The 72089-nt window shown below is 35.6% G+C and overlaps 1 protein-coding gene across 5 annotated transcripts; it reads right to left on the reverse strand.

Annotated features, from left to right (window-relative positions):
- Positions 1 to 8895: 8895 nt before the first annotated feature.
- LOC145660531 (uncharacterized) lies at positions 8896 to 48367 on the reverse strand. 5 transcript variants are annotated; one of them, XM_081725714.1, is made up of 7 exons: positions 47969 to 48367; positions 19402 to 19613; positions 18682 to 19041; positions 15284 to 15519; positions 13139 to 13310; positions 11358 to 11454; positions 8896 to 9033 (listed from the first exon to the last, which is right to left on the reverse strand). In XM_081725714.1, exons 2-7 carry the CDS (start codon positions 19607 to 19609, stop codon positions 8988 to 8990), a joined length of 1119 nt encoding a protein of 372 aa, XP_081581840.1. In that variant the 5' UTR covers positions 19610 to 19613; positions 47969 to 48367; the 3' UTR covers positions 8896 to 8987. The 5 variants fall into 5 exon arrangements, with proteins under 5 accessions (XP_081581840.1, XP_081581836.1, XP_081581841.1 ...); XM_081725710.1 differs by lacking the exon at positions 47969 to 48367 and adding an exon at positions 43661 to 43829; XM_081725715.1 differs by lacking the exon at positions 47969 to 48367 and adding an exon at positions 43657 to 43756.
- Positions 48368 to 72089: the final 23722 nt, after the last annotated feature.

A 72089-nucleotide genomic window follows, 5' to 3' on the forward strand; every position in this document is an offset into this window, starting at 1 on the left:
GTTTTTGCCCAATTTCTCACCTTTGATGAGGTTTTATTACCCTATATGGTTATATGGTCATGTATATGGGTTCATTTCCTATCATAAGACATGGGTACATTGATGCACCCCTTGAAAAAATTTGGGATGGGTACCTTGGCCCACCCCTTAAATTTTGGAAATTGACCAATTTAAACACTGGGTATTATAGTACAGGATCCTAATATGTATTATAATAAATTTGGGGTGGTCCACCCCGTTCCCTTTCATGGGTAAAGAACTACCAAAAATTAAATTTCGGAGGTTATTGACCCCTTTGATAAGGATTTAACATGTTATATGGTTTATTACCTTCATATGTTTATGTGCCCTTTTAAATTTGGGAATTATCAAATAACAAAATTCGGTAAACCTTTTCTAGGACCCATTGGTGTTCCTCTTATGGCCAAATATTCAAAATTTAAAGGTTATTGACCGGCTTTATTATTGAATAACTACAGGATTTATTACTTTTTCATAAGACACAGGTGTATTTGTGTACCAATCTTTAATTTTGGGAGGGGTACATTTCTTATTGTCATATCAATAATTGATAATTGGATAGTATCTCATTCATTGGGTAAATCATTATGATCACGTGATCAGTTATTGACCTATGATGGGATTAGGAGTCCAGGACATTGGTACATTTAAACTTTGTAGGATAATTTGAGAATGCGTCATTGGTTTCGATTATTCCAGCCAAATATAAACGTAAGCAATACGATGTACCACGTGATTGACCTTGATGAGGTAGTGTACAGGGATACATAGCTAACCTTATTGAAACTTATGACTCATAGTCTTAAGGGAATACATGCTACAACACTGGCAAAGTTATTGTTGATGCAATTTGATTGGTTGATCACTATCTTTCGTGCAATCTGATTGGCTGATCACTATCTTTCGTGCAATCTGATTGGTTGATGAGTTTCAAATCTTTGCTGCATTTAGTTTTAAGTTTTGTTTAACATTTAAAAATCTTGGTTTCGTTCAACATTTTGCACTCACTGATAAATATGATCAAAACCGTTTATTTGTTAATCGAATAGTTAAAAACCGGATAAAGTTTGACGGTTAACCGTGAAACGTGAAATTTTTTTAGTTCGAAAATTTTTTGTTTGAAATTTTTTGTTTGAAAACTCTTGTTTCAAATTTGTGTTTGAATTTTTTTGTTTCAGAATTTTGTTTGAAATTTATGTTTCAAAATTTTTTGTTTGAAATTTTTTTTTGTTTGAAAATTTTTAATTTTTTGTTGCAAAATTTTGTTTGAAAATTTTTTGTTTAAAATTTTTTGTTCAAAATTTTTGTTTTGAAATTTTTTCGTTTCCAAATTTTTTTTGTTTAAAATTTTTTTGTTTCGAATTTTTTGTTTTTTCAAAAGTTTGTTTGAAAAATTTTTTTTCGTTTTAAAATTTTGTTTGAATTTTTCGTTTCCAAATTTTTTCGTTTCAAAAATTTTGTTTCAAAGTTTGGTTTGACATTTTTAAAAGTTTGTGCACTCATTAGTAAAGAACCGGAACTGTTTAGAACTAAAACCTCTGGCAACATTGTGGTGCAATAGGACACGTCAGAACATGATAATGCAACGTCATCAGATTTGCATCATATATAAGTATCGTTCGAGTTAGTATTCATGATAACATCATCATGGCTACTTGTCTGCAGTTTCTAAACACACGTGATGTGATGAAATCATTTACCAAGATTACTGATTTACAACAGAATGTACCTTATAGAATCTTAGCTAGCGAAAAAATGCCTACAAAGTTTGGATTAAGAATCGTAGTGAAGCTTGAAAATGATAAGAATATAATTTTACCAGCAAGATATTTTCCCATGGAAGCATCAAAACAAGAAGAACTGCTGCGTTTCTTAAATACTGGATCTGTATCTTTATGTTACAAAGGATTCTTGGGTTGAAGTCATCAATTTGAATTTAGTACACAGCCAGATTCGTCAGAAATTGTGATGAAATCATGAATTCAAACGTCAGCACATCAGACATAGTTGTATGAATTTGGTTGGTCAGCATGACGTCACCAACTGTGATGAAACCATGAATTCAAACGTCAGCACATTCCTTACCAATGACGTCAGCAATAACTATAAACCAGCAAATAAAGTGTCATCCCACGAAATCATTTGAGCAAGTGCTTTTCAGGAGGAAAGATGTGTACTTCTAACGATAAAGAGTTCATCTTCGCAAGCTATTATCCAATAAATATATTTCAAACAAAACATGTGATGATTGGTATCAGTGCTAGAACATTTGAACCAGTAATTCGATTGGGCAAAGCAGAACAATTTGGTGTACAACTGACCTGTGAAGAATGGCAAATATTATGTTCACGAATCGACCAAATGAACGATTATTTTCATGATGAGCTAAATGTGACCATAGTCAAATCATTAGACTCAAATCATGAAGTGGTGCTGCGTACAGTCCTCGAAGAGAAGATGGTGCTGTTACGTAAAAAGAGTACATTCCATGTCCCTCGCAACATGGTGTATCTAACACAAACGGTATGGAACAAATTCATCAGCGTATTTCAGTGTGTTAAACATGCAGTGGAAGTGTGCAACAAAACAAGTATATTCCTGAAAAAGTACTATTTTGAAAAATGTGTTATGCATATTGTACAACATGTATCTAGATATTGTGATGGTTGTCAACATCGTTCGTGGGTGCATAACTGTATTGATAAACAGTTTATTTGTGATCAAATGGACATTGAGTTTCCACCAATTGATATCGCAATAGACCTTAAAAGACTTCAATTGGAATTAAAATTATACGCTAAAGACAAACTAGTGCAAGAAGTTCAAAATACATTGTATCGACAATATCCAGAACCACTATCTGGTATGAATGTATGTGGAGTGTAATAAAATGATCCATTTCAATGAATTGTGTTTTTTCATTTCAAGTACAACCCCATATTCTGATGTGTACTATTGCAGCACAATGTTGCCAGAGGTTTTAGTTCTAAACAGTTCCGGTTCTTTACTAATGAGTGCACAAACTTTTAAAAATGTCAAACCAAACTTTGAAACAAAATTTTTGAAACGAAAAAATTTGGAAACGAAAAATTCAAACAAAATTTTAAAACGAAAAAAATTTTCAAACAAACTTTTGAAAAAACAAACTTCGAAACAAAAAATTTTAAACAAAAAAATTAGGAAACGAAAAATTTCAAAACAAAAATTTCGAACAAAAAATTTTAAACAAAAAATTTTCAAACAAAATTTTGCAACAAAAAATTAAAAATTTTCAAACAAAAAAAATTTCAAACAAAAAATTTTGAAACAAATTTCAAACAAAATTCTGAAACAAAAAAATTCAAACACAAATTTGAAACAAGAGTTTTCAAACAAAAAATTTCAAACAAAAAATTTTCGAACTAAAAAAATTTCACGTTTCACGGTTAACCGTCAAACTTTATCCGGTTTTTAACTATTCGATTAACAAATAAACGGTTTTGATCATATTTATCAGTGAGTGCAAAATGTTGAACGAAACCAAGATTTTTAAATGTTAAACAAAACTTAAAACTAAATGCAGCAAAGATTTGAAACTCATCAACCAATCAGATTGCACGAAAGATAGTGATCAGCCAATCAGATTGCACGAAAGATAGTGATCAACCAATCAAATTGCATCAACAATAACTTTGCCAGTGTTGTAGCATGTATTCCCTTAAGACTATGAGTCATAAGTTTCAATAAGGTTAGCTATGTATCCCTGTACACTACCTCATCAAGGTCAATCACGTGGTACATCGTATTGCTTACGTTTATATTTGGCTGGAATAATCGAAACCAATGACGCATTCTCAAATTATCCTACAAAGTTTAAATGTACCAATGTCCTGGACTCCTAATCCCATCATAGGTCAATAACTGATCACGTGATCATAATGATTTACCCAATGAATGAGATACTATCCAATTATCAATTATTGATATGACAATAAGAAATGTACCCCTCCCAAAATTAAAGATTGGTACACAAATACACCTGTGTCTTATGAAAAAGTAATAAATCCTGTAGTTATTCAATAATAAAGCCGGTCAATAACCTTTAAATTTTGAATATTTGGCCATAAGAGGAACACCAATGGGTCCTAGAAAAGGTTTACCGAATTTTGTTATTTGATAATTCCCAAATTTAAAAGGGCACATAAACATATGAAGGTAATAAACCATATAACATGTTAAATCCTTATCAAAGGGGTCAATAACCTCCGAAATTTAATTTTTGGTAGTTCTTTACCCATGAAAGGGAACGGGGTGGACCACCCCAAATTTATTATAATACATATTAGGATCCTGTACTATAATACCCAGTGTTTAAATTGGTCAATTTCCAAAATTTAAGGGGTGGGCCAAGGTACCCATCCCAAATTTTTTCAAGGGGTGCATCAATGTACCCATGTCTTATGATAGGAAATGAACCCATATACATGACCATATAACCATATAGGGTAATAAAACCTCATCAAAGGTGAGAAATTGGGCAAAAACAAAACACGTGGTATAACGTATTGCTTACGTTTATATTTTGGCAATTTTGTACCCCTAGAAGGGAACGAGGTGGACCACCCAAATTTATCATAATACATATTAGGATCCTGTATTATAATACCCAATGTTTAAATTGGTCAATTTCCAAAATTTAAGGGGTGGGCCAAGGTGCACATCCCAAATTTTTCAAGGGGTGCATTAATATACCCATGTCTTATGATAGGAAATGAAAACATATACATGACCATAAAACCATATAGGGTAATAAAACCTCATCAAAGGTGAGAAATTGGGCAAAAACAAAACACGTGGTATAACGTATTGCTTACGTTTATATTTTGGCAATGTTTTACGCCTAGAAGGGAACGAGGTGGACCATCCAAATTTATCATAATACATATTAGGATCCTGTACTATAATACCCAATGTTTAAATTGGTCAATTTCCAAAATTAAAGGGGTGGGCCAATGTACCCCTCCCAAATTTTTCAAGGGCTGCATTAATATACCCATGTCTTGTGAAAGGTAATGGACCCCTGTATACGTTCATATAACCATATAGGGTAATAATACCTCATCCAAGGGGATAAATTAGGTCAAAAACCAAACACGTGAATGTATTAAAATTTGGCAATTTCGTACCCATGAAAGGGAACGAGGTGGACCACTCAAATTTATAGTAATATATATTAGGGTCCTATACTATTATACCAAATATGTAAAATCGTCAATTTCTAAAATTTAAGGGGGGGCCAAGGTACCCCTCCCAACCCAGACAGCACAATGCACGTACAGTATCCGTATAGTACATGTACAATTGCACGGATGCAACATGTGCATCATCTGTATAAATGCACGCCTGTACATGTGATGCACATATACATCACAAGTCCTATTCAACATCTTCACGTGCACAGGACATGTGCAATGCGCACGTACACGTCCTGCACAAGTGATATACACCTACCGCGCAGGTGATTTACAAGTACCACGTATTCGATTTACATGTAGTGCACAGGTGATTTACATCTAGGATAGCGGTGATTTACACGTAGCACACAGGTGATTTACATGTAGGACAGAGATTATTTACACGCAATACGCAGATGATTTACATGTAGGAAAGAGGGGATTTACATGTAGCACATAGGTGATTTACATGTACGACAGAGGTGATTTACACGCAGTACCCAGGTGATGTACATGTAGGACAGAGGTTATTTACACGTAGCACACAGGTGATTTACACGTAGTAAATGCACAATTGCACAGATGCAACATGTGCATCATCTGTATAAATGCACGCCTGTACATGTGATGTACATATACATCACAAGTCCTATTCAACATCTTCACGTGCACAGGACATGTGCAATGCGCACGTACACGTCCTGCACAAGTGATATACACCTACCGCGCAGGTGATTTACAAGTACCACGTATTCGATTTACATGTAGTGCACAGGTGATTTACATCTAGGATAGCGGTGACTTACACGTAGCACACAGGTGATTTACATGTAGGACAGAGATGATTTACACGCAATACGCAGATGATTTACATGTAGGAAAGAGGGGATTTACATGTAGCACATAGGTGATTTACATGTACGACAGAGGTGATTTACACGCAGTACCCAGGTGATGTACATGTAAGACAGAGGTTATTTACACGTAGCACACAGGTGATTTACACGTAGTAAATGTACAATTGCACAGATGCAACATGTGCATCATCTGTATAAATGTATGCCTGTACATGTGATGCACATAAGCGTCACAGGTCCTATTCAACATCTTCACGTGCACAGTACATGTGCAGTGCACACGTCCTGCACAAGTGGTTTACACCTTCCGCACAGTCGATTTACACGTAGCACGTATTCGATTTACATGTAGGACAGAGGTGATTTACACGTAGTACATGTACAATTGCACGGATGCAACATGTGCATCATCTGTATAAATGCACGCCTGTACATGTGATGCACATAAGCGTCACAGGTCCTATTCAACATCTTCACGTGCACAGTACATATGCAGTGCACACGTCCTGCACAAGTGGTTTACACCTTCCGCACAGTCAATTTACACGTAGCACGTATTCGATTTACATGTAGGACAGAGGTGATTTACACGTAGTACATGTACAATTGCACGGATGCAACATGTGCATCATCTGTATAAATGCACGCTTGTACATGCGATGCACATAAGCGTCACAGGTCCTATTCAACATCTTCACGTGCACAGTACATATGCAGCGCACACGTCCTGCACAAGTGATTTACACCTTCCGCACAGTTGAATTACACGTAGCACGTATTCGATTTACATGTAGAACAGAGGTGATTTACACATAGTACATGTACAATTGCACGGATGCAACATGTGCATCATCTGTATAAATGCACGCCTGTACATGTAATGCACATAAGCGTCACAGGCCCTATTCAACATCTTCACGTGCACAGTACAGGTGCAGTGCACACGTCCTGCACAAGTGATTTACACCTTCCGCACAGTGCATTTGCACGTAGCACACAGGTGATTTCGTCGTAGTACATGTGATACATATAAGCGTCACAGGTTCTATTCAACATCTTCGGGTGCGCAATACCTGCCATGCACACGTCCTGCACAAGTGTTTTACACCTTCCGCACAGTTGATTTACATGTAGCACACAGGTGATTTCGTCGTAGTACATGTACAATTGTACGAATGCAACATGTGCATCATCTGTATGAATGCACGCCTGTACATGTGATGCACATAAGCGTCACACGTCCTATTCAACATCTTCACGTGCGCAATACCTGTGCCATGCACACGTCCTGCACAAGTGATTTACACCTTCCGCACATTTGATTTACACGCAGTAGCCAGGTTTTTTCACATGTATGACGGAGGTGATTTACACGCAGTACCCAGAGGATTTTCATGTAGGACAGAGGTGATTTACATTCAGTACCCAGATGATTTTCATGTAGGACACAGGTGATTTCCTCGTAGTGTAGAGGTGATGTAAAAGCATATTAGAGATGCAACGAAAAAAAAGGAGTTTATATATTTGGTGCCTTACGCAGTTCAAATACAACATTGTAAACGTCTTCTTGAAAAGTAACTTAGAGTTACATGTAACGAAAAAGCAATTATATACTTACCCAAAATTACTGACTCGTGCACTACTCTACCGCACCATTAACGTTACAGGCCAGTAATCTCAAAGTTCTAGATTCCAATCCCCCCCTCAAAAGGCAGCAACAGCATATTCTCGTCACCTGAAGACGAGACAATATGGTACTCTGACGAAACTTTGTTTATCAGTAGCGTATATATTAACAAACCACTGTCACGAGCATTTAGACAATATTTTTCTTTCTTCCTACACATATATTATTATAGACTTTTCATTTTGCTATGCAGCATATTGAGTATCGTGCCATTAGGGCCTGGAAGTTGAAGACCTTACCTAAAAATATATTTAAAAAGCCTAAACATATTAAGAAAATGACCTAAAATTTGGAAAAAATACTTAAAATGTGATAAAATCAATAATGATACACTTAATGTGTATAATATTTAAATAATAAATAATTCTGGTGATATGTTGAACAGAAAAAAAAATGCAAATTTGCATTTTCATCGCCCTGTTTCTGCTGTTCATTTTGAACTACTTGGAGGGCAATCCTCGCAAGAATCTACTGTCTGGTCATACCTACTATACCTGCTTCAGTCATTCAAGGGTTCCTATTGTCAGAGATTAATCAGAGATTATTACAGAAAACTATGTTTAAGAGTTTCTAATTGAGAATGGGCAGCAAAACTGTAGTTGAAAAAAGGTCAAGTACCAAAACCAGCTGTTAAGACTTAAAGGGTAATGGGGACCAATAAGCCAAATATGACTTAAAACTAAGCATTTCCTAGCCTAAAATGACCCAAAATGAATATATATTATGGTGTTCCTTACCTTCGGGCACTTGGGAAAAACTGTCTTTAACTTCCGAGCCCTATATATGATACTGAAAATATTAAGAAAGAAAAAACTCATACTTGCCTGAATAATTAGGTTCTGAACTTATAAACAGTTGTAGTTTGTATTTTTTTTTCTTTTAATACAGTGCTTGGTTTGTCAACATAGCTTTTACATAGTATGATTTTATCAAAAGCCATCATGGACCTATTTCAGATTTTAAATATATGCATGATAAAGCAAAGTGGCCTCAACTCAATCACAAGTTAAATTAGAGTTTAAAAAAATCCAACTGCAAAAATGTTTATATATTCTATTACCCATAACTTGGTGCAACTCCGCTGTAATTTTATGGAAATAGTAGGTATTACAACATTGATAACAACAGATTATATATATATATACATTTATTTGTTATTAAATATAAAAAGTAATCTACAAGATGGTTGTAGTTTTTCTTTTCTTTCTTTTAATTTACTTTCTCCAATAATTCCTTGGCCTCAGTCCTCTGCATCCTGTAAAGAGAAGTTTTAAAAGTAATACAGTAAGTGCAGACACTAAATCAATCTATTTAAACTAAATCACAGTAATATTCTTAGCATAGTTTGAGATTAAGAATTTAAATATGCTCCATCCAAATTATACATGCCATACCATTTTCTCCAGAAACAAAGCTAAAGACTATCATTTAAGCTCAATAAATCACCACCATCAGCATCTCTGAAATAAGATTTCTTAGGGTATTGAATCAATTCCAGTAAGAGTATTTAAAATAGCAATTTGAAAACGAGGCTGACTTTTATCGACAGGTGGCAATCCTGTGCAAACGTGTGTTGAAAACACGGGTAGAATATCTCATGAGTAAATGATATTAAATGCACTGACCTTGAATGACATTGAAAAGTGTGGGTTTAAGTACACGTAAAACTGAGTTATTACAACAGGAGTAAATGTATGAGCACGCTTGTTCACCCCGTGCTCATTCGTACGGACAGTGAAGGATGAAAATAAACTGAAGACTGGATGCAGTAAGAACTATGAGAAGTGAATTTGGTAGAGAAATTGAGGTGAATCTTCACGGATGATCGAAACACTACACTTCGAATGCCTTCTGAAAAGTTCAAAATGAAGACGAAAGCTGTGAGGCAATGCATAACGAAGAAAAATCTAGCACAAATGGAAGTTTTATGTTACCTAAGCTAGGGGGAAGTGGGTTGAAAGTAAGAAACAATATTCTGAGAAGCAAGCAAGCTGAAAAAGATTTATTTTTGTGGCATGAACAACCAATAAAAAATGTTGCCTTTTCCATATTATCAATTGTATATAACTGCTGATCTCTACCACATTATGCAAGATAGGCAGAAGTATATACAGCAGTGCACTCTGTATTCCTCTCTGCGAGTGGTCCAGGATGGTTTAGAGTACGAAATGCAAATAAGTTACGTATCTGCCCTTGAAATTATATTCATTTTCATACAAATTAAACGTTATGGGGGTTCAGATCCGACGTACTTCCTGTCAGTGCGCCCCTGACTTATATGACTCACAGTGAAACAAGTTTATAAATCTTAATGCTATCAAGTACAATGGCATTATTAATAAATTTATTTAGATATTCATATTTCAAGTCAGATACTGAGACACTGGAAGACTAAGTACTGCTTAAAATTTAACCCAAAATATGCAAAAACACCGTGGCAAATTTGTGTAAGAAAAAAACATCCTATATCCTAGATAAGCGATCGGCAAAATCCATATTCTCTGTCTGGGTGCCTGCAAATCGCATAGTGCAATGACGGGACATCGGATTATCCTGCTTCCTAACTGAGCGTTGCAATCCTGACTTTTTTTTTTAACTAACATAATGTACATTTTGAATTTAAACAATACTAGTAACGGGACAATACTAGTAAGATTCTTAAGAAACATTTCTTTTACTATCAATGAGTCAATTTTTTTTTATCATCAGGTGGTACAGTGTTCCACATAAATATCGCAACTCTATAATAGTACAATACTTTATTTTATGCATTTAAAATCAATATTTCGCTGGTTACCTGCCTATCAGGCGTCAGTTTAAGGTTAGATTGATTATGTAGCAACCTGCAGAACATTGATTTCAAATGTGTTGCATAAGATAAAATCTTAAGACTGTAGTCGAGTTGCGATATTTATATTGAACACTGTACAAGACGAAAAAAAAAAAAAATGAAATGTGCCTCTCTTTTACGTCGATATTAACCTTTAAAAAAAAAGAAAAAGTTTGTTTCTGTCATATATAACTTACTAAAAAAGTCTACAAATTTCTAATAGTTTGTAAAATACATAATCGTTTTCGTACAATAAGAAAAAAGTTTTAAAGATTATGAAATCTCAAACACCCCGAATCGCCCAGTTTTGTTCTAGTGTCCCCTTTGGATATGAGAACGCCGCTGGAGAGCGTTAATATACACGTTGAGAATAGGTGCGTATAAATTATAGAGAATAAAGTTGAAAGAATGACTACGTCAAAGTTTTTTTTTTTTTTTTTTTTTTTTTTTTTTTTTTTTTTTACTGCTTATAAATTACCTACGAGAGCAAACACATTTTACACTCCGTTAGCTACTCGCACATATTTCAAGGTAAATGCACAGTTCCGCACCTCCTTGCCCGCTAGGTCCGAAGTATGCAAAAATCTCCGCCCTGCTGCCGACTTCTGATGTAGATCATAGTGAGAATTTAAAGCTTGGAGACCACTTGTTAACCGTTCTTATTTTGAAAACTGCTGCAAAATTGTATGTAAATGTTAAAATAAAGGCTTACGAATACATGAAAACTAAACGTCAGAGATGATACGTACCTTCGTGACCTCCTTGTTTTGGCGTGGTGCAGCCAATCGCTTATCGCTTCCCTGATTTGCTCCTCCGAACACTCAGGATATAATTTCTTTGCAGATGCTAGAAAAAATTGTACATATGACTATGTTGATATATATGAAATTATACATTCATTAGTAAACTTAAATCCTAAAATAAGAACATCAAAAGTGAGAAAGAGAAACCCTAACAACAATTTTGGTATGCAATCCTTTTCCGTCTGAATGATACCTTGGTAGTGAGATGATATTTGCTGTATTTACGAGAGTAAATACTTCACGCAATTTTTATACGGAACAGATAAAGAAAAACTATTTCGCATACAGCGTACAGAGAAGTTTATGCTCCGATTTCCCCCCCTCCCACTGCCTCTCTGTATTGAAGATTGTTGAATTTGTCATTCCCAGCAGTGAGTCACTCACCACACCAATGACTCCCCTCTCAATCTAATTGACATTTTTATCATTTGCAGCAATTGTCAGTGATTTTTTTTTTTAAGTAAATGAAAAAGTGAAGTCATTACAAAGCATATACGGTGTATGATATTTTCGTCTTACAAGTTTAAATAATGTGGGGAGAGGATTGGAAATATTTTGTGTGATCTGGAATTGAACCAACGGACATGTTTCATATGCCTTTCAAAATTATTGTTTATAATGAGAATCATTGTTTTAAGGTAATAAAATTTGAAACAATTCAGCGGTATAATTGAGTAAATATAGTAGAATTTTATGGCTTCTACTAACGCCAGAAAAAAAAAAAACCTACCAAATTAAAAATTCCTCACTTATTGAAATAATTAAACATAACTGTACTCATCTCACTTTTCTTCTGTTTGTTTTGTTTTTGGTGGGGTCTGTGTTACTACAAACACTCAACTTACATTCTATTGCAAAACAGTATATTTTATATCAAAGAACAATTTGTTACTCAAAAAGAAACAATATACAGGGTGCTTCAGGAGGAAAGGTCAATTTGAGAGGCGGTCAGATTTGTCGACTACAACAATAAAGTTTACATAAACATATACGTTTTAAACCTTTGTTTCAGATATATCACTACATGAAGTTTAATGCATGGTGACAAGGGTACACTGCAATTATGTTGAAATGCGTACCGTGATACTATAAGACACGAGAATGGTAACTAATGTAAAGAGGACTGAGGAGAATATTACAGGATTAACACTACTCATAATTGGCACCAATGGTCCGCGAAAAACCAACATGCTTCATGTGAACAGTTACCAGATGGGACTTCCGTGTTGACAGTGCACCATACTTTCATCTTTTGCAAAATAGTTTCCCTCCGTATTTGGAGGATATTATTCTTTCTACGCATCATGTGATACCAAATGGACGGTGAACCGTTTTCACTCGACTATCACCCAGTGCCTTCACGCAAAATACTAGTCGTTGGATTGGATGTTTTGGGCTAGTCTAATGGCCACCTAGGCACCTGTTCTAACGCCCTTGGGCTACTGTATGGTTGGTTGTAATAACAGGTGTACAGTGTTGGTAAATAACAGCGGGAACATAAAATTAATGAAACTGTTTCAACGTAACTCCAATGTACACATTTCCTTGTTCACATGTACCAAATTCATATAGTAATATCCCTGAAACAAAGTTTATATGGACTTCTTGTTCTGGACATGCTTGAGCACATCCTAATTATTGCCCTTTCCCAATAAACACCCTATAAACTATCAAGCATTGAAGACAATGCGATCACGATTGAAAGAAAAATGCACAAAAAATCTTACCAACAATAAACTTGTAGGTTTGTGTCTCCACAAACGACAGCTTCCTCACACAATTTATTCCCGACTTTCCTGTGAGGCTATATAGCTCAGCAACTTCATCCACCACGACACGACGAAGAATATTCTGTGCTAGTTGTTTTGGAGTTTTTCCACCACTCGCCAACATTTGAAACTGAAAGTAACGTAACATTGTATCGATTGTGCTGTGTTAAAGGCAGCGAAAAAAATTTCATGCATATAAATAATATTTTTCAATATTTAGTTAATGTTAGAGCAAATAATCACCATAAATTATTTCTTGTGATTAAGTTATCTGCCAAGGTTACATATCTTTTATATGATGTGAAATGTGGTGGCAAAAATAAATCAGCAAAGCTTCTGATGAAAACTAGGATCCAATTTGGATAGATTAATACATCCTACGTTTAAACAATTAATGTTATTGGTAGTTTTTTTTTTTTTTTTTTTTCAATGTTACTTTCGTTTGTTTGCTGAAGAAACCAACCTAGGAAATGCATTACATTTTTAGCCAACTCCACTGTTTTTACTTCATAGAGCATGTGGAGGAATGTAATACTATCCGAGTTCCCATGATCGCTAAGGAAGATAATTCTTTAATGTGTGACTTTTTGAATGTGTCTTAATTCTGCAAATTTGATAAAATTATACATATACACAGTCAATATACACATACATTCTTAGTTGTTGAAAACTTTTTACACAATTTAATTTATAGAGAAAAACATGCATACGGATGAAACGTATTTAATAACTTCAAAATGTGAACTCTTACGACAATTTAGAATTCTGCACCATTGTTGTAAATGTCAGGTTTTTGTCTTACACATGAATATAGAAGCGAACAGACAATCAATATAAAAGTGAGCAGAAAGTGAAGTTTAATTTCAGAGCACAATAAGTTAAATAGACACCCAATATTCTATTATTACAATGAAATAGTGAGAGTGCAATATAAAAAGTATCATACAAACATCCCTTTCAAATTAATACAATTGCCATGACTTCAGAAAAAAATGTATTTCGTAGATTCACAACTTTACTCATGCAAAGCGACGAATTTTTTTTTTTTTTTTTTTAAATAAGTTAGAACACTGAAATAGAAGATTGACGGACCGTGCCATCAGTACTACTTTTAGTTGTTTATATTCACAATGAGGAGTATGTAATGGTGCTATTTAGTAGAAAAAAAAAATAACAATGGTAAATCTTATACAGGATGTACGCGAATCTGAACCTATAAAGTGGAGATAATCTATGTATCTCCGGAAAACTTAGGTCAAAGTTAGATCAAAATCAGTCACCAAAAATGGGGAGCATTCTGCTAGGGAGCGCTACATAACTAATTTCTGTGAAAACATAATTTATTTTCTGAAATGCTATAAAGTCTATAAATGTCGACTCACGTAATATTGTCTTGGTTGCTCATTATAGGTAACTATTTCAGACTCTCCTGGATTTTTCACCTTTGTGCTCTAGAAAAGATACAACAGAGTGTTCTAACAACATTGAGGATTTTCATTGACTTTCAATGGAAATCTCGAAGTTCCAGAAAGTTCTCGTCAAGTTTTCATTGTTTTAATAAAAGCTCTCTTCAAAATGATAACATTTGAAAACTTATCTAGAATTTCTGGAACTTTCAGATTTCCACTGAAAGTCAATGAAAGACAATCGAAATTCTGAAAGTTATTAGAAGCTCTATATAGTATCCTTTACAGGACAGAATGGTGAAAATCCACGAAATTCCTTGAAATGGCGACCTATAATAAGCAATCAAAACATTATTTAACTAGACATCCAGAGATACTGCAAAATATTTCAAAATGTCAATTATAGGTTTTCACCGAAATTAGTTATGTAGCGCCCCCTAACGAAATGCGTGAGACTACCCCATTTTTGGTGACTGGTTTTGATCAAACCTTGACCTAAGCTTTCCGCAGATATATAGATCACCTCCACTTTATAGGGCCAGGTTTGCGTACATCCCGTGCCGAATATGCCATGAAACAATTTCTTATATTTGGATGGGTTAGAAACAGCTAGCAAAAGACATCTAAATGTTGTAAGTATGCACAAACATTTTTTTAAAAAAAATAATAAGTTTAAACAATTTGAAAAGTCACTTACACATTTCCGTTGAAATTTAGAATTGTCCCCAATGTTTGCATCGAACTCTTTAAAACTAGCATGTGTTGTAAGTGGGAGACCTGATAGTACTGCAAATCCTTCAACACAGTTTTCATCTGATGAAGACTTTCCCCCAAGACCGAAGTCAATTTTTGTTTCTATTCTTGTTATCTTCTCATTGAGATCAGATACCATTTCCAACAGCTGAACAACAGAATTTGTCAACTTGCAACATCCTGAAGAATACAGAATAATGTATTAGGTATACAAAATTGTTACGACAAAGGCATGTTCAATACATGAAAAATGACTTTCAACAATTTTTCATACCCTGTCATACTGAAAAGTGCATGTTCAATACATGAACATTTAACGGTATTCCATACCTTTTAACGTTTGAACATCAAAATTTAATGCTTTCACCAGAACATAAAATTTAGGGAACGAAAAAACAATCTAACAATCACCAAAGAATATACCATACATTTTCCCAATATATTATATATATTGGGAGTACAAATTAGTTCGTTTTTTTTTTCTTTTTTTTGGGGGGGGGGATCAAAAATACATTTATTTCAAAACAAAATGAATAAACAGATTAATCAAAGTATTGTCCATTGTTGGCTACTACCCTTTCCCACCTCTCAGGCAATTCTCGCCTTCCATCTAAAAAAAAAAAAAAAAAAAAAAAAAAGAAAATCTCGTTCTTTGAGGGATCCAAGTTAGAAGCCAATTTTCGATTCCTGCGAAAGAAGTAAACCGGTGACCTGCCAAATCGTGCTGCATCCGTCGGAACAACCAGTAACCAGAAGGAGCAATGTCTGGGGAATACGGCGGGTGCGGTAAAATATCCCACTTGAAGGATTCCAAGTTTTCACAACTTTTGCGACATGAGACCTAGCATTATCATGCAGAAGAATAACTTGTGCATGTCTTTGCTCGTATTCCGGCCGTTTTTCTCGTAATGCGTAGCTCAAACGAATCAATTGTAGCCTATACCAATCACCCGTAATGAAATCGCAGGTTGCAGCAGCTCATAGTAGACAACATCTTTTAGTCTCACCAGATAGACAGCATTACCTTCGAACCATGAATATTTGGCTTTGGCATTGATGTTGAGGTCAACGGCAGCGATTGACATGCGATATAAAATCCCCAGTAACAATCCGATGTAAAAACCCTTTTTTTATTGTCTTTGAATCACAAGTGAAAAATCGCCTTTCAACGTCTCTCGGTTTCAGTTCATAAGGCACTCAACTGCCTTGCTTTTGAATCATTCCCATGGATTTCTGTTATACGGAAACTACTTGTTGTGTAACCCCTAATGATTCTGCAAGTTCCTCTTGCGTTTGACTCGGATCTTCATCGAGTAATCCCTCTAATTATTTGTCTTCGCCTTGTCATGGCTGTCCAAAGTGAGGCTTGTCTTCAACGATGAGATCACCATTCTTGAAACGTCGAAACCAATCCCTACATGATTTATCAGTTGGACAATTGTTACCATAAAGATCTACAAGCATTCGATGCGCTTCAGCTGCACTTTTCTTTCAATTAAAGCAGAAAACTTAACACCTCCCGCAAATGCTGCTCAGTTAACACAGAAGTTCCCATATTCAACACAGTGACAATCGGGGTTTTGCATGAAACAAAGCATTATAACCTGAAAAGTATTGACAGATGTCTAACCTCTGAAACCACCGAAAGAAACTGTCACTATGAAACAGCCAGAGACATCTTTTGTAACTGAACTAATTTGTACTCCCTATAGATAGGTAGATATAGGGTGGTTCATTTCTTGTTAGGCTCTTGTAACTTTTAAACTAATAGACAAGAAGCGCTGAAATTTTGCACCCTTAAATTACCGGCAGGGTGACAATTTGACATACTAGCTAATACCACCAGACTAAGTGTTACCAACCCAACATAAACTTTTTTTTTTTTCAAATAGCACTACCTCAGGTAATTACAATTTTCAAACCCATATACACAATAAAAACACAAAATACCGTACTTATTGTTCAGTGTTGCAAACTAAGGACGCTACAGTGTCACAAAAAAAAACACCTTGGAGGTCCCCACAACAGTAACAACGCAAGTGAAACGGATGGGACAATGCATGTCAGAAGTACGTTACTGTAGAATACTGCGATCAAGATATGGCGCATTTCTAATGAACAGAAACAAAGTTACACGGAATTAAATATTTGACTTCTTTAAAAGGGCTTTATTTCGAACAAGTGCTGAGATAAGTATCACATCTAATTACGTAGATTCTTTCCAAAAGTATCTGAAGATCATAATGCCGTTTACAGCAATTGTATATTTCTAATCGTTCGGGAAATATAATAAATAAAGTTGACAATACTGCTAAAAATCATGAAATCGCAAGAACCTGTATTAGTAACAGCTGCCAAAAACTATTGGTTAAGTGTCAAAGAAACTAAGAAAAGCAACGTTCATTTTAAAACTCTTGCAACTACGTCATTTTAAGATGTATCGTCAAATTTAACAACAATCATATATCTCCGGAACGGTTTAATATATCAAATTGCTGTAAACGGCATTATGATAGTTACATATTTTAAAAATAATCAACGATACTTATCTCAACACTTTTTCGAAATAAAGCCCTTAGAAAATGATCAAATTTTTAATTCCTTTTAACTGTTTTTGTTTATTCGAAAGACGTCATATCCTGATCATAGAATTCTACATTAACGAACTTCCGATGTGCACTGCCCCACCCATTTCACTTCCATTGTTACGGTTCTACAGACCACCAAAATTGGGATGTTTTCGGATTTATTGTGACATCGTAGCATCCTTAGTTTGCAACACTGAACAAAAAATACAGAATTGAATGTTTTCATTTTGTGTGTAAATTTGAAATTTATAATAAGCTGACGTAGTGCCACATCAAAAATGTAACTTTATGTTGGGTTGGTAACACTGTTAGTCTGGTGGTATTAGCTACAATGTCAAATTCCGTTCCTTGCCGATATTTTAAGGGTGCAAAATTTTAGTGCTTCGTGTCTATTGGTTTAAAACTTACAAGAGCGTAATAAAATATATACGAAGACATACTTTCTAATTTGTAAGACATTTCATATTAAAGACATTCATTTCATTTGTAAGACGTTTTTTTTTAAACCATTGTGCTCCATTGTTTGAGCCAAGCTACATCAAGATAACTTGATGAAATATACGTAAGCACAGCTTGACAGGATAATTAAATGGGATGAAAAACATAATTAATTAGCCTTTAAGTATGAGCAGCTTAAATATAACTAGCCCATTGTATTTACGGAATACATGAGAACCGCGAGCTTTACGTACTTTTAGAAAAAGCTTGACGCTTCAAAAAATAAACAAACAAATAAATAAAACTTTGAACTAACCTTCACATATTGAAGATGAACGGTCACTCTTACTTCTCTCTGAGGATGTGAAGCAGTTTGGAGGTGTACCACTTGAAGCAGATACTTGGTCTGCATCACCAGAGTGAGGAAAGTTACAGGCACGTGCTTCCTCTGCTGTGCTAGAAGAGTTTGGTGGAGTTGGATAGGGAATATCTATTTTCCTTACATTTACTGATTCTCGCATCAAGAATCCCTCATGATCATCAGTAGAACTTTCCCCAGGTAAAATCACTTTTTTTAACTTTCTCTTTCTGAGTCTACTGTATTCCTCCTCATCTGATTCAAGATGAGAGGTCTCTTCTGCTTTACTCAAATGCTGCCTTGCTTTCTCCAATGTATCTGATGAATGAAGAGAGAGAGAGACGCTATTTGTAAAGTACGAAAACACAAAGGCTTCTGCTGAAATACTCTATGAATTCACATTAGTATTCAATGTAGAATTAGAGTGAAACGAAATAAATTCCTTGCTCAACGATGATTTAAAGTTTCTTTCCTCACATTCGATATTAGTTATTGGAAATGTAAAACGCACAGTCAATGTAAAATAATTAAGCCAAGTTTTAGTTTTGATATGTCACAATTTTCTTAAATGTCATGTTTAGGATAACGCAGCGATTTAGAAATAACATCTGGAAGATTCACAGATATAAATTTACAAGATTAAATAAATGTCTTGAAAAAATGGCAAAGGTGGCTTACCATACTCCTTTAGAATTTTAATTGCGCATGGAGCCCAATCATCCTCTGGAGGAGATAATTTCTTTAGAAGCTTATACAAGCTATCATTGGAACGAACATTCGGGTATTTACAAGATGTGCCACTCTCGTGTATCCACAGGCCTGCTATGATTCCAAGTGCATCATCCTCTTCAATAAATTTTACAAGAGCATAATTCTTGAAAGTCATCTTCCTTTAAATAAATAAGCCCAGAAAAAAGGAAAAACTATTACTGAAATTTATTTTTAATACACTTGTATATGCAGATTACAAATTAAAGTTTCACACACCCAATAAAAGATTTGATTTTCATTTTGCACTCGTTAAAATTCGTAAAAGTAACAAAAATGCTATAATGAACGAAAAATACATGTGAGAAATCTATTACCCAGCAAGACGTGACGTGAGAAATTGGTTATGACAAACATCTTGCAAGACCATTACAATTAAAGGAATATGTACGCTAAAAAATATACATACAAAAAATTTGAAAAAGTTAAAAGAAATAAACCTAGGAAAATTATAAACAAAATCTTAGAGAAGTACTAAGGGAAGAGTAAAAATATTTTTTTTTTTCTGAGCAAATAACTTTGTAAATAAAGTGGCCTTATGATTTACATACATTAACATGTATGTATAAGTGGAAATACAACCTGAGAGGAACCATGAGAAATCAGTATCATTTTCTGAGAGATTTGAGAAATGGGTATCTCAAGTAAATGGTCTGACAATCTACTAACACTATAAATTCCAAAACTGGATCTTGAAGAAAATGGATCTTTGAAAAAGTCTTTTCTGTCCTCAAATTTCTGACATAATATAACAAAAGATTCAGAATTTTTAGAATAAACAATGTTTTTTACCACAACAATACTTCCATCTGATGAAAGGCAACACGAATCTGGAGGGGAAGTACTTATTCTGTAGGACTCAAGTGCAACATGTTTAAACTGCAGAGCAGAATCGCATCCTTCTATTATGGGACCAAGAGAATGTGGAGCAGTGAATTTTGGAAAATTTTGTGAAGATGAATTATACCACTTACCCGAATGGATAATTTCTCCAAGTCTTTTAGCAACCTGTGATAAAGGTTTCTCACCCTTTCGAATCTGTTTCTTAAAGAACTGCAAAAAGTTCTCAAAGCGAAAGCTACTACAATTGTCCAAAGCCCCAAAGATTGTAACATCATCAGAAATGTGTAATAGAGCATGGAAATTGTGTGTTAGAAGTCTGGATCCATAAATTTGCTTCGTCATTTTAACAAAATGAATCAGAAGATCTTTGGCATATTGTTGATAACGAAAGCACAACTGAGGACTTAATAATATAGTCATTGAGATTGAAAGACTTAAGAAGTGTTTATAAATGTTCAAATATTCATATTGTAGTATTTTTGATAATATCACAGGACCAGTGTATAACAAAAATAGCCTGTATTCCGTTGCCTTCCAGTTTTTCAATTCACTTAAACTTCTAGGTTTTCTGCTGAATTCGCATGGGATATTCTTTGAAACTGATATAAGCGATGATGAGATTGCATTTTGAATTCTTGCTGGGAATTTCTGTGGAGCAGCACCGAAAACCCAATTAAAAAGTAACGTTCGCATTACGCCGAGACATACAACATGCATGTAATCTAAAGGGAAACTCTTAATGAAATCTAAGCCTGGAATCTGTACCAAAGGGGAAAGTGCACGATGAAAGTCCTCATCTTCTTGTTGCAAGAAGCCTTCGTGTGTTCTTGGTCGACCATTCAAGTGTGGAAATACCAATCTATTATCACACCAGACACCCACTTCCTTGCACCGAGTACATGAAGAATAGCCTGTATGTCCTTTCGTTCCCAAAATGTATGATTTTGCTGGGGCATCACAAACAAAACCACTTATTACAACTTTTATTAGTTTATCTCTAATTAACATTCCATGTTCAATTAAATGTACTATTTCCACAATAAATTTGTGAAGAAACTCTGCGCAGCTTTGAGGTTTGCCCTTTCCATAGTATATTCCCACAGGAAACACAACTGACTTTAAGGTTGGTGTGTTGGAAACAGACACAAGAATGGACCAAAATTCTCCTCTACTGCTTCTGAATAATGGGAGCCCATCAATACCAACCAAGAGAGAAATATAATTTTCAGTTTTTTTCTCTAAAAATTTTTCCAGAAACACAGATAAACCGATATGGCAGTAATTACCCGGTTCAATCGCATGAATAGCAACACTTCTGGGAGTGGATAATAGAGTTCTGGCATCTGAAGGCAAGGCAGTAAAGCATTTGTGTGCTTTCAGTATACAGAGAAGAGTTGTAAGTGCCACTTGATGTATTTTGTATTGAATTGCCCATTCAATCAGCTTTTCTTTCATAAATGTAGATTCATTATTCACAACGAAATCATTGTATTGAGAATCAGAATCACTATCTTTGGATTTCTCTGAGTGAGATGAATCAGACTGGCAGAGAGAACTGATATCACACAAATCATGGTGGTAGGATTCGGGAAATGAATCATTCGTAATAGAAGGCAAAAGTGCTTCAAAGTTATCTGTCTGTGAATGACGGATTAAAGTTGAAGGCTGGTTATGAAATTCTGCAGGTTCCAGAATATTCTGTTGTAGATTGGAGGCAACACTTTCAATATTTTGCGTCGTACAAGAAAGAGGGAAATCAATTGAGTTTATTTTTTCCAGCCTCCGTTTCTTCCCAGAACGAGACAAATCAGTGAAGTTCTTTCGCAACATTGTGCCTGTTAAGGAAAAAAAAAAAGCAACTAGAAGAAAAAAAGCACAACATAATGGATATTAATAAGAAAACATTTATATATATATACAAAATATGGCGCTAAATTCGTTGTACAAAAGCAGAGGGATGATTCCTGAGAGCAAAATAAAGAAAAAGTTCCAATAAACATAGGGCGAAAAGTGCATCATTTAGGTGTTGAACAGTGCCGAAAACGTAAGAAAATTAACTTTAAGGACTCATGGCTCCACTACTATGGGACCGATCGTGGTCGGGTCATAACACAGCCCTCCCAGCAGGACATTGAAAAAATATAGGACAATTTGGTTTATACAATAGAACATTGTGCTCTGAAGCGAAAAAAAAAAAAAATAATAATAATAAAATAAAATAAAATAAATAAATAAATAAATGTATTGTAAGAAAAGGCCACCCTTCACTCCAGTGAGCAACTGGAAACACGATTTAGATTAATACAGAGTAAGAGCATATACAACATTTTACTTTTTAAACTTAGTAGACCTTTATTTTCATTTATTTTCGATATTGAAGAAGGATATGTTAGATATCCGAAACAGTTATTATAATTTAAAATAAAGTGTGTTTTAAGCTTTGATCAGTGTTTCTTTTGTTAAAATAATCAATCCAAAGCCATGGATAGTCTTACTTTAGTAGACCTGCTATTGTTTTGGAAAAAAAAAAAGATTGAAATAAATGATTTGATATATAAATAACTGGAATGATTTGATATTCATTAGCTTTGCTATCTAAATAACTTGAACAAAAAAAAAAGTTACTAAACAAAGCAATATTTATTATAAAAAATAATAGCTGTGTAATGAAATACTTGAATCTAATTAAATATTGAATTATTTGATCAATGTATTTCCCTCTAAAATAAATAATATAACAGCATTTTATTCTTCATAGCCCTGCAAATTATATATACACATTTCTAACAACTGTTATACAACATAAATTTCAGGACATTTCCAATTCATAAATAATTTCCAGGACATTTCCAGGATTTTCACCATTTTTCTGCATTCCATGACGTTTTCAGGACGTTTTTACGAAACACTTTTATTTCCAGGTTTTCCAGGACGCGTGTGGACCTTGCATATTATGTACAGCAATATTGGAAGACGTTGGGATATGTTGGTGAATACCAACATACCTCAATGCCGAACCAATACTGCTGCACACACTGCTGAAAGAAAATGCTAACACAGCTTGCGTTACAAGAGACTGGAGCACGGTAAGGTTCCTCAGCTAAGCTTCATTGAGGAAGAATAAGCACTTAGGAAACAGACAAAAAAAAAAAAAAAAAAAAAAAAAAAAAAAAAAAAAAAGGATAAAGAGCAAATTAAAAAAAAAAGTGAGGATTAGTGACTTGTCCCTTAAAAAATGCTATGACATATTGCTAATATATAGCAACTTAAATCATTACTGGAACTGTCTTTGGCTTGTATTTTTAGTAATGCAATCACTAAAAATATAGGACAAGATTAAAATATAGGACAAATATACACACATTTCAAAAAAATTGGGAAAAAATAGGAAAATAGGACAGCTGGGAGCCCTGCATAACATCACTTAGGAACTAGTGTGTACCTTATCCAAATATCCATGTTTCAGAATCGTGCGGCATTTGCACATTAAAGCTTAGAGAGGCATTTCGGATTTAAGTACTAATCAACTGCCTCTACAAAAATTGATGCGCAAATGCCGCACGATTCTGAAACGTGGATATTTGGATAGGACACATACTAGTTCCTATGTGACGCTATGACCCGACCACAATTGGTCCCATAGTACTACAGCCATGGATCCTTAACAGGGTTGGCAAAAACCATGGTTTTTATTTAAAAAACCAAAAAAAACCGGTTTTTTTGGTTTAAACCAGGTTTTTTTGGTTTAAACCAGGTTCTTATGGTTTAAATGATTTGCTCTATATATTCATATCATATATGGACAGAAATAAGTTTGTTTCGCCTTGATGTTGTTATGCAACAACCGGGTTATGCTGGAAGGGGTCACATAAGCTTAAAGCGGAATAAAAACCGCTTCTCGAGTTACATCCGAGAGAAATTGTCCTCCATTTGAACTCAGAACCAGGACTAATTGGCCACAAATGCGATACGTCTGCCGACTCACTCACGAAGGAATCCTGACAAAAAATACGTTATGCTGATCTTTACATACTTCTTAATATAACTGTCAAGAGTCATTTCAGAAGGACAAAAAGATAAACAGTTGCACAAGTGAAACCATTACACAGAATTACATATGAACAATTTCAAAGTACTACGGAATACAGAAGAACTAATTTAGTTCAAGTTAGTAAACAACGATTTTTATTGGTCCAAATTAAAGAAATACACCGACTTAATCTGCATATCAATAAGAAAAATGAATAAAGATACGAATTATTTGAGTCCGCTTTGGCTCAAACTCATTTATACATAAATAGATACCAAAAATACTTATTTCACTAAATGCCTCTCGTGGGGTCTATATGACCCCCCCCACACACACACACAGTACGGCATTTTCGATGTATTTTATCAATAGTAAACATTGAAACGAAACAATATTTAGAATTTTTCTTCGATTGCAATTACATAACAATAATAACAACTACAAAAAAATCACAAAATAAACTTGTAAAAAGAAGTTGCTTTTGTAGTATAATCTTTTTGAGTAATGAATGGAGAATTTAGGTCTGAATATAATACAAATAATATACGGGAGTGAAACGTGATAACCCACAAATGTGTGTTCATCAAGATTTTACAAACACTTATACTTATACGGACATTTTTTGTATTTTGGTTTAAACCAGTTGGTTTCTTTGAAAAAACCAGCTGGTTTAAACCTTGGTTTAAACCATGGTTTAAACCACCTTGGTTTAAACCAGCCAACCCTGATCCTTAAAGTTAATTTTCTCACGTTTTCGGTAGTGTAACACCTAACAGTTGTACAACGTATTTAGCGCCATACTAATATATATAAACTAACTGGCCCGTGTGGAAAAATAATAAATATCTCATGGCGTTTGTCGTATACATAATTAAAAACTTCCTATTAGTTTCCAAAAATATAGAAAAATTTATAGTACGTAGATATGACCTAGTTTCCCACATTTAAGAAAATGAAAGTCTTATGAAAGAAAACACTTCAATCTTTACCATATCTTTCTTACATGACTTAAGTGCTATTACTACACAGTTATTTCGCGTCAAATCACATTTGTAATATGCTCAAATTTAAATTTTGTGTGTTCTCAAAACAAGTTTTAAAGTCAAATCTAGCACACACAATCCATTTACATTATTGTGGACAATTTAGTTTCAATTCACTATTTACAAAGATTCATAAGTGATTATGAAAAATTTAATAGCAGTGAAGGAAAAAAATATCCTAACTAGATAACACACATAAATCATTCAAACTCAGCTCTTTTTTGATAAGATTGTGCTTTTTTTCGTACTACTATATTTTTTGTAAGAATCTACATAACGGGTTGAAGATATGAGTGAACAGAGCTTTGATTTTTTTGTGAAGTGAAAATTTCGTGCATTATTACAGAGAGAGAGAGAGAGAGAAAATGACAATAGCATAAGAGACAACAGGGCGCAAAATTTCAAAGTCAGACTCACTCGCCAATACAAAAATGATGGTCGCCAGTATCTCTCACGTACAAATTATGACAGGTCCCCCTCCCATGGTCCTTGGTCTGACAAAGAGATTGCATTAGGGCATAAAATTTGAAACCCAGTTATCTATTCTAGGCACTGGGCTGTCCCCCAGCTGTTCTAGCTTCAAACAGCGGGGAAAACGATCTCTCGCGGTGACGCGCCAGGAGGCAAACCATTCCGATTGAGTGTGTGAAAGGAAGGGCGAATTACAACGTTGTGAAGACTTCACATTCCATGTTTTCTCTCACTACGTGACAATTATTTTCGTGCGAAACAAACTGCGCAACCCTGTGAGTCTAGGCATAAACCATTCCTATTGAACACTGGTCGCCAGCTCTAAATTTCTAGTCGCCAACAACCTAGAGACTTTAAATTTTGAACCCTGAACAAGGACCAAAGGGTCATCTCAATCCAATCTTTTTTTTTTTTTTTTAACTTTGACTTTATTTTTAGTTGTGTTTCCAACAAAATGTTAAATATGTACGAAAAACTACTTTCACGTTATTCATGTTTCCTCCTTCGAGGACCTTCGGGTCAATTTGATCGTGGGTCAAGATGACCCATCCGCCCTTATAGGTAGAAAAATTCTAGTGCTAAGTTGAAACTGAGTGAACATACGAGGTGTAGCACATCACAATTCCTTCATATTCAGCTTCAACATTTTTCCTCCATTATTTCCTTAAAACAACCAATAATATTTGTTGTTCATTGTAATTTTTTTTTTTTAATACGCACATATCAAATTTTAGGAAGTTTTCAAGTCCATTCTTTTCCCAATATGTGGACCCATTCTGTAACACTAGTCCTTTTGTCATGACCTAATTGAACTATTCTAATATTAAGATAAACTAGTGATATTGTACAATTTTCTCATAAACAAGCCTGGCCTCCCACAATGACATGAAGGCCTATTAGTAGAGACAGGATTTTGTGGTGGGAGATCCGGGTTCGATTCCCGGTGGGAGCTCATGTGGTTCGGATTCCACGTTAATCAGTAGGTCCACGTCTCATATAGTCTCGTTGCTGAACGGGGCGTTAAATTCAAAATCAACTCAACTCAACGATTTTGTGGTAAATAAGAATTCGTAATTTCCTTATAAAAAATATGCGTAAAGCGAGATAAAATCTGTGAACAAAAATTTCAATGTAAGAACACTATTTTCCTTAAGAACACGATTTTCCTTGGCAATTACAATCAGTTACCTTTTATTTCACCTTAATTTCCACTCATCAATCATCATGACATGAGCTCATGCATGACTATATGAAACAATATTTTAGCTTTTAAAAAATAACACTAAGCATCCTCATTGAACAAAAGTGTCATTTGGGGGGCAGTGGCTCAGTGGTAGAGCGTTCACCTCTTGTGCTTGGCGTCCCTGGTTCGATTCCAGATCGCGCCCTGTGGACTTTGTGGTGGACAAACAAAGTGCTCGTGGGCTTTCTCGGGGTTCTCCAGTTTCCTTCCACTTTCTTCATTCCACCATTTCATTAGTGTCATCACAGTCTCCTTTAGCCTAACACACATAATCGTGGGACGTAAAACTTACATATATCATTTTTCAAAAGTATCATTTAAAGAAAAAACACACACATATAGAGAACATTAATAGAAAACATAACTTTAGTATTCACAGTTTACTTATGCAATTAAGACGTAAGCACTGTTTTAATGTTTTCCCGTGTTAAATTTGTTCTTTTGTCGGTATGTCGTAAGAAGAAAGAACTCTCTCCACATCAGCATTTGAAACTGATATGTACGTACATTAGTTGGAGACAATTTCCAGCAATTTCTGAATGTTCATCTAACATATCGCGCAACGCTCCTTCCACACTATCCACTTCAACAGTCGACACCGTTTGGACTTCATTTTGTAACTGCATGTAAAATTTCAAAAATTCATAGTGGTCTATTCTCTCAAAAATGGGAATTTTCATCCCATTGCTAGAAAACTTACCATCAGGTTTTGCAAGTTTGAGCTGGGGAAGATGATATAATGATGTCAATGTCTTAAAGATATCTCCAGCTGGATCCTTTTTACGCATGCTAGCCAGTGTGTTGCTGCATGCCACTCCAACTTCCTTGAACTTCTTTTCGACACTCTTCTTTCTCTGTTCACTCAACTCACCTAATTCTTTATTAGTTTCTTCCTTAAATATAAGTTGCGCCACAAGTTTATATTCGGACATTAGTTCATTTACTTTTGGAATAACTTTATGGGCCAAAGGGATGTTGGAATTTTCGAAGCACGTTATCAAGTCAGAAATAATGGTAATGAATAAATGGTAAAAGCGTTAAAAAATTGTCACTTGCGTAAATTTCGTGGAATATCGCGACTTGTTGCAAATTTCGCTAATTCGGCAGAATTTCGCGTTTAATTGCGAGCGTTAAATGGCCTAACAAATAGTGAAAAAACATATTTTAGGTACACAACAGTTTTATACCAAACTTATACATTTCGCGTGTCACCAAAAAATCGTGTCTCTACCTTTTAGCTTTAGTAATTTCCAAGCCAACTTATCCAATTGATTATTTTCTGTACTTAATTCACATAGTAAAACCGAGCGAGCAATATTGAGTGAAGATGGATCAGTAGCCCCCAGGGCACGTTTCCTCTATTACAAGTCGATACAGAGGGGGGTCAGTATTCTAAGAACATTGATCTCTAAACTTAAACCGGAAAATATTTACTTTGAGTCGCACAGTGACTTTAACCCGTTCTTAGGCTGTCAAGGGTAGTCATTTGTCCAAATTGTCATAAAGGTGGAGGGCTAAATGTTAAGCCATACCAATTTTAGAAAATTTACAGGTATAGAATTTGTTAATTTCTCTGCAAAGAAGAAGTAAATGTGAGGTAAGCACAATTTTTTTTTTTAATGCAGAAACTGATTGTATTTATTTGTTTGTAGTAGACTTTTATGAGGGACTATGTCAGGAGGCGCAAAGAGACTATTTCGCAGAACGGTACATCTTTGACCGACCTTCCAACTCCAACTGGTATGGGTTAACATAAATGCCAAGGTAGACGACAATGAGCCTTGTAAGAAGAAAATTTACTTTGGGTCACAGAGTGACTTCAATCGCGTCTAACCCGCTCTACTATTACTACTACTAATTTCGAGAACAGACCATAACAAGCCCTGCGGGGCTTCTGACCCGCCCTACTACTAGCGACCCAAAGTAAAGAGTTACCATAAGTCTTCTAACCCCCTTCCCTCGCAGCACGGTTGGCAAAAACCATGGTTTTTATTGAAAAAACCAAAAAACCATGTTTTTTGGTTTAAACCAGTTTTTTTTCTCGATTAAACCAGGTTTTTTTTTTTGTTTAAATAATTCACTCTATGTATTTATATTAGATATGGACAGAAATTAGTTTGTTTCGCCTTGGTGTTATTATGCAACAACAAGGTTATGCTGGAAGGAGTCACATACGCTTAAAGCGGAATCCAAACCGCTTCTCGGCTTACATCCAAGAGAAATTGTCCATTTGGACACGAAACCGGGGCTAATTGGTCACAAATGTGATTGCCGACTCACTCACGAAGGACTCTTGATAAAAATACGTTGTACTGATCTTTACATAAGCCTGCTTGTTAATAGCTATAATTGTCAAGAGTAGGGATGGCCAGAACCGGTTCCTGTTGGAACCGTTTTTCGGGTCTGAACGGATCCGGTTCCAGAACCGGTTTTTCGGATCCAGATCCGGAACCGGTTCTTCGGATCCAGGTCTGGAACCGAAACTTTGTGACGATCCCTACACTAAACACGAGCTGCTGGAAGGCTGTGAACAGTGTGCTAGATGAAATGGTGGAAGCGACAGGCAGGGGCCCAGGCAGCGGCCGCTTGTCTCATTTGGCTAAATTAACTGGGTAACTGGCAAACTTAATTGTTAAACAGTCAAACTGGCCAACTCATTTGGCTAAACACCCACTGGTGGACCAAAATAAAAACAAAAAACACTGGTGGACCAAAATTTTTTTCTGGGGGCACAAGCGAGTCTGGGCGGGGAGGGCACAAGCGCATGGTCCTCTTTGCAGTGTTTTGAAGGTGAAATTTGTGCCTCCTTTACGGGTCTTTGGGGGCTTTCGGATCCAGGTCTGGAACCGGATTTTCGGATCCAAGTCTGGAACCGGTTCCTAAGATCCGGTTCTGGAACCGGAACTTTGTGGCCATCCCTAGTCAAGAGTCATTTCAGAAGGACTAAAAGACAAACAGTTACACAAGTAAAAACATTATACAGAATTATATATATATAAATCGGGAAACTCCCGCCTTAGCCATTGGGAAAATCCTGTTATTTAAATGTATTTGTGTGTAAAATTTGAAGGTCAACATATCATAATCACTACGCTAAAACTGAGGTATTAAATTAAAAATTGGGTATGTAGATATTCAATAAAATTAAAACAAAGCGAAATCCAAGCTGATGTTGGAAGCTACGTAGGCAGTTGATAAATTTTGCCAATTTCTATCAATATGTTTAAGCAACCTTGGCTTCTTTATAAAACAAGTAGAAATATATAATTTGGTTTCATTTCGTATGTTTAGGCTTAAATTCCTTATGAAATACCAACGTTATCACGGAGAGGACTTTCGCTTAAAGAGACACCTCGAATTGCTACTTGCTTTACACTTGAAAGATGGGTTCAACCGAGAATTGAACACGGGACCCCTCGATTAAAAGGTGAAAAGTAGATAAACGTAATGCGGATGGTTTGATATGTGGAAACGTCACCATGAAGTTCACACGATTCAAACAACAAACGTTCTTTTTTTTTGGGGGGGGGGGGTTTAAACCAGTTGTTTTTTTGAAAAAAAAACCAGCTGGTTTAAACCAGCCAACCCTGCCTCGCAGAGTTATATTTTGTGAAGTAAGTCACAGTGATGTTAAATGTGTGACCTACAGTAAAGAGTTGCCCTTAAGCTATATCCTGAATCAATTCGAGCTATATTCAGATATTCTTTTTAAATATTGCATGTTGCAGTAAGGTCTTCAAATGCTTGTATGGGTTCACTCGAGCAGGCGGTTCTACCGAAAACAAAATTTATAGGTAAAATACAATGTGAAATACTTTTCGTAAAAAAAGCAGAGTGTAAATATACGTAATTTCTGTCAGTGGATATCATATTGAAATACATTTTCAATTGTAGTGAACGTATTCCACATATAACTATTTACTGAAGCGGAAGAATACAAGAATGCGAAGAAGGTGAAAATAAACGGCGGGAAAGTTCCGTTCGTGTTAGCAATGGACGACTGCGATAGATATAATGTAAGCATACGATTTTATTACGAAGAATTGAGTGATAAAGAGCGTCGTATTATAGTTTTTTAAGCGTCATGGTACTACCATGAGCAAAATAAATGACGCGTCTCTTTATTTTGAAGTTTTTTGAAAATATCTCCGTTTTCTTTATGTGTTTGAAATTTCGGAAGGTTTCCCCAGCAGGACAGGTTAATAACAAACCCGTTTTTAATATTTGTGTTAGATATTAGCTTAAAATAAAGAAATTAGAAGCAAAAAACATTAAATCGACAGAAATCTCGAGAATTACCAACTCTGCTAAAGTGGGAAATTTTCAAGAACGCGAGGGAATTCTGCAGTTCAACACGAAGCAGCGACATCTATGTCATTGAGGGAAGCGTGGATTAGATCCACAAACGAAAATTTTAACGAAATATTTCTAGTATGTCTTATTATATGCGTTATCAGCGAACTCCAAATATATGAATGTATGCTAAGTATTAACGTATAGATAGTGCAAATAGTGGAAATTACCTATGGAAAAAGACGAATTGTTAGCCCAATCGTAATGAAAAATCGTCTTTACTGTAGAACAGGTTCAGCTTACGTAAGAGAGCAAATAACTCAGTTAGGTAAAGCAACGAGTTTGTATACCGACGGTAGACGGTTCGAATCCCGTGGAAGTACTGTTGTCATTTTTATCACTAATGTTATTTTATTTATTTTGGAAAGAATCAAATTGTAACATATGTGTAAAACTCATCACGATACCAAAGAAAAAAAAAGAGAAAATATCGTCGCATTTGCATTAGTGTCTCTAATTTTTGTTTGCAAACAGATTCGTAATTATTTCCCCTGTGCTCACTGATGCATAACGAATGTTTTCCAGTAAATGTTAATTCTAATTTGGAGAATTTTATAGTTTCACAATGTTTCTTACTACATAGTCTTCTATCCACGTGTTTGGATATTTTGATAACAGATTTCCCTATTAAATGTTTAATTTTCTCTATAAATATTTGTCTTAAATTGAAATTGTTTTGAATTTACTACATAAGCAAAGTTGCCCGAAGGAGGGGAGCTCAAGTAATAGATATTCTACGTAAAAGCAACCTATTGTAGAATGATGATGCTTCTTACCTTCAGCACATAATCTTAACGTTAGAGAGTCAGAGAGAGAAAAATCCTGGTTTTTCCTCCTCTATGACCACCCATATTAAACCTCTTCATATCATTGTTCGTCTCACATAATTTCGGCTCTCCAAAGACATTCATATTTATTATTATTATTATTATTATTATTATTATTATTATTATTATTATTATTATTATTATTATTATTATTATTATTATTATTATTATTAATGAATATGCCACCCTTACATAATGTTGTAACTTTACACATCTTAGTTTAAAGTGCTTTCTTTAATAATAATTTGAGCAACCACGTCACAAAATTTAAAAAAATGAATAAGAAATATATTTAGGGCAGACAAAATGAATAAGAAATATATTTAGAGCATCCTTTTCTCCTTCGTGAATGTAATATCACGTAGCATTTTTTATTCTACTGAAGACGACCCTAGGCCGTTATGGTTAGGTAACAAAAGAAATACCTAATATATTTATAGCGCCCCTTATCTGTAATATTACCTCTTCTTTATTTGTTCGAGGCTTCCTTACACAACCAAGGGTGACAAAAAGAATAGGAAAAGTGTCTAAAGATTACAAAAGACTTGATATTTTGTCAGAAACAAGGCAGTATATACACAACATTGCTTTCGTTAACAAGTTTTTCACCCTTGAGTCGCTTATAAAATTATGCAGAATAACTTTTGCCGATCATTGTTCTAGAGGGATTTGTCCAGGATGGTTTGGTGTCGAGCTAATAACGATAAGTATATTTATTTACATCACTGTTAAAGAAATAGCAAACTTTCTGAAAGGAACTTACTTAGGAAACAGATCTTCCTTCTACTTAGCCAGAGCCCACTCTGAAAAATTGCATCTGGCGTTCTGAGTGAAAGTTCTATGGGACTATTAGAAAAATATATTCCCGTTTTCACGCTGATGGTAGAATTTCTTAAACAGTTATTGAATTACGTTCGAAGGGTAGGCGTAAATAGCGCCCCCGCAACAATGTGGCGTGGGGACCGCACAAGCTGCAAGGCCAAAAAATATACAGAAAATATGCAGGGGCGGAGCAGGCCAAATTTTCACACGGGCAAAGTGACTTTTTGGCGCCCTTCCCCTAGTAGTAGCCTATATTTTACATTTTATCATAGTGTTTTTAATAGTTTAAACCAGGAGCGTCATTTCAGATTTTGCTTTGGGGGGGGCAAGACCTCTTGATATAAGTAAAATTTCGCGTTTTTCACTGATTTACTACTATTCTAATGATAAAATCTATATACATCTCAAACTCACGGGGGGCAAATGCCCCTCCCTGCCCTCCCTAAATGACGCCCCTGTTTTAAACCCATTTTCAAAAAGAAATCCATTACCTAGGAAAAGTTCACAAAGAATATGGCCCGCTATAAAGAATACCAACTCCACCGCCCCCCCTGGTCTAGTGGCTAGCACGCCTGCCTTCTGTGGTACCGGGTCCAATTCCCGGTGGATTACTGTTGAACGATAAAAGTGGTTCGGATTCCACTATAATTAGTATCCACATCTCCCTTGCCCATTAAGACATAACCGTGGAACGCTAAACTCAAGCAAACAAACAAACAATACTTAATTCCCGGCACTCTTTATTCTACATGCCATCTCTCAATTTTTCGATACAGCCCCCTTAGTACTATGAAACTCTCTTCTTCCATAGTGAAATGGAAAAAGATCATATAATTGCCACTACTTTACAAGAATATAAACCAAAAACGTCAGTAGAAAGCACATTATAAAATTTACTTTTTGAGGCTCGTTTTGGTGCCCCTCTTTCTCTGGCGCCCCGGGCAGTCGCCCGGCCCTTAGTCCGCCCTTGAAAGTACGGACGCATAACTAAGGACTGCGGAGGAGAGGTTAACCTTCATGTTATGCCACTGGTTTGACGTGTTTGAAATGTTCAGTAAGTGATCAGTTGGTGAAATAATTTCGACGGTTACTGATGTTTAAAGTTTAGCTAAGACAAAGCTACCTAATCAAATACATTTGATATCGCGATGTCACAATTCGATTTTTCCTCACATAAAAAAGATAAAAACAATAGTAATAAAAACCCTTACTCGTACTGGGCTCCTAACTAACTAACAACCTAATTCTTACAGACTAGTTGCTCTGACCAACTGAGTTTCGATTTCTTACGCGAAAGAAGTCTGTTATATTAAGAGGCATGCTTTTCATTATCAAAACTGTTCGAAGTAATACGAACATGGCTTAAGAACAGGGACGGAACTGAATTACCACTTGATTGACCTTGAGGGCAAATCACCAAAGCGTAGCTATAACGTAAGTTCAGCATGCATTTCTCTGGAGTTGTGTTCAGTATTCCTATCTGCCAGTCATGCTTCTTCGTAGGAGTAATATGTTACAAACCTAACCTTTCGATAGAGCACAATGACAGAGAATCAAAATTAATGAATTCTTGCCCTTGTGAACTTGGGATACCACCATGTGCAATAAAACTGTCGCGTCTTCTGAAGTGATATTTTATCGAAAATAACTCGTTTTCCTTTATATATCCGAAGTTTTTGAGGGTTTCAAAATGAGGAAACGTTACTGACAAACAAGGACGCATTTAGGGGTGGGTCCAGGTGGTCCGGACTCCCCTCTGAAATCCCAACTTCTCTGTAAATTTAGCCTAAATTTAAGGATTATCTTTTAAATTTTATTATAATTTATCCTAATATTGAAGTCGGACTTCTCCCGAAATAAATTACTGCATACGTGCCTGCTGACAATTTTCAATATGTTCCTTAAATAAGTAAAATAACTAAATTAGGAGCAAAAAGCTTCAACACGGGCTAACTTTTGTCCACTGCCTATATTGTTAGAAGGGATATTAATAGCAAAAACTGCTAGGCAATGCTGAACCTTGGAACTTCACTCCGAACAGCAAGCTTATTATTGAGAACTACATATGAAACATTTTATCAAAACGTATTTAGCTTTTACCTGGCATGAAATTATTATATACACCAAAATTCACTCTCCTAAAATGTGTATCTAAACATTGCTCTACGTATCTACGAAGCAATGAAAATTATTTATCGAAATATGTGAGCAGGGAATTCTAACAGCCAACCATTTTATTTAAATCATAGTAAACCCTGTAACCGGGCGTTAACGTGAAGACAAAGCTTGGTCCATTGGTAAAGTGTTGGAAGAATATAAACTCAATGTTCGTAGGTTCGAATCTATCCACTCACCATAACATTTTGTTCTTATGTGTAACGATGAAATAAGAAAGAAAAAATGTATAACCGTTAAGACAAAACTTCAACCAAGTCTGAAGAGAACAATACTAAAATAGTAATACAATGACGTCAACCAAAAATTATTTCATGTAGCGTTTGGACGAAATTACAGCTGTTAACAATTGCAGAAATAAAAACAGGCTGTAATGCAGTCTAGACTTCTGAATGCATTTACTTCCTGAAAACTTCCGTCTCGTCATTGGTATGCCGTTAATCATTGTAAAACCTTTCAATTGGAAGTGAAATGACACAAACTAAAACAGTTTTAAATCAATAAATGTCTATGTGTAAAAGTAGGTGTCTTTTATCTGTAGTTCTGAGTTCCTTTTACTTTGAAGTGACAAATGAGAGAAGAAAGTATGGTGTTCGGAAAAAAAAATCAAATTTGAGATTTCAACGAATTTACACGTATTCTTACACCTACCCCTAACACCGAAAAAGTTATTTTTCGATAAATGTCCATCAGTTCGTCCGTCCGTTCGCTACACTTTTCTGTGCACTCGCCTAGAAGCCATACTTGAACATACCGTAAATTAGTTGAAAAATTTACGGTATGTTCAACTTATCTGCACCAAATTTTAGTTTAAGATTTTCATAGTATTTCCTATAGTTTTATTTATTTCCCTCCTACTCCCAAAACAAGGGTAGTTTCCTGTACGATGAAAATAAAAAAAAAATATTTTCTCATAACTGGCTCTAACGATCTTGTTTTCTTTCTTTTTTTATAAATCAATATTTAATTAGCAACCCTATTTTGTGGTATAAGGCATTTATCTGAGAAAAATCTACAAGGGGTAGTTTATACTAAGGGGGTGAGTTTTTTCTCAGTGATTTTCTCAAAATGGACTGAAATGTTTTCGTTCATATTTCATAAATAAAGATTTCATTAATAACTTATCAATATGGCATAACTCGTTTGTCCTAAAAAAATGCGAGGGGTAGTTTATTCTTGGTGGAGTGTTGTCTGGGCGATTTTCCCAAAAACGACTCAAAAGAGTTTATTCATATTTCAAAAATAAATATTTCGTTAATAACCGAACAATATGGCAAAACTCGTTTGTCCTGAAAAAATATGCGAGGGGTAGTTTACTCTTGGGGGTGTTTTTCCTCCACGGTTTTCTCAAAAATGAGTCAAGCAATTTTGTTCGTACTCAGAAATAAATATTTCATTAAAAACCTAGTAATATGGAATAACTCGCTTACCCTGAAAGAATCCTCAAGAGATAGTTTATTCGGGGAGTTACTTTTCCCTCACGATTTTCTCAAAAATTAGTCGGACAATTTTATTGATAATTCATAAATAAGTATTTCATTAATAACCCTATATTTTAGTATAAGTCATTTCTATGAAAAACAATTACAACGGATAGTTTATTTTTGGAGTCAAGGTTTTTTCCCCGACAATTTTCTCGAACGACAGGCGATTTTGTTCAAATTTCGCAAATAAATATTTCATTAATAACCAAAAGTATATCTTAACTCATTGTTCGAAACAATTCACAAGAGGTAGGTTACTCCTGACGTGTTCTTTTTGAACGACTTTCCCAAAGTGACTCATTTGATTTTTTTCATATTTCATAAACAATGATTGCATTAATTGGTCTATTATATGTCTAATGAAAATGTGCTCAAAGTGTGAGTTAGTTTTGTAGTATGGATTTTCTTCAATCGAAGTTTTTTATTCGATAATCTGACATTCGACGTATTTGAATAATACGATAATTTTATTCGTATTATCCAAATACACACTTCAGTAACAACTGCGGCCTAACACGGTTAAGAAATTGAATTGAAAAAGTTTAGTGCGGTGGCCCTGTAATTGAATATTTTTTAAGAAACTCCCTAGGTTTTTGTGGTAAACTCAGGCTTTTCTTTTTCGAGCGACAAAAGAGAGAAGAAAATATAGTGATTGTGAAAATAATATCAAATTCAGATTTCAACGGATTTACATGTTTCATGGAGTCTACATACCGAAAATGCGACTTTTCGACACCCGTCCTTCCGGTCCGTTCGGTACACTTTTCTATGCACCCGCCTAGAGGCCATACCGTTCAACGTATCTACACCAAATTTTAAACTTAGGGTTTACATAGCATTCCTACAGAAGATTTTCCAATTTTTTCCTACCACCTAAAATAAGTGTGGTTTACAAACAACCGAAAATCGAAAAACGCTATTTTCTCAAAAACGGTTTTAACAATTTTGTTTATTTTTCATTAATCAATATTTAATTAACAACCCTATATTGCTATTGCAGTATCAGATATTTCTCTTAGAAAAATTTACGAGGGGTAGTTTATTCTTGGAGGTGACTTTTTCTCGACGATTTTCTCAGAAAAGACCCTGGCGAATTTTGTACACACTTCATAAATAAATATTTGACCTTACAACATGATATAAGTCAATTGACCTGAAAAATATATGAGTAGTAGTTTATTCTTGGACTTGAATTTATTCCCAGTGAGTTTCTCAAACACGACCAGTTGGCAACCCTGTATCTCGACAACGAAGCTGAATTCGAAAACTGCAAGAGGACCATTTGTCTCCTTTTGATGTCACGAATCACCTCCCGAAGTTTGTGGACATCTTTCAGGTTCACCCTTAATGAAGCTTCTTTTCGAAAAGTTAACTATTAACTTTAGGCATTGTTTATCTTTTTTTAAATCACAAATGTCGTTATTAATTTTAAGGCAGAGAACTACTTCTGAGAGAATAGATCTTGAAAAATAATTTTAAACTTAGACTTTGGTTTCGAGACATTCCAGACAAGACGAGACATTTTACAAGCTATCTCGTGTCCAAAACATTTGCCTCGTATTATCTTGGATGTCACAAAGCGCGTCTTGTCTCTTTCTCGAGACATGTCTTATCTCGTGCGCATTCGTTAACACTTGGGAAGGATTATCTTTCTACTCAAAGCATTGTTTTTATAATGGTTGCATATTTATGATAATTGCTTTCCACATAAATTACAGTCCCTTCAGTTGAATTAATTTTTATAATTATTATTATTGAAATTGCAATATCTAGTTTAACGTTGGACGATTATGCACCTACGCTAAGGGAGGATGATGATGAATGAAATGGTGAAATGAAGAAAGTGGGAGGAAAATGGAAAATCTCAAGAAAACACATACCCATGCACACGGTATTTGTCCACCTCAAATTTCACTTGGCACGAAGTGGAATCGAGCCACGGACCCCCTGCACCAAAGGTCCCTGCAATGCTTTATTCTTATTATTCTTATTATTATTATTATTATTATTATTATTGTTATTATTATTATTATTATTATTATTAATAATAATAATAATTGAAGCGAGCTTAACGAGTTTCAACCGTACGACTCAACCAACGTTTGGGTGCCTGTTCGTTTGTCTGCTCCTCTCATAAAAGACATTTCATTTTAATGAAACTAGTAAGTGCCTTCTTTTAGCTCTGCGAAGTAACTATTGCTTGGAATATGAATCTGTAAAACATAAGAGGTAAAATTAACCAAATGGTGCAAGTTTCCACTTATATATACAAAACAATTTTGCAATATCAACTACGTGAATCTTGTCCCATAAAGAAGCCGAAACCCCTACACCGAAGAGCCCTCCGAGATTTGATCATTGTCCACACGGACTGAAATTGTCATTTGAAGCCAAGACTTTAATATGAAGCCAATAATTTCTTTAAAATAGACGGAAAATTCGGAAGTTATAAGCATTTTCATATTTTTGCCTTTTCCCATAAGGGAACCGTAGCCCCCTATACTGAAGACCCCCCCGGAGATTTGATCATTGTTTACTCGGACTGAGTTTGTCATTTGGAACCAACACTTTAATACGAAGCAAAATATTTCTTTAAAATAGACGAAAAATTCGAAAGTTATAAACATGTTAATAATTTGGCCTTTTCTCATAAGGGGGCCGTATTAGCCTACACTGAAGAGCCCCACGAGATTTGATCATTGACCACTTGGACTGAAATTCTCATTTGAAACCAAAACTTTAATATGAATCCAAAAATTAAACTTTTACATCAATTTAAACTGACTGGGTTCCAGTTCCCCCCACTATTGTTTAGTTTAGTTAACTGGTAATTTGTGACAGCTTCACATCATCAAAAGAATGTTTCACTTCCCCTCCCCTCCCCCAGGAGTTCGTGCTGGATCCACCACTGGAATCAATAGACACTCTTCCTATTCTTTTTGTCACCCTTGATTGTGTAGGGGCTCCCTCGTACAAATAAAGAAGCGGTAATATTACAATCAAGGGGCGCTATATATTAGGTATTTTTTTAGTTACCTACCCCTAACCGCACAGGGCCATCTTTCGTAGAATAAAAAATATTACGTGATATTCCAATCATGAAAGGGGAGAGCATGCTGTAAATATATTTCTTATTCATTTTGTCTGTCCTGCTTATCAAAAATTACTTTCTGTTGGAAGGCTACTGAAATGAGAGGGGCAAAATAAAAAGTCGTACCCCCTCCTACATGGTTGCTCAAATAAGTACTAAAGAAAGCATTTTAAACTAAGATATTTAAGATTTAAACTAGGAAACTAAGATATCCTACATTATGTAAGGATGGCATATTCAGGATTATTATTATTATTATTATTATTATTATTATTATTATTATTATTATTATTATTATTTGAATGTTTTTGAAGCACCGAAATTTTGTGAGACGAACAATGATATGTAGAGGTTTAAGATGGGTGGTCATAGAGGAGGAAAAACCAGGATTTTTCTCTGTCTGACTCTCTAACGTAAAGATTATGTGCTGAAGGTAAGAAGCATCATCATTCTACAATAGGTTGCTTTTACGTAGAATATCAATTACTTGAGTTCTCCTCCTTCGATCTACTTACCTTATGTAGTAAATTCAAAACAATTTCAATTCAATACAAATACATTGTAAAACTTTTCCGTAATTAAACATCTAGGGAAAATTAAACATTTAATAGGGAAATCTGTTATCAAAATATCCAAACACGTAGATAGAAGACTATCTAGTGAGAAATATTGTGAAACTTTATAAAATTCTCCAAATTAGAATTAACATTTACTGGGAAACATTCGTTATGCGCCAGCGAGCGTATGGTGAGCAGTGAGCACAGGGGAAATAATTACGAAACTGTTTGCAAACAAAATTAGGGACGCTAATGCAAGTGCGACAACAGCATTTTTTCTTTTTTTGGTATCGTCATGAGTTTTACACATACGTTACAATTTGATTCTTTCCCAAATAAAAAAATAAAAAAAATAACCGTAGTGTAGTGATAAAAATGATAACGGCACTTCCACGGGATCGAACCCGCTACCTTCAGCATACAGACTAGTTGCTTTAACTAAATGAGCTATTTGTTTTTTCACTTGAACTGAGCCTGTTCCGGTAAACACGATATTTCATTACGATCTTCCTACCAATTCGTCCTTTTCCATAGATAATTTCCACTATTTGCTCTATCTTTATGTTAATACTTAGCATATATTCACATATTTGGAGTTTGCAGATAATGCATATAATAAGACATACTAGAAATATTCGTTAAAAGTTTAGTTTGTAGATTTAATCCACATTTCTCTCAATGACATAGATGTCGCTGCTTCGTGTTGAAATGCAGAATTCCCTCGTGTTCTTGAAAATTTCCCACTTTAGCAGAGTTGGTAATTCTCGAGATTTCTGTCGGTTTAATGTTTTTTGCTTCTAATTTCTTTATTTTAAGCTAATATCTAACACAAATATTAAAAACGGGTTTGTTATTAACCTGTCCTGCTGGGGAAAACTTCCGAAATTTCGAACATATAAAGAAAACGGAGATATTTTCAAAAAACTTCAAAATAAAGAGACGCGTCATTTATTTTGCTCATGGTAGTACGTTGAAACCTACAATCAACCGTGCGAAGTGTAGAAAAGTAAAAATTCAGAGCAGACGAATTTCTCCTCGCAGCAGACCATTTGTACGCGGGAAAGCAGTGAAGCCATTTTGAAGTTAAGAATTACTACTATTATATAAGTGCTTTTGAAGGTAAAAATTATTGCAGATATTTAATGTATGTTTCCACTATCCTCGTTTATGCGTATGCCCTTGTTGCTGACCCGCCTGCTCCCTACGGACGCACCCCTATGCTCCGCTCGGGCCTCCTGCTGCTCTCCTGCCCTGATTCGGTTAGACAGCATTCGTGCTTTTTAGTGGCCACCTAGACAAGTTGGTTCGTGGTTCATTTCATTTCATTTTATTTATCCTCCATTCTGTACAAACTTGGAAATAATTTTCCGATAGTACATGGGATTCGTCATGGTTAATTGATGCAGTACATATATATTAGACACGTTTGTTAAACATAATTCATACTTTTATACATTATAGTAATTTGAAATATCATTATACCAATACTACAGCATACCTTATACATAAATGAACCTATCTTGTTACTTTGCTACTACTATTTACATTGTGACTATTTAATTGATTATATTCATCTATTGTATAGAAGCAATGTGACAATAGGTATTCTTTTAATTTTCTTTTGAATGTAACATGAGACTTGATTACCTTTAATTTGTTTGGTAACTTATTGTATAGCATAATACCAGCATATTTTACTCCCTTTTCGTACATTGCTGTTCTATGGTTTGGTGGATGAAAATGAGTCTTATTTCTTGTGTTGTATCCATGCACGTCCCCGTTTGTTGTGTACTCATTTATGTTGGATCTTACAAATTCTATTAAGCAATATATATACAAACATGGTAAAGGTAGTATAGCTAGTTCTTTAAAATATTTCCTACAGGACTCTCGGGGTCCTACACCAGCTAGGATTCGTACAACTCTTTTTTGAAGAACAAAAATATCTCTACTTTTTACAGTATTTCCCCAAAATATTAATCCATATCTTAATATAGATTCAAATGAGCAGTAATATAATATTTTTGCTGTATTTCGGTTTATAGTATTTTTGATGGTTTGTACGGCAAAACACATTTTTCTTAACCTATTCGCAATTTTTTCTATATGATAATCCCATTTTAAATCTGCTGATATATGTACACCTAAAAATTTTACAGAACTAACTTGTTTTATTTCGTTTTCTCCTATTTTTATACTTCCTTTATCTAGATTGTTGTTTGTTAATTTAAAACTTATTGACAAGGTTTTTTCTGAGTTTACTATTAACTTATTATGATCAAACCAGTTCGTTAGCTGTTTTACGGTGTTTTCTATGTTAGTATTTAATCGTTGTTGGTTTTCGCCTGTTATTGCTACACTTGTGTCATCCGCGAATAATGTGGCTTTTGCAAAGTTTAAATTATCCGGGAGATCGTTTATATATATCAAAAACAGTTATGCACTAGCTCCTCATTTAGTGCATGTTTTGCAAAAACAAACCGGAAAATGCAATAAATGCGTGTAAATTTGGTAGAACCGTTTGCTCGAGTAATGCCTTTCTTAAAAGATGGCTCAAGAAAAATACATGCATACGATCAGGTTCCATTTTAACGGCAAGGTTCTTGATTGCTGGCCTCCCTTCCCATTGAGCAGTAATAAAGACAAAAAACAACGTGCCCTGCGGGGTTCTAACCCGCCTTTACTCGCTCGGCAATACTGTATAAGTTAAATGTATAAACTTAGTACAGAAAGAAACCTACCCAGCTACTAATCTACATGGGGGACCAGTAATCTAGAATCTTCCCTATTTTAACTATTACCCCTAATTCCCATTCTGGATTTGGTAATGATACTAGCATACCTTGCTTGTGATTGTAAATTATCTCGGAGGTTCTGCCGTTGGAACACTACCTCCTTTCAAATGTAGGGTTATGTATGCATAATTTATTTCATGTTAAAGGGACTACGTGATAATGACTCTTGCAGATCTTTCTTTAAAGAGATGCAAATCATGACAGTGCCTTCAATGTATATCCGTAGTTGTCTCAGGTATATTAAAGAAAACTTGGAAAATATCAGTACCCGAAATAAAATTCATTGCTATAACACAAGATACGGAGATGACCTCGATACACCATATTTCAGGTTAAGTAAAACCACAGAGGAAATAATATTTGTTATTTCCTCTGTGGTAAAACACAAAAGAGTTATAAATACACTGCAATGAAGATGTATAATCTTCTACCTACAGAAATTCGTGGTATGTGTAATAGAAACTGAGAAACACTAAATATTGGCTCATTCAAACAGCTGTGGAAATTTTGTATACTCTCTTGACGTTATCTATTGCAACAAATGTTGTTTAACGGCAATAAAATTATTCTATTCATCTGTGTCCTCCAAAAACATAAAATGTCAACTAATACCCACACAGCAAGGAATATTTCCTCAATCAAAAGAAAATATTTTCCTTGGTTTCCAAAAGGTTTTCCTTCTCTGAAGATTTCCATGCTGGTTTCCCCAATGTATTCCGAATATTTCCCGAAAATATTTTCCCAAAAATGTTTGTAAAACATTTTAGAAATTACCTGGAGTACATTTTGAGAATGCTTGCCGGAAAGTAAAACCAGGAAAATATTCACAAAATATATTAGAAATATTGTTTTGGATCTAATTTAATATGTTTTCACTGTTGAGAAGGGAAATATTTTCGAAATGATATTAAAAATGTTTTCCATATATGATACGGAAAGCAATCAAACGAAATATATTCCACATATTTAAAAAATGTTTTCTAATACGTTATTTGTAATATTTTCTATTTTTACGAGAAAACGTATTAAATATATATTTTTAAAAACATTTAGAATATTTTAAAAATAAATTATTTCGTAATATAAGAAATATTTTTCAGAAATATTTTAAAAAGGTTTACTTAATTTTTACAAAAGTATTTTGGTAATCTTCTCCTATAACTTAAATTAAATATTTTCGTATGATATTTTAGTATTATTTCCAGAATATTTTATGGAATTTTGAATATAACACTTTAAAACAGGTAAAAGAAAACATTAAAAATGAATAGAAAATGTTTTCCATTGTGTTTTGGAAGATATTTTGTGTCTTTAGTGAACAACATTTTCTGATATAGGTCTATTATAGAAACATTTTTACATGTTTTCAGAATATACTCTTCCGTTACTGGAGAAAACATATTCCTTGTTATATCTGAGAAGTATCCCAAATATATGCCGGAACTATTTTTTAAAATGTGTTTTGAGAACATTTAATTAACTACGGGAAGCAGTGGCGTTAAATAAGCTTTCCGGGCTTAATCCTCCCCCGAAATTGTTTTACTATATTAAAGTAAATGAAATATCCTGCACAATTTTCACATTTTCAGGAATAAAGTTAGCAAAGATTCCCTCCACGAAACAAAATCGTAAATATGCCACTGAATAGGATGTGCATTTTTAGAACGTTAGTAGGAAAATAATGTATGGAAAATTGTCACAAATTGTAATAGAAATATTGTGTTGAATGTAATGTAATATGTTTTCAATGTTGAGAGCAGGGGTAAAAGTGGATCTGAAAAGGTTGGGGGACGGTAGGTAGCGGATGACGTCACGCCGTTCACCCTGCCTATCTTTGCCCATTGTATTTTTTTTTTTTTTTTAGGAACTGGGTAGACGCCGTATATATTTTCTCGAGGTGGGGGCGGCGTCCCCCCGTACTTTTACCCCTAGTTGAGAGAGAAAATGTTTTCTAAGTAACACAAAAAATGTTTTACATACATGATAAACGAAACAGAATAGGCCTATAAACAGAATAAAATGTTTTCCAACATGTCATTTACATTCTTTTCTATTGTTACAAGAAAACATATGAAATATAATTTTTAAAATATTTCGAATATTTTAAAAATAAATTCGTTCGTAATATAAGAAATATTTTTAAAACTCCTATTAATTTTGTATGGAAATGTGTTTGTTATCTTGTCCTGTAACTTAAATGAAATATTTTCATGCAATATTTTAGAATTATTTCCAGAATATTTTATCGAATGTTGAATAAATTCTCTCACGAGAGTATCGTAGTAGCATTATTACCAATCATTATACTAATTATAGCAGCACCAAAGAAATATATTTGTTAAAAATTTGAAATTTATGATATCCAGTGAAATTTATGATATAAGACACCCCAACATATATGCACGGCGTGTCCACATATCAGTAGTACCAGTGAAACTCCCAGAAACATTTTGTGTGTAAATAAGATTTTGAGTTAAAAAAAAATGCTTAAAATTATGAGAGCAAGTTGACATTACACTGTTTATTACATTACACTGTTTACATTGTAGTTATAATTTACACTGTTTATTATTATTATTATTATTATTATTATTATTATTATTATTATTATTAGTAGTAGTAGTAGTAGTAGTAGTAGTAGTAGTATTTTATTTTTATTTTGTTTTTAGTTATTTATTTATTTATTTATTTTTATTTTTTTTTGGTCTGAGTCTGTGGACCGCAATGGTTCCTCGTCATGAAGACAGAGTGAGGCAAGTAAAATTGTACAGAAGAATCTTATGTTTTCTTCCAGCTGCTATGTCACAGCCTGGCCGCCTTGTTTTCAACCCACTATTTGTTCCCAGCAAGAAGCCGTTATAGCGTATATGCAGAGTGACGCAAAAGTCCGGAGCCCATAGGCCAACTCGGTTACTATTGCAGGTATGGAAACACGGTAAGATATGTAAGGACTCTTTTAAATTTCAGCAACACTTTTGTTTTTGTACTAGTGTACCGCTCAATAAAGAAAATGCGTTACCATACATCATGTCGGGCTACACGAATGAAAGAATGTGTGGTTTGAAATTAGCTACACCGACAAGAATTGAAAGGAGACACAGTGAAGGATAAACATGCAAATGCAACATCCACGCCAGAGGCGTAGCGACCACGGTGTTGGGGGGGGGGAGGAGCAGATACGAAGGACGCGAAATTGGGTCTTGCACTATATTTTTCATTGTGTCTTTCCGTTCCCTTTGGTTCAAATAATTTCAAACCACACTTTCTTTCATTCGGTGTTGTCCAACAGTGGCAGCGTTGTACTTTTCGTTACTATTGGGCGGTATACTAATATAAAAACAAAACTTGCTGCATTTTAAAAATTTCCTTCTGTATCTTACCTTGTTTTCGTATCTGCAGTAGTAACCGAATTGGCCTATGGGCTTTGGGTTCTATCATGTACAGAAAATATTCTGTAAATATTTTGTCATGTACACAAAATATTCCCTAAATATTTTGTCATGCACAAAAACTATTCTTTAAATATTTTCTGTGATGTACAAAAAATATTCACTAAATATATTTTGTCATGTAAAGAAAATATTTTGGCATATGTAGGAAAATATTGTCTGCGTTATTGGTAAATAATTTTAAAATATTCCATGAGAAACGTTTTAAAAACCATTCCGTTAACATTGTATAAAACGTTTCAAATACATTTTCAGTAATGTTTGGAAATCGTACAGGAAACATTTTTAGGAAAACTTTTCTAACGGCGTATAAAATATTTCTACAACGTTTTTGAGTGTATTCAGAGAATATTTTCAGTATTATGTGGAAAATGTTTTCAACAACATATGGAATATATTTCCTTAAGGGAAGTAGGATACATTTTCTGAAGGAAAATGATGGCACGTTTTAGAAACGTTTTGAAAATATTTCATTGCTGTGTGGGTAAATACTGCTTGTGAAGAACAGGATGCATGTGTATACGGCAACATTAACACCAGTTTTATTATTTAAACTGGTGCTTTATTAAATGGATATAAAGTAAACGCCAAAAATATAGGCGGGTTGCGCGCGCAACAGCCAACTAGCAACCTACGCACTTGCCACATTTACATTTGTCTTGCTCAGTCACTGTCAAGGTTTCATATTTCGCGCGCGTGTTGAAGATTGGTTACGGCAGAACGCAGGCTTTGAGCTGTGGTTAGGTAAACGCCTGTCGTCTGCTTACTTCTGCAACAGGAGGGGAAGGAGGTGGCACATGACAAGGGAGATTTGACAACAGCGAGCTGTAAGGTGCGCGCGCAACCCGCCTATATTTTGGCGTTTGCCTTTTTTTTTTATTATTAGTATACGTAAAGCCGCGTCAGTTCCCGAAAGAGCTGGACGCTCATACTTTTAGGGATTATTCATTGAGTATCTACGAACTTCCCAAGGGGTAACAAAGCGACTTTGATTTACTTATCGAATGATACGAAAATAAAAAAGAACGTACCTGTACTTTATATCTGTGTGTGTAGTGCCCTTGTACTTTATCTATGGCTATGTGTGTGTGTGTGGGCGGGGGGGGGTATTTAACACATATCGCATGTCTTGTGCACATGGATACTTCTTACTATTGCACTATGTAGAAAATTTATGGTATGTCATGTAGAAGTGGTAATAGAACACAGAAGAAACGCAGATCACGGCGTTCTCATGTATACTATTACCTATTAAATTTTACAAATTCACACTAAAATTAATTTCATCACTCACCTGATTGTAATATAATGTTGAATTCTTCGCCTTCAACCACATTGAACCACCATACCACAGATCGTACCCGACCACACAAATGAGAGCTGGCTAATACACAGCTGCAACCAGTGCGCATGCGCGATTCGAAATAAAAATTAAATTAATAACAAATAGAGAAAAATATTTTACTTGCAAACAATAATAATCTTATTAAGATTATTATATTTACATATCTTTTTGTATGTATATAATCAGACACATGTCTATTCGGTTCTCACCTCATTTATTACATCAAAGCGAACACTGCACATTCTTTATGCTACTGAGAGAGTCTATTTATAGCGTGTAGATTTATCTGATTGAATATTTATTCGAATGTACTTAAGCCTTCGAAAAATGCAGGTTATATTATATTGTTTATTTCGAATGAGTAATATAATAATTTTTTAAAAAATGAACCTTCAATTAAAAATATTATAGTCATATTTAATGTAAATATTAGCAGAATGAAACTAAATACGGTACACTTGCACGGTATTACGAATGTGTCATACACATGTGCAGTAGGGGGCGCGGTGGCTCAGTGGTAGAACGTTCACCTCTGGTGCTTGGGGTCCCGGGTTCGATCCCAGCCCCCGCCAAGTGAACTTTGTGGTGGACAAACACCGTGCTCGTGGGTTTTCTCGGGGTTCTCCCGTTTCCTCCCATTTCACTAATCTCTCATAATCACCGTCTCCTTTAGCCTAACCGGCATAACCGTGGGACGTAAAGCTTAAAGATTTCATTTCATTTGCATGTGCAGTAGCTGTGCAAATGCACATGTGCACACAACGGCTTAAGCACGGGTTATATAAATGTGTGCTTCATCCACGCAAATGCACTTGTGCACATGTACGGCTTATGTACGTGCGCTGCATCCACGCAAATGCACATGTGTACATAACGGCTTAAGCACAGGTTATATAAATGTGTGCTTCATCCATGCTAATGCACATGTGCACATGCACTTCTTAATCACGGGTTATGTGCGTGTGCATCATCCACACAACTGCATATGCGCACATAACGGCTTAAGCACGAGGTATACAAATGTGTGCTTCATCCATGATAATGCACATGTGCACGTGCACTTCTTAATCACTGGTTATGTACGTATGCCTCATCTACGCAAATGCACATGTGCATATAACTGCTTAAGGACGGGTTACATAAATGCGTTTTTCTTCCATGTTAATGCACATGTGCATGTGCACTTCTTAATCACGGGTTATGTGCGTGTGCATCATCCATACAACTGCACATGTGCATATAACGGCTTAAGCACGGGATATATAAATGTGTGCTTCATCCATGATAATGCACATGTGCACGTGCACTTCTTAATCACTGGTTATGTACGTATGCCTCATCTACGCAAATGCACATGTGCATATAACTGCTTAAGGACGGGTTACATAAATGCGTTTTTCTTCCGTGTTAATGCACATGTGCACGTGCACTTCTTCATCACTGGTTATGTGCGTGTGCATCATCCACACAACTGCACATGTGCATATAACGGCTTAAGCACGGGATATATAAATGTGTGCTTCATCCATGCTAAAGCACATATGCACGTGCTATTCTTAATCACGGATTATGTGCGTGTGCTTCATCCACGCAAATGCACATGTGCACATAACGGCTTATGTACGGGTTATATAAATGTGTGCTTCATCCATGCCAATGCACATGTGCACGTGCACTTCTTAATCACTGGTTATGTACGTGTGCCTATTCTACGCAAATGCACATATGGAAGAAACGGCTTAAGCGCGGGTTATATAAATGTGTGTGTCATCCATGCAAGGGCACATGTGCACATGCATGACTTAGTCACGGATTATGTGCGTGTGCTTCATCCACGCAAACGCACATGTGCATATCACGGCTTATGCACGGGTTATATAAATGTGTGTTTCAACCATGCTAATACACATGTGCATGTGCACTTCTTAACCACTGGTTATGTACGTGTGCCTATTCTACGCAAATGCACATATGCACGAAACGACTTATGCACGGGTTATATAAATGTATGTTTCATCCATGCAAATGCACAAGTGCACGTGCACTTCTTAATCACTGGTTATGTACGTGTGCCTATTCTACGCAAATGCACATATGCACGAAACGACTTATGCACGGGTTATATAAATGTGTGTTTCATCCATAAGAATGCATATGTGCACATGCACATCTTAATCACTGGTTATGTGCGTGTGCTTCATCCACGCAAATGCACATGTGCACATAACGCCTTAAGCACGAGATATACAAATGTGTGCTTAATCCATGCTAATGCACATGTGCCCATGCACTTCTTCATCACTGGTTATGTGCGTGTGCCACATCCACGCAAATGCACATATGCACATAACGGCTTAAGTACGTGTTATATAAATGCGTTTTAAATCCATGCAAATGCACATGTGCACATGCACTTCTTAATCACGGGTTATTTGCGTGTGTTTCATCTACGCAAATGCGCATGTGTACATAACGGCTTAAGCACGGGTTATATAAATGTTTGCTTCATCCATGCAAGTGCTCATGTGTACATGCACTTGTTAATCACTGGTTATGTACGTGTGCCTATTCTACGCAAATGCACACGTGTATATAGCGGCTTAAGCACGGGTTATATAAATGTGTGCTTCATCCATGATAATGCACATGTGCACGTGCACTTCTTAATTACTGGTTATGTGCGTGTGCCTATTCTACGCAAATGCATATATGCACGAAACGGCTTAGGCACGGGTTATATAAATGTGTGTTTCATCCATGCAAGTGCACATGGGCACGTGCACTTCTTAATCACTGGTTATGTGCGTGTGTTTCATCCACACAACTGCACATGTGCACATAACGGCTTAAGCACGGGTTATATAAATGTGTGTTTCATCCATGCTAATGCACATGTGCACATGCACTTCTTAATCACGGATTATGTGCGTGTGCTTCATCTACGCAAATGCATATGTGCACATAATGGCTTAGGTACGGATTATATAAATGTTTGCTTCATCCATGCAAGTGCACATGCGTACATGCACTTGTTAATCACTGGTTATGTGCGTGTGCCTATTCTACGCAAATGCACACGTGTATATAGCGGCTTAAGCACGGGTTATATAAATGTGTGCTTCATCCATGATAATGCACATGTGCACGTGCACTTCTTAATTACTGGTTATGTGCGTGTGCCTATTCTACGCAAATGCACATATGCACGAAACGGCTTAGGCACGGGTTATATAAATGTGTGCTTCATCCATGCAAGTGCACATGGGCACGTGCACTTCTTAATCACTGGTTATGTGCGTGTGCTTCATCCACACAACTGCACATGTGCACATAACGGCTTAAGCACGGGTTATATAAATGTGTGTTTCATCCATGCTAATGCACATGTGCACGTGCACTTCTTAATCACGGATTATGTGCGTGTGCTTCATCTACGCAAATGCATATGTGCACATAACGGCTTAGGTACGGGTTATATAAATGTGTGCTTCATCCACGCAAATGCACATGTGCATATCACGGCTTATGCACGATTTATATAACTGTGTGTTTCATCCATGCAAATGCACATGTGCACATGCACTTTTTAATCACGGGTTATATGCGTGTGTTTCATCTACGCAAATGCACATGTGTACATAACGGCTTAAGCACGGGTTATATAAATGTGCTTCATCTATGCTAATGCACATGTGCCCGTGCACTTCTTAATTACTGCTTATGTACGTGTGCCTATTCTACGCAAATGCACACGTGCATATAGCGGCTTAAGCACGGGTTATATAAATGTGTTTTTCATCCATGGAAATGCACATGTGCACGTGCACTTCTTAATCACGGGTTATGTACGTGTGCAGCATACACACAAATGCACATGTGCACATAACGGCTTAAGCACGGGTTATATAAATGTGTGCTTCATCCATGCAAGTGCACATGTGCACATGCACGACTTAATCACGTTTTATGTGCGTGTGCTTCATCCACGCAAATGCACATGTGCGCTTGCCCGGGTTCTGTATGTGTGCTTCATCCACGCAAATTCACATGTACGGCTTAAGCACGGGTTATGTATGTATGCATCATCCACACAAATGAACATGTGCACATGTACGGCTTATGCATGGAAAGTGCACATGTGCCGTACAGGTACGTGTTGTTTGGGAAATTTTTAAAGGGGTGCACCAATGTACCTATGTCTTATGATAGGGAATAGACCCCTATACATAAGCATATAACCATATAAGGTAATAGGACCTCATCCAAGGAAATAAATTGGGCCAAAAGAACAAACACGTGGTACAACGTATTGCTTACGTTTATATTTTGGCAATTTTGTACCCCTAAAAGGGAACGAGGTGGACCACCCAAATTTATAGTAATACATATTAGGATCCTGTACTATTATACTAAATATGTAAAATGGTCAATTTCTAAAATTTAAGGGGTGGGCCAAGGTACCCCTCCCAAATTTTTAAAGGGGTGCACCAATGTACCTATGTCTTATGATAGGGAATAGACCCCTATACATAAGCATATAACCATATAAGGTAATAGGACCTCATCCAAGGAAATAAATTGGGCCAAAAGAGCAAACACGTGGTACAACGTATTGCTTACGTTTATATTTTGGCAATTTTGTACCCCTAAAAGGGAACGAGGTGGACCACCCAAATTTATCATAATACATATTAGGGTGCAGTACTATAATACCCAATGTTTAAATTGGTCAATTTCCAAAATTTAAGGGGTGGGCCAAGGTACCCCTCCCAAATTTTTAAAGGGGTGCACCAATGTACCTATGTCTTATGATAGGGAATAGACCCCTATACATAAGCATATAAGCATATAAGGTAATAGGACCTCATCCAAGGAAATAAATTGGGCCAAAAGAACAAACACGTGGTACAACGTATTGCTTACGTTTATATTTTGGCAAATTTGTACCCCTAAAAGGGAACGAGGTGGACCACCCAAATTTATCATAATACATATTAGGGTGCAGTACTATAATACCCAATGTTTAAATTGGTCAATTTCCAAAATTTAAGGGGTGGGCCAAGGTACCCTTCCCAAATTTTTCAAGGGGTGCATTAATATATCCATATCTTATGAAAGGGAATGGACCCCTGTATACGCGCATATAACCATATAGGATAATAACACCTCATCCAAGGGGATAAATTAGGTAAAAAAAACAACCCGAAATTTGAATTGTTGGCAATTTTTTTACCCATGAAAGGGAATGACATAGACATCCAATACTGATAGAAGTACATACTATGGTCCTAGGCTACCACACCAAATTTTTAGATTTGGCAATTTCCAAAATTTAAGGGGGATGGTCCTAGGTGCCCCTGCCAAAATTTGGGGGGTGGGCCATGGTACCCCTACGAAAATCTAAAAGGGGTGATCCTATGTACCCCTAGGTTATTGACCCCGGGCCACGTAACCCAAAAAATGGGCGCCCGGGGCGCAAAATTTTGGCGGCGGCGGCGGGCGCCACGCTCCAGGGGGCGGTAAAATTTGCCTCAAGTCATGCGATTACTACTACTATCAACTACGAAAGATTAAATTTCTTACTGAAGGTTTGGAATCAGCGCACTGCGAGCTTATTGGTTGACTCCATACGCCAATTCGAGTGACGTGGACTGACAGGCTTGACATTATTTTAGACCGAGCGTCAGCGAACGTCTCCTAGTCGAGACGTTTGACATTTGTGTTGTCTGTCTGTGTGTCTGTCGATAACTCCTGAACGCGTGAACCGATTTGAATGAAATTTTCACAGATTATTTATTAGTTCAAATGTCCCAAATGCCGTGTCGTCTACAGTGCAAAGTGAAGAGAACAGCACAACAGTACCGATTGAAGTAGTGAGTCCGCTACCACAGCATTGCAACATTGTGAGCCCACAACTACAGCCATAGCATTGCAACACACTTGGTCGAAAGCCAGGTGAGGCTAAAGTAGTTATGAGCACTCTACACAAAAACGATTTAGAAGCTGCCTCTTCCTCATCACAACGGGACGTTACCTCATCCCTGCAAGTAGTTAAAAAAATGTTTAACTTTCCAAGCCCCTCCCAAAAAAAAAATCCAATCAAAACAGCCAAAGAAAAGGACATCACGCGACTACAAGTATCTAGGTAGAAAGTTAATCTGAAGCGTCAGTGAGTGATTTGAACGAAAATCGTGACAGTTTAAGTGATCCTACTGATGATGACTATGATGAGGAATGTGGACATTGTGGTAAATTGTGGTCGCTTAGTGCAGGGGAGGGAGATTGGTTAAAGTGGCCACTTTGTAAAAGATGGTCCCACGAAACGCGTCCCATGAAAGATGGAGAAAAATATATTTGTGGCCAGTGTTTTGCAAAGCAAAACTGGAATTAAAAATTTGGACGCCTTAAAACACACTAATCCAGTATGTTCGAACTTTTTCTTTTATATAGGGCATTTTTGTATACTTTATTTGTCGCAAGTAGTTTGGTTCCCCGAATATTTCGTTTTACAAGCATTTTACAAACATAGGCCTAATAATGAATAAGTCCAGTCAAATTCGATAATTATCTTTGTACTACGTAGAAGTCTGGTATTTCTGCTGTTTTATGTTTTAATTATCTTAAGAATGTTATGTAATTTTTGTTTACTTGTCTTATAGACCTATAGGCCGCAATGCCTACAACGCGACATTTGGATAATTCGACCATGGGCACGATCACTTCTCAGACCGTCCATTCTGAGTGAGGTTTTCCCTTGTTTTCCTCAGTCCCATCAGGCGTATGAAGAGATGGTACTTTTCTGGAGCCCAGGACATAGTCCTTTTCAATTCGTAGACTTATATTAAGGGCCTATGTGATTTCGGAGTTCGAGGCTTGAACACTTCATATGCTTCTTCCCTTGAACTAATAAGTAAATTTATTCCTTAAACATATAAATTGCTCGAATGCATCGCCCATGCTCGAAATGTCCAAATATCGTATTGTAGGCAGACACACACATTTGTTCTAGTATTCCACTTTAAGAACAGGTAGTGTTCCATATTAGGAGCAGGGTGTGCCTAATATGGGAAATTGAGTTTCTTTCAATTTTGTAATATTGTAAAAAATCAATAATGTGGAACACACTTTCATACTTGTATTTTGTTTTGCAAAGGTACCGCAAGTATTATGATGTATAATATTTTTTATTCTGGAATACGCATTTCTGAGAAATGAAGAAGAGACAAAAAGTATTCCATATTCGGTGCCTTTACCCTAATATTATCATTCAATTTCCAACCCTCTAATAAAACTATATGAAGTTGATTTTGAATTTAGGGTCCCTTTCAGCAGCGAGGCTATAGGAGACGTGGAGCTACTGATTAACATGGAATCCAAACCAAATAAACTTCCGCCGGGAATCGCACCCGGATCTTCCACGCCAAAGGAGCACACGCTAACCACTTAGCCACGAAGGAACTCTAAAAATGCATGGAAAGTGAGTCGGTTTTTAGTGAACTCGTAAGGATCTAGAACCGTTTTCCCAGTGTTAGTCTCTGGAAGCCATTTTAGGTTTTTGTGACCAGAAGCGTACATTTTTGTTAGATTCCTTACTCAAAAGCCTGAAAATAAGAAGGTGCAAAACAGCAATCTCGAAATGTGTTTTCTTGAACATGCAACCTACAATCTCGACCTTGCATCACATTGCCAACAGAATATCATATTGCATTTGGTAAATGTTGCACTCCTCCAAAGACGCATGGGGTATGATGTGACGTATACTTTGAAGGATTGGTTGTAGGGGTACTCCAGTACAGTTTATTATACGGAGTTTGAAACACTACCTACAAAACTTCATGAATAGCCCTCGTAACAAACCAAATAGACGTAAGTTGCATTTTAAGATAAAACTACATAGACCTCTATATATCAGCTAACAAGTAACAAACAAAATTTGTATATCCCATCTGAAAAGTACGTAGTCGTAATACCCCTTGTTTTAATCACTGGTTAACCATATTAATTAATAACATATTAAACATGTTAATACATAGAAATGATTAAACATATTAGTTATCTTTGGACTCTAAAAATCAATTAAGAACTATAAACCGTAAATGAGTCATAATTATTATCTTATTATGAAGAAGTTATTTTTCTTGATATAATACCTGAATATCACTTCTTCAGAAAAGTCGTAACTGAAGAAATGCTTGAGAAAATTAATTCCTTTTCATTGTTCCACTGACACATAACGATATACGATAATCTTTTATCTCATCTGTAACGAAAACCTTGTAAAACTCTACAATAATCTCCCGAAAATCAATGACTTCATATTTCAGATACATAGTTTGTAACTTGGTCACTAAAACATGAGTTCGTGCCACAAAATTAATCAGCCAGTAGGGGCCGCGGTGGCTCAGTGGTAGAGCGTTCACCGTTGGTGCTTGGGGTCCCGGGTTCGATCCCAGTCCTCACCAAGTGAACTTTGTGGTGGACAAACACCGTGTGCGTGGGTTTCCTCGTGGTTCTCCCGTTTCCTCCCTCTTTCTTCATTCCACCATTTCATTCATTTCTCATAATCACCGTCTCCTTTAGCCTAACCGTGGGACGTAAAACCCAAAGATTTCATTTCATTTTTTAATCAGCCAGCTGTAAGATCACTGACATTATATAAGGCTCAGTCGAATGTGTTTACACTGGACGGAAGAGAAATTCACACCAAAAACTTAAATATAACTACGGTGCACTAAAGTATTGTCCCACACATTTTAAGTCACACTAGCGCCCAGTGTGCCCACTCATCAAAAATATATCATACTAAGCTATGCAGAAGAAAAGTACTAGATCTGGGGAAAAAGTACTAAAATTTTTATCTGCTCCCGTTTAACCCTATTTATGATATCTTACGATATTAATACCTTATTAGAAGGTTTGAGGCAGCTCCTTCTCCTCTATGGGTGAGGAAGTGACCCCTACATTCTTGAAAGAACCTCCAACTTTAAATCTTTTACAGTCAAAATTCGATACAAACCGTGCAAACCATCTATACCCTCGCAATTTTGACTTTACACCCCCAAACAAAAATTCCTGGCGGAATCTCTGCTTAATTGTCGTATTAGAACTCACTGTAAAACCACTAATGTAACACAAGTATGACAAATGGAGAAAACAAGAAATATAAAATGGGCTTATTGAGTAAAATCGAGTTTTAATTCCTTAATAGCCTACGGTTCCTTATAAAACATGAAATGTGGTATGTCGTGTATTGCAATGTTGTTGGGTATACTTGATAAGCCGAGACTAATTACAATCTAGCCTGGGGTGCTCTTAACGCGATCAATTCTGGCAATCGCTCTTATCAGCTAAACAACGACTCTGGTTTCAAGAGTAGTGTTTCCTTCATTAATATCTATCTATCTATCTATCTATCTATCTATCTATCTATCTATATATATATATATATATATATATATATCTATCTATATATATATATATATATATATATATATATATATATATATATATATATATATATATATATATATATATAAGACGGAAGTGGCAGATCGTTTCCCATTTCCAGTTTTAACATTGGATTCGTTTAGGGTAAAAGTGGTAAAAGACACTGAGAAAGATTAAGCGTGACAATGTAGGCTTAGCTCGCTGTTATCAATTTGTTGAAGCCAGAAGCGACGAATTTTAAGATTTCTAGTTTCAATAGTAAGCACCCATAGGTTAGAAGTCTACTGTTGTTTCACGTAGTAAAATGAAAGTCACTTGTTTAGAGCACAGGAGTCATCAACATCATCATAAACATTCTGTCATTATTGGCAGGTTACCTGCTGCAATTGAGAAGCTTTCATGATCCATGGTTTTCCAATAACCTCTTCGTCTTCACGTACGATTTTTCTGATTTGATATGGTCCATCAATTGTAGCCTCGTAATCCCCCTCCTTCTCTTTCAAGTCTTCATACATCCTTCGTGATACAGTTTCTTCTTAGCCAATGTCTAAATCAGTTTCTCTTCCTCTACTCAACAATATCTTAACCTGTTCTTTTTCCCTACCATTTGTAACACCCTCACATTTCTTACGCTCAGCCCTAATAATTCTCTCCATTCTTCTCCACACTCACATTTCGAAAGCTGCGTAATGTCTATGTTTCTGGCCCATACAGTTCAATCTCCACACGAAACACTTTATGAGTCTTCTCAACTCTTCATTCAAGGTCTCACAGAACTCAATTTTCTTCTTTCTGAAGATATTTTTCGCCATTCCTATTTTTCCTTTTATTTCAAGTTCGCACTTCATATCATCACTAATAATACTACCCAAGTATCGAAAACTGGCCACTTGTTCTATTTTCTACCATCCTATTTCTACTGTATGTTTGTAAAATACTCTTTTCAAGGAAATAGGAAATAATTCCAGGAATAAAGAATTTTGAAGCATCTGGTTTAGTGAAGGAAACTTAATAAAAGATGACAAGAAAGACTAACTTTTGAATACTATTGTACCTAACAGTTCTGTATTTATCGAGATTTTGTATGTGAAAACCATTCTGTTACTGTATGTGTAAATGTTTTCAGTTAATCGACCTGAAACAAATTTAGTGGTGTAGTGCTTTGTCTAAACAAGCCTGATTTAAATGATAAGAGACAACAAAGCTACTTAACCCAGGATAAATGAAATTTTACGTACGTGTAAACTCCTAGTACTCTGAACCACATTTTACCTGCAAAGAAACTGAATCAGGAATCTACCAAAATATTCTACAAATAAACTGCTGATTTACAGAAATAAGTTTAAACATGATAACGTTTAATATATAACGCTTACAAACATTTGTAGTGTTTTCTTCCAAAATGGCAAAGTCAATATTTTTGCTTGTGAGTTCTAAAAAATAATAAATAAATAAATAAAACTTCCTTTGCGACAAAACTTTAGCAAAACATTTAGGCTAAAAGACAAGAATTTTCATATAGCCACTAGACTAACCAGATAGAAATTTAGTCGAAAATTACAACATTGACTTTTTAAAAATGCTTTCCTTAGCAGGAAATCTTACATTGTTTCAAAATTTTGATATTTGCCCTATTTACCGTGTTCAAGCGCTACCCTTCTGCAGCAAGATGTATCTCTGCAAGTTATCTTTTACCTTATTCACATTAGTTAACAGTTATCTCGAGCGTTTTAGGAAATACACTTACATGTAGGGACCTCATACTTTGTGGGTTTCTCATCTGAGCTAGTGTGCCTCTTAGGGGCGTCATTACAGACTTTGCTTGAGGGAGTATATGTATTCAAGTATATGTATTCCTCAAGCTCTTGGAGGGCAATTGACGCCCTAAATGACGCCCCAGGTGGCTCCACTGCAATCGGAGTGCAGTGTTGGGTAAGTTACTTGTAAAAATGTAACGCGTTACAAGTTACTTTACTTTCTCTTAAAATGTAACGCGTTAGTAACGCGTTACTTGCCCCAAAAAAGGAACTGTTACTTTACTTCGAAAGTAACGCGTTACTTTTAGGTCCGAAACTTTAAAAATGTGAAAAAAATATGACTTCAATTTTCCGTACTACTAGGCCTATTACTACCGCTATTATTATTATTATTATTATTATTATTATTATTATTATTATTATTATTATTATTATTATTATTATTATTATTATTATTATTATTATTATTATTATTGCACGTTCTGAATCGCTTTATGTAAATGCAAGGACATTTTTTTTTACTTGATATATGAACATTTTCATATAATGTAACATTGATAAAATACCATACTGCGTTACTCGTAGGGATGGACACGAGCAAGTTCGAGCGAGTTTTCTTTGAAACTCGATTCGAGTAGAAACAGACATCTTTGAGCTCGAGTCGAAAAATTTCCTCCAACTCGACTCGAATTGGGGTCGAGTTTCGAGTCGAGTCGAGCCAAATCCGGTATGTAGTTCCGAGTACATTCTTCAAGTATATTACATACACAGTATAATTATTATCAATTACACTACTACTACTACAACTTTATTATTATTATTATTATTATTATTATTATTATTATTATTATTATCATTAATAATAATAATAATAATAATAATAATAATAATAATAATAATAATAATAATTATAACAACACTGTATATAAAAATGAAAGATAGGCGTCTTGTATTTGAATAGTAAAAACTAGTTGATTGCCAACCTCGATAGTCGTGAAGTCTAGGAGTCAAGGACATTGTTCACAAGCTTCTGAATTTGGCTTGAGGGTCTAGGTCGAGTATTCGGGCTCGAGCCAAACACTGTTAAAAGTTATAGGGCACTGGCCAAATGTCTTCAAAACTGCTCGGCTCGGGTTTAAAATTGTCAACGACTCGAGCACCTCGGCTCACAGCTCATTTACTATCGACCCGAACCGAGAAGTGAGCCGAGGCAACAACTCACCCAACCGACTCGGCTAGAGCCCTCGGCTCAGTTGAGCAAAACCGAGATGACTTATCCGTACTAAGCCAGCTCGAGCCGATGGTTCAACCCAAGTGAGCCGGCTCGAGCCATCTTCTCAGTTGAGCCGAGGCGAGCTGAGCTTGTTATAAAAAATCTCTTGTGGTCTCGCGTGCAGTGCAGTGTCCCCTCTCGTGAGCAACACTAAAGTATTCCATATTACTGTTTAGCTTACATTTCTCATGGCTTTCGTTTTCCAGTGTAATCAGGCCATGATTTCAAGACGAGCTAAAACGAACGAGCCATTTATCAAACTCGACTGGATTCGAAACGAAGCGAAAAACTGAATCGGCTCGGAACTCGAGTCGAGGATATTACCTTTGACTTGACTCGAAACTCAACTTGAATTCGAGTCGAGTCGAGTTTTAACTTGACTTGTGCTCATCCCTATGCGTTAGAAAAAATGGTTGTTTATTATTATTCTGCTAAACTAATTATATAATAATAACAATGTTGTTATGTAAAATTAAAAATACAGAATATAGAGAAACATTACACTACAACTAATAAAATGAGAACACATGAACTGGGAGTGAATCAAAACTTGGTAGTAACTCTAAAATCGATACATGCTTTCTAAAGCTAGTTTCAAACTCTATAATCAACGGGACTCTAAGATAAGCAAACTGATCTGAAAGAACTCCAATATTACGTACCATCAGCAAACTATTTTCTAGTAATAAAGTAGGCCTGCTCATCAGAACAATGTATTCATATTAACTCCTTACTGTAAACCGTTAATTATGGCACCCTATTGTAGATGAATATTTTCCGCCGGGGCACTTCAGACACTTTACTTTTAAATTCTGTCCACCATCATCCTCAGCTCTTAAGAAAAAAAAAGTGTTCTTTCAAATGTTCGAACTGTAAAATATTTTCGTTCTCCATCTTTATAAAAACAACACCAATCACAGTAAAATAGACTACCGGTATCATTGCACTCCTAGTTCACTCACTGAATATACCGGTATTGATTTGGAGCTGTCAAAATCTACGACAAAGTCTTCCAGGTGCTTGCAATCAATACACGTGATTTCCCTAAGGCTGTACTCATCTTCAAAAAAACAGCAAGTGGCACTACGAACTTATCTGTTTCTCTGTGTCTGTGACTTGTCGGTCACTGACATACGTAGTTCATGCTCGATTGTTTCATTCTGAGAAATTCACTTACAGGAAAGAAACATTTGTTTCCGAAAAAACTATACATATATTGTACTTACTCATCCGAAATGTAACGCGAAAAAAGTAACGCAAACTAAGAACGTTATTTTAAAATTTTAACACGTTACCGTTAGTTACTTTGGAAACAATGTAACGCGTTACTAGGAAACGTTACTTCAAAAGTAACTCGTTACAAGTAACGCGTTACTTGCGTTACGTTACTTCCCAAGACTGATCTCTGGTATGTCATTTATACAAAACGATGTCAAATTGAACACGATACGCGACAGTAAGTTTCAAACAAACACATTTAGCCAGTGGAAAAAACGGACACGCTAAAAACACAACGCAACAATTACTATTATTATTATTATTATTATTATTATTAGTAGTAGTAGTAGTAGTAGTAGTAGTAGTACTCGTAGTAATAGTATGATCATGATGATGATGAGTAATAATAATGAGAAGAAGAAGAAGACAACAAATATTTTGTTGGACCAGTTAACTAATGAAGGACTTCGGCCCGTGTTGATTGCCATTAAGGTTTTAAATTCCACAATCATAAAACAATCACCCAAGCCGGGATTCGAAGTCCGGACCATTGAGTCACTGGCTTGACGCCTTGACCCACTCGAACACACGAGTGTGCAACATTTGTCTTCGTGAGGAAACAAGTTCCAGTGTATTAGATTCATATTCCATCCAAGGCACCTATGACCAGAGTATATAATTTTCAGGTGCTACGGGGAAGATCATTATAATTCCTGTTCTACGACGTTGCAAATTGTAGGAATAAGCAAATTTCCATCTTTCAGCGTGTCCTTCCATTTGTGCAAGTTACAATGTGATACTAGTCGAGGAGTTGGATAGCATCCCTTGTAAGGGGAAACTTAGATATAGCTCGTTTCTATGTTGGCGTCTACAGCAATGTTTTAAAAGGGGTTGAATGTTATTTTGAAAGTTTATTTCCTTTTATGCGTTCTCGCCATTATTATTCAACTTTGTTCTGAAGTACGCTATAAGAAAAATCAAAGATAGCAACCAGACCTAGAGTTCAATGGTATTCACCAGGTTATGGCGTATGCTGTTGATGTAAATCTCGTACAGGATGATACGAGAATAAAGGAAAGAAATGTAGAGGCCTTATTGAACGATTGCAGCGACATTGGTTTACAAGTAAATGAAGAGAAAACTAAACGCACATAAGTTCACTGGGATTGTAATACTGCAAATTATGAATACATCAAAATATCAAGTAATAGTTTCGACAAAGAGGGTACTTTCAAATTTCTAGAATCAATATTAACAGATCAAAATCTTATCTACGAAGAAATTAAGTGTAGTCTGAAAGCAGGGTATTCGTGTTATAGTTCAGTTTAAAATCTCTTGTCGTCGCAAATTCTTTCGAGGAATTTGAAGCTTAACATGTATAAAACGATAAAATGTATAAAATGCTGACACTAATATTCATAGTTAAGAGGAACGGGAGTTAGAAATGGCGCATAGTTCATAACGAAGAACTGTATAACTTATACAGTTTACCGAACATTGTTAGAGTCAAGTCTAGGAGGCTTAGCTGAGCAGGTCATGTAGCTAGAATACAAGAAAGTAGAAACGCTTTCAAAGTCTTAATGGAAAATTAATCTGAAAACGACTTTAAGCAGACTAGGCGCAGATGGGTGGAAAATATCAAGAAGGATCTCGCAGAAATAGGAATGTAAAGTAGAAAATGGATCCAGTTGGCCAAGGACAAAATTCAGTGGAGAGCTTTTGTGAACACTGCATTGAACTTCCGGGTTCCATAGGCCACAGAGCTAATAGCTTATGAGAGACGTAACTTTTATGTTAAGAGAGAAAATGGAGGGAAAGCTAAGCACCTAGCCTGCAAATATGCCGTTCATATCTTAGATTAGAAGAGTATGTGAGTATTGATATATTCACTATGATAGTACTATTATAACATATATTTATTAATTGTAAGAGGTACGTTTATGATGTTTACCTGAAAGAATTAAACATAGTCACTAGTGTAAGGAGTGCAGTGGTCGCCACAGCAATTCTTCCTGGAACTACCTCAGGGTTGATGATGAAGCTGTACCAAGAAACGAGTACAAGAAGTCCACTTGGTAAGTACGTCATCAGCAAATGAGGAGAGAGATCACGACGTAAGTACATGGTCAGATACAAAACCTTTTGAAATTCACCTGTATGAAATACGAAACAATAAGTATGTTTCATGATGAGGGAATAACATATACCATTCGCGTGATTGCTATATTTAACCACTCTACTAGAAATTCTGGTTAAGGAAATTCCTTGAAATGGCACAATAATTTATTAAAAGATAGGAAAATAGTTCAAAATGTTAACCATCTATACGACAATTTTATAAAATGCTGCTCATCTCGATTATAGCATGAAATCTGTATGATACAATCAGTGGCGGAGCCAAGGGAGGGCCTAGGGGGGCCAGGCCCCTTGCTCAAATTCTTGGCCCCCCTAGTGCCCCCCCCCTCAACACAGAGTGATACTGCTATAGGTCGACAAACGATGAGTTGATAGTAGCCACAAGTGAAACTACTACCGAAACATCTCTCGACAACATTTACCAACTGCAGAATACCGTATGTTGCAATTGTCTGCGTTCCGAGTAAAAAGCTCCAGGCTCGTTTTTGTTTGTAATACAGCAAGATCTAATTCGAAATCTGTAAGGTGCGTGCACTGGCCTCACCATCTGAACGTTCCTTTTAACCTCTGTATCTTATCTGGTTATGTTCTTTGTTTTAGACAAAGAATCAGAAAGAAAAGCAAAATCAGTCGGAATTCTCATTTGCTTCGATGTTTAAAGTCATACTAAAAAAATAAGAGATTCTTACTTACAAATAGCATGCACTGCAGTAAAATGCATGCAATTACACTTGTGTTGGACAAAAGAAGTCTTCGTACACTAAGTAATTAATTTCTATTGATTATGGCAACATAAAACAGATGCACAGCATCCATTAAATAATTTGGTATTATTATTATTATCAAATAATATCGAGTCGTCTTGCTTAATATACAGTAAAAGAAGAGAGCAGAAGTATTTATTAATTCTGTCATTCTCTCTGTTGTTTGAGTCCCAATCGTTCGAGAAAATTAAGATATTAAATACTACCAGCATCTATTATTTGCTACTGATACGGTTCTCCTTCTCGACTACCTTCTGGTCTTGTCTGTAGTACGTCTAGTTTCCTAACGCTCTTGACCGTTGGCAACTCAGTAGAAACCTGCTGCGATGTTAACACGCGACACTAGCAATCTCTAAGGAAAACGGAGTCAGTGCTTTGTGGATCTATACTACTAACTAAAGCCTGGGAAAATGAGATTAACAGAAATCAGTGATTCTTTATAAATAAATCGTTCAGAAGTATTTTCTTTTAAACGATTTTAACTTCAGCTTAATTCCAAAACTGCTACTTCTAGAGAAATTCCGAAGTTTATCACAGAACCGGTACTACAATCTCCTGATCCTGATTACTATTACCATCAGGTAAGATACTGAGATGATACAACTTGGTCGCGGAAGTAATGCTATTTTGTGTAAAAGTGATAGTTATTCCTGTGACCAGGTTGTATCATCCCGTTATCTGATGTTTAGTAATCAGATCAGTGGCGTATTTAGGGGAGTGGCTTCCGGGCTTAAGCCCCTCCCCCCCGAAATCTTACTTAGTATAGTAAAATAAATGAAATATCTTGCAGAATTTTCACATTTCCAGGCAAAGCGCCCCCCCGAAAGTTAGCAAAGCCCCTCCCGAAACAAAATCGTAAATACGCCACTGAATCAGATATATATCAGGAGTGTGTGGGGCTGGTCCACAGATATTCCATTTATTACGTTTAGTCAGTGAATACCAATTTTTGTTACAGATTTATATTTGTTCTTCGTTAACATATGCATTTCTGAGAAAATTATATGATAGGAATTATGTAGAACAGTAAATCAGTGGTGATATGAATTTTTAACAAGATATACTAATTAATCCTTCAAATCTAATCTCAAAACTAACAATATTAATTTAGCATCGTCTACAGGATAGTAGCGTTCAACTACATTTGAACTTTAAGGCTTTGAAACATCCGATACTCAGAGGATAGAAATGAGGAAAATGAGTCGATAGGGCCATAAAAACTTCTCTAGTGACACCTAGGAAGAATCTTGGTAATCTCTTCAGTCGAATGTTTATCCAGGAGGGATCGATCACACCACCTTCCGAATCTTAAGCTGATATTCTACCGCTGAGTTTTGGCCATTCGGTGTAGGTGTGAAGTGTTTGTGTATTTGAATTCACGTCAAATTCTAAAAGCTAGTGAAGGTAAGCAAACGAAAGAAAGATAAAAAGCCACGTATACTTCTTTTGCTGTAAGGAGTTCCGATTGAAATGTCTATTCGAACACTGTTTGATATTAGGGAAAGAAAAACACATTTCCTCTTTTGGCTTCAAAGAGTGTTCACTTCATCATTTTAATAAAGTAAAGGCACATTCATTACTCAGTTTTAGAGCTCAAGGGTAAAAGTAACCAAAAATAATTTAACTACGGTCAGACCAAAACAAGATGCTGAAACCGGAGAAGTTGCCCCGTGCGCCAGCAAATAATCTGTGTGTTTATTGGTGTAGATGCAGATGAAAGGGATGCTAATCGCAAATTTTTGCCCTGGGCACAAAATGTCTAGTTTCGTCACTGATTAGGCTACCATATTTTTAGAACGTGAAATCGGGACATTTTTCTGAAATATTAAGAATACATGATAATTATTGGCAGTTTACTTTAAAGTGAAACTTAGCTTCAAGAGCAAGACTTAAAATTTAAAGTGGGCTGGGACGGCATATCAGTCTTCAGTTCCTGTTTCTGTGCGACGTTTGTCTCTTAAGAACATCTGTCCTTGTCCATCACTTTTTACTTTATTATTATTATTATTAATACAGTTTATCTACCAAACAACTATTTATATTATTATGCAGTATTAATATAAACACTGCATAATAATATAAATCTGGAGTTTGTGATATTTATTTACTTCCATCATTCCATCCGGTAAATTAGTGTGATCTGTACTAGAATGAATGTTTTCGGGCTGGTAAAATTTGAGATGACTACTGCTATGCTATAACTTTGAGCGTCGTCTCATCTCAAGTAGATGCAGGCATGTTGGAAAGTTTGATTCTTGTAGATTCACTTGTTCAAACGCTTTCGAAGATGAGGTCTGGAGAATATGACTCTCAACGAACAACATTCGAACAAATTTATTAAGAATGTTTGGAGATACTCAAAGGAAATGGTATTGAAATTCCAGAGCCGGAAACAGATATAATATAGGGGTTCCTCGTGGAAACGAACTAGACATTCACCATCGAAATATAACAAATTCATTTTGGATGAATCTCTTCCTTCATTGGAGGCAGAAAACGAATTTTCTAAAGATAATATACTAAGAGACATTTTTTGCTTACTATTGATAAGGATCATGTAGCAAAATCATTAGATCAATCACCACATCCAAAAAGTGAAAACTTTCTAAATTATGACATTGTCGAGCCTATGGCCCAGCGTTATGGAAGTGATCAGGAAATGTGAACTTAAATTCCTCCCAAATACAATTAAGTTGTATGAAGACGAGAGAAAACCAAAGTTGATTCCTTGATGAATATCGTTGATGTTTGCGTCTACAACAACGCACTCCTAGAAATCTACAAGCTAGATATCATCTCTATAAATATATCAGTTTCTAGTGTTACATGTGAAAGGTTACTCTCAAATTTGAAAAGATTAAAGACTTGTATACGCAATTCAATGACTCATGATAGGTTGAAAAACTTGTTATTACTATTATTATTAAGTATTCTGCCTTTCGGCAGGACGTGGGACTAAGGGGGATTTTTCTTTTCAATTTTAGATTTGGGCCTGGAAATGTTTCTTCCACATTTCTCGATCTTCAGCTTCCTCTTTTAACTCCCAATATTTAATTCTATTTTTTAAACTATCGATCAGCTGTGTGCTTTTTCCTATTCGTCGCTTCCCTTCCATCTTTCCTTCTATGGTGGTGTGAAGAAGACAATTTCTTCACAAAATACAATTGGCCTTCCTACGAAGTACGGTAGCTAAAATTGTCCTCTTCTCTCTTATCCGTTTTAAATCCTCTTCGTTTGTTTCTTTCTCTATCCATTCTATCTTCTCCATTTTCCTCCAACACCCAATTTTGAAGCTCTCTAAATATTTCTTCTCTAATTTCCGTAATGTCCAAGTCTCTGAACCATACAGTCCAATGCTCCATACATAGTAATTGACCAACTTCTTAAGTCCAATATTGAGGCTGATAGTTAAGAGTGATCTTTTCTTGTTGAATGCTTCTTTAGCTTTGGCAATTCTTGACCTGATCTCTTTGGTACAGTAAGCGTCTCTCGTCAAAATACTTCCCAGATACTTGAAATTATCGACCTCTTTAAATTCTCTTTGTACTACTCTGATCCGTAAGGGCACGTTTCCACGGAATATTTTCATGACTTTCGACTTTTCGATGTTAATTTCCATTCCATACAGTTTTTCAGTGTCAACTATTTAGTCAATCATCTCCTGTAGTCCTCCTTCGGCTTTAGCTATTATAACTGTATCATCTGCATGCCTGATCTTGTTAATGATCTGTTGAAAAACTTAGGATTACTTTATATTGAAAAAAATTGCTAGATCGTTAGATCTTAAAGAAGTTGTTGATTTGTTTGCTGCTACCCACAAGAATAGAAAGATCCTTTTTTAAGTAGAGGCAGGAACCTATAAATTATTTTCTTTATTTGTAAAATGTAATTCTCTGCTTCCACTTAAATCAACCAGACACACATATTTTAAACACAGTGATTAAATAACTACTTACTTATATTAGAAATGAGGTAGTAAATTCTTATATTTTCACTGTAACAGTGTAAAATTATGAACAACAAAGATGAAAACATTTACCTTGAAAACACACACAAACAAATACACACACACACACACACACACACACACACACATATATATATATATATATATATATATATATATATATATATATATATATATATATATATATATATATATATATATATATATATATGTGTGTGTGTGTGTGTGTGTGTGTGTGTGTGTGTGAATAAAATTTTTCATTAACTGGAGATGGCCCCCTCAAAATTCTTTTGGGCCCTTCATTGGCCCCCCCTGAAAAAATTCTGGCTACGCTACTGGATACAATCAACATATAGATTTAAAATGTTAGTTGAAAATAATCTTCTCACAACTTTTAACACAAGCTCGTTCAACTATCGAGATGGATTTTGATATTTTTCAGCGAAAGTACTGAAGGTATTACATATGTACAGAGAACATTATGGTATTTTTCAGGACTATAGTAATAGGAAGGGTGGGTAGAAACGGGCCCACTTCCCGAAATGAAGTTAAGCTGTATAGTATTTGTTAAACTTGTTTAAATATTAAAGCAAATAAAAAATATCTATGACAGAAAAAATAAACAATGTCAAAGCATTATTAAATCGTTAAAACAACTGAAATCAATAATCCACTTTGATACTCTCATTTGAATAGTTGGATGCACATAGTTACAAATTTATGTTCATATTGTATAACTGACGGAGTTTGACCTTATTTTTATTCTTGTTTTTAACGTTACTTAAAAAAGAGGTTCCCAATTCGGCTCTTTATATTCAGTGAGTTGTTGAGTTGATTTTAGTTTAGCGTACCTTTCAGCAGCGAGGCTATATGAGACGTGGACCTACTGATTAACGGGGAATCCGAACCACATGAGCTCCCCCCGGGAATCGAACCCGGGTCTCCCACGGCTCTTTATATTCAGTATATGCCTTTTGTATGATAACACATGATATCGATACTGGTACGTCGATTTTAATTTTTCTTTTTCCTTTTCTTTTCTTTTCCTTTTTCTGTTTCCGTTTTTCTTTTTGTTTTTTTCTTTTTCTTTTTTTTCTTTTTGTGATTAAACGAGTGTACTTTCCCGGCAGCTTCATATAAATTACAAGAAGGTATTCGGAACTAAATCATGAAACAGCTCAACGTGTGCAGCGTGAAAACAATTATTAACCGATTTCAATATTTGTATTTTCACTTTGAACTTCGAAATGGGATAATCCATTTTCATCATTTTTTCTTGTTCAAAATGTTTTACTCTTCCGGTTCAATATAAACTTCGTGAAGATCGAACAATGATCTTGGAGCTAAACCGTGAAACAATGTAGTATATCAAATTTTAAAAATTATTTTATCAAATTAATAACTCTGATATCACTAACGTTAGTGCTTAGTGCCTTTAGTACACTAATGATGCACTAACAATGTGCGACATTTGTTGTAATTTGGAAGGTTGGGGGGCCAAACTTCAGACACGTCGCATAGAAAGGATATTAGTGCTAAGTATAAACGTGCTTGTAGTTGGCTCCCATCTCTTCCAAATTACATCGAACGTCGCACATCGTTAGTGCATCGTTAGTGCACTTAAACGCAGTAAGCACAAAGGGTAGTGCTATCTAAGTTTACGAGTAATTGAAGATTTTTGGTGAGGGAGCGAATTTCAGAAATATCAGATTCCATACAAATTGATGTAGAAACATGGAGTTAACGGCAGTAGTTAGTGCACTTAAACGCACTAAGCACTAACATTAGTACCATCATATTTTGTGATTTATTGAATATTTTTGGTGGTGGGACTGCTTCAGAAATATCAAATTCCATACAAATTGACGTAGAAACATGGGGTTAACGGCAATCACTAATCCATCTTTGGTAGAGAGAATAACTTCATATGAAGTTAGCCCCTACCAAAAATCTTCAATATCTCGTAAATTGTGATTGCACTAACGTGTACTAACGATGCACTAAAGATGTACGACGTTTGTTGTAATTTGGTAGAGGTAGGGAGTGGGCAACTTCAAACACATAGCATAGAAAGAAAAATATTGCTATGTATACACGTGCTTGAAGTTGGCTCCCCACCTCTCCCAAATTATAGCAAACATCGCACATCGTTAGTGCATGGAAAGTGCACTTAAACGCACTAAGCACTAACGTTAGTGCTATCAGCGTTTACGAGTTATTGGATATTTTTGGTAGGGACAACTTCAGAAATATCCAAATCTATACAAATTGACGTAGAAACATGGAGTTAACGGCAATCGTTAGTGCATCGATAGTAGTTCTCTTAAACGCACTAAACTCTAATATTAGTGCTATCATATTTTGGGATTTATTCAAGATTTTTGGAGGGCGGCAACTTCAGAAATATCAAATTCCATATAAATTAACGTAGAAACATAGAGTTAACAGTAATCACTAGTGCATCGTTAGTGCCCTTAAACGCACTAATCAATAACGTTAGTGCTACCATATATTGGAATTTATTCAAGATTTTTGGTGGGGGCAAATTCAGAAATATCCAAATCTATACAAATTCACGTAGAAACATGGGCTTAATGACAAATTGTTAGTGCATCGTTAGTGCACTTAAACGCACACAGCACTAAAGTTATTGCTACCATATTTTGGTATTTGTTTAAGGCTTTTGGTGGGGACCAAGTTTAGAAGTATCAAATTGTATACAAGCTGTTAGTGTTTTCTAGAAGAACTAACGAATGACTAACTTTCTAGTTAGTGCTTGAAGCCGACTTCCAAAGATATTTTAGCTTTAGCACCTACACTAATAAAGTACTAACGTTAGGGGTTGGTGCACTAACAAGCACTAACACTGCACTAACGATTGCACTAGAAGAGGTCATGAGTGCTTTTAAATGTGGTGGAAATTTGATATGAGAAATTCCTCATAAATTTCTTATAAACACTAACGAAACTTTTTTCTAGAAGCACTAACGATGCACTAACGAATTGCACTCATTTTTCCTAAGTGCTTATAGTAGGGCCTAAGTTCATACTATTTCCCAAAGTATTTTACATGTTGCACCTATACTAATGAAGCACTAACGTTAGGTGTTGGTGCATTAAGAAGCACTAACGATGCGCTAACGAATGGCACTAACTTTTTGGTTAGTGGTTGAAGTATCTGTAGCAGCGAGAAATTGTCCCACGAAAGGGTCTTCCTTGTAACACCTTCACTTAAGAAGCACTAACAACGGCCCTGAACATAACCTCCTCATAACGCACTAACGATAAATTTAGTGTCAATCGCTAGTGCATCGTTAATGATTCTTAGTGCATTAACGCCTATTGTTAGTGCTTTATTACTATAGGAACTACAAATAAAAACCTTTTGTGGCGTCAAGTTCACGCTGCACTTGCCACTTCAAATACTAATGAAAAACTCAGTGTCATTCGTTAGTGCTTCCTACTGCACCGACAACTAACGTTAGTGCTCCATTAGTGTAGGCTCTAC

Source organism: Thermobia domestica, chromosome 9 (genome assembly GCF_964235325.1).
Source record: "Thermobia domestica chromosome 9, izTheDome1.hap1.1, whole genome shotgun sequence".
Classification (NCBI taxonomy): domain Eukaryota; kingdom Metazoa; phylum Arthropoda; class Insecta; order Zygentoma; family Lepismatidae; genus Thermobia; species Thermobia domestica.

Excerpts from the sequence above, each read along its gene's own strand:
- LOC145660531 (XM_081725710.1), bottom strand. The coding sequence starts at position 43,713 with ATGAGCCAATATTTAGTGTTTCTCAGTTTCTATTACACATACCACGAA. Across the intron at positions 13,311-15,283 it reads CTAAATTTCAACGGAAATGT|TTTCAAATGTTGGCGAGTGG; the intron begins GTAAGTGACTTT and ends CGTTACTTTCAG. Across the intron at positions 11,455-13,138 it reads AACCTACAAGTTTATTGTTG|CATCTGCAAAGAAATTATAT; the intron begins GTAAGATTTTTT and ends AATTTTTTCTAG.